General features: G+C 34.5%; 6 protein-coding genes and 1 pseudogene across 10 annotated transcripts in view; 5 read left to right on the forward strand and 2 right to left on the reverse strand.

Moving 5' to 3' along the window:
* The first annotated feature begins 9,794 nt into the window (after positions 1-9,794).
* LOC132036769 (ABC transporter C family member 3-like) lies at positions 9,795-16,093 on the forward strand. Its single transcript, XM_059427150.1, is given in 11 exon segments — positions 9,795-12,363; positions 12,477-12,563; positions 12,650-13,291; positions 13,434-13,598; positions 13,720-13,744; positions 13,747-14,016; positions 14,474-14,685; positions 14,760-15,065; positions 15,169-15,232; positions 15,307-15,546; positions 15,630-16,093. Coding segments are annotated over 11 exon segments (4,497 nt in total). The 5' UTR covers positions 9,795-10,002; the 3' UTR covers positions 15,755-16,093.
* Positions 16,094-17,253: 1,160 nt separating this feature from the next.
* LOC132038007 (putative DUF21 domain-containing protein At3g13070, chloroplastic) lies at positions 17,254-25,746 on the forward strand. Of its 2 annotated transcripts, none has more exons than XM_059428730.1 (14): positions 17,254-18,112; positions 19,536-19,636; positions 19,734-19,827; positions 20,557-20,634; positions 20,732-20,835; positions 21,125-21,206; positions 22,611-22,750; positions 22,845-22,923; positions 23,032-23,095; positions 23,210-23,301; positions 23,450-23,515; positions 23,689-23,805; positions 23,893-24,072; positions 24,850-24,977. In XM_059428730.1, exons 1-14 carry the CDS (start codon positions 17,417-17,419, stop codon positions 24,892-24,894), a joined length of 1,938 nt encoding a protein of 645 aa, XP_059284713.1. In that variant the 5' UTR covers positions 17,254-17,416; the 3' UTR covers positions 24,895-24,977. The 2 variants fall into 2 exon arrangements, with proteins under 2 accessions (XP_059284713.1, XP_059284712.1); XM_059428729.1 differs by lacking the exon at positions 24,850-24,977 and adding an exon at positions 25,081-25,746 and having other exon boundaries at positions 17,255-18,112.
* A 1,774-nt stretch (positions 25,747-27,520) lies between these two features.
* LOC132038259 (calcium-transporting ATPase 12, plasma membrane-type-like) lies at positions 27,521-31,500 on the reverse strand. Its single transcript, XM_059428948.1, has 3 exons — positions 30,249-31,500; positions 28,810-29,761; positions 27,521-28,289 (listed from the first exon to the last, which is right to left on the reverse strand). The coding sequence occupies exons 1-3, from the start codon at positions 31,498-31,500 to the stop codon at positions 27,521-27,523; spliced, it is 2,973 nt and encodes a 990-aa protein (XP_059284931.1).
* A 10,796-nt stretch (positions 31,501-42,296) lies between these two features.
* Positions 42,297-43,369, forward strand: LOC132038261 (uncharacterized). Its single transcript, XM_059428949.1, has 2 exons — positions 42,297-42,641; positions 42,776-43,369. The coding sequence occupies exons 1-2, from the start codon at positions 42,297-42,299 to the stop codon at positions 43,367-43,369; spliced, it is 939 nt and encodes a 312-aa protein (XP_059284932.1).
* A 3,243-nt stretch (positions 43,370-46,612) lies between these two features.
* LOC132038008 (putative DUF21 domain-containing protein At3g13070, chloroplastic) lies at positions 46,613-49,892 on the forward strand (annotated as a pseudogene).
* Positions 49,893-55,435: 5,543 nt separating this feature from the next.
* Positions 55,436-59,613, reverse strand: LOC132037159 (putative calcium-transporting ATPase 13, plasma membrane-type). The gene is made up of 3 exons (XM_059427629.1): positions 58,275-59,613; positions 56,835-57,786; positions 55,436-56,275 (listed from the first exon to the last, which is right to left on the reverse strand). Exons 1-3 carry the CDS (start codon positions 59,521-59,523, stop codon positions 55,570-55,572), a joined length of 2,907 nt encoding a protein of 968 aa, XP_059283612.1. The 5' UTR covers positions 59,524-59,613; the 3' UTR covers positions 55,436-55,569.
* A 10,672-nt stretch (positions 59,614-70,285) lies between these two features.
* The window catches only part of LOC132036038 (zinc finger CCCH domain-containing protein 18-like), a 6,476-nt gene continuing 4,897 nt past the window's right edge, over positions 70,286-71,864 (forward strand). For 2 of the 4 annotated variants that reach the window (XM_059426258.1, XM_059426261.1), the window contains exons 1-2: positions 70,371-70,506; positions 71,606-71,864. The exon at positions 71,606-71,864 is cut by the window's right edge and continues 589 nt beyond it. In XM_059426258.1, coding sequence (XP_059282241.1) covers positions 71,618-71,864 — 247 coding nt within the window. In that variant the 5' untranslated portion in view covers positions 70,371-70,506; positions 71,606-71,617. Of the gene's footprint in view, positions 70,507-71,605 lie in introns of all 4 variants that reach the window. The other 2 variants (XM_059426260.1, XM_059426259.1) reach the window with 2 other exon arrangements.

Consider the following 71,864-nt stretch of genomic DNA (forward strand, 5'->3'; position numbering starts at 1 on the left):
TGTCCTCATTAAGTGTTAAGTGATCAAATCACAATACCTATTTAATTAGAGATAATTTAGTCAAGTCAAATTACCTATTTTTGCCTAGAAGTTAGTATATTTTCTTAAGGGGTGTGCAAATGGCTAAGTGAAAACTCTTTTTTATCTGCCGGGAGTATTATTTCTTAAAGGATGTGCCTAGTACAAACTGGACAAGCAAAAGTGAACGGAGGGAGTAATTACAAACTAAAATTTCAATTTACAATGTTATCCCCACAGAATATATTGATGAGTGCACAAAATATTGTTATAATTTCATTGGACAGAACCATAGAAGCAACTCCAGGGAAGTGCCAAATTTTGGGAAAATCATTCCTGGTTTATTAAACTAGCTAGCTCGGTCTACGAGTTATTGTTACCAACCAGATCCCAATATCCTATTGACGTTAACATTGATGAGATCCATCCTATTTGGTTGTAATTGGCATGTGCCAAATTACTAGGTTGGAATTCTTCCTTGGAGCCAAAGAAAAATACTTGAAGCCAAAGGTAAATTCTTGGAGCTAAAAGCAAAATTTGTGGATTACAAATTTTGGATCTTTTTCTTTTTTCTTTTTTTTGTGCTTGGAGGCCAAGTTTGGTCCCCTATAAACGGAGAGTCATTCTTCCATTTGTAATCACACCAACAAAGAGAGAAGAGTGAGGCATTCACAGATAGAGAAATAGGCTGTGAGGAAAAATAGAGTAAGGTGGGAAATCTTAAAAGAGGGTTATTTCTTTTGAGTGTGTAGTGGTCTTTGGAGTATTATACTCAGACCTACAAAGTGTAAAATCCCTGCTATAGTGATATCAGCTGCTCCTTTTGGCCCGTGGTTTTTTCCTTTTGGGTTTCCACGTAAAAATCTTGGTGTCATTATCGCTCCTTTTTATTTTTGTTGATTACCGTATCTCCGTGCTGCATTATTGTTTCGCCATTAATACCGTAAATATTATTTCTGTGGGCAGGTTTATTCCCAACAAACATCTCATTTCCCCAATAAAAGAATCTTCAGACATACGTGACTTACTCTTTCCGGTCTTTCCGGTTCAAAATAATTGAGGTTTTAGATTTGGACATAGGGATTAAAAGATTCACTTACTTCTAAAAAACTATTCTCTATGTTGGTGTTTTGCACGAATATATCTTGCATCAAATAATGATCAAGTATTCCAAGGCAAGTAATTTATATAAATCAAATTTTACTACAATTTTAAATTACTAAATATTAGAGGTTCTTACCTAGTTCAAATAGGAAACTAATGTCAAAAGTAACATTTAGAAAGAACAAAAAAAGAAGAAAAAAACAAATTTTGGCCGCATGTCATTTGAGAACAAAATATGTTGTGAATATTGACATTATTTTATTCATCTAATGTTGAGTTATGGAGTAGAAAAAGGTACCGCTTAGCATTTCAAATTAGAATTGTATTCAACGTTTTTTTTTTTTTTTTTTTTTTTTTAAGGTCATTGGGTTTTATCCCACTGACTATATTTTTATTCATAAGTCAAAAACGTGTCCATTACATAAGTAAACAAAATGCAAATACAGAAAAGGAAATAATCTAGAAACATTGAATTTGGGAAAGTGTACTTCTCTCTCTCACGATCTTCATCTTCACTTATGGGCAAATGTTGGCCAAGATCAAAATGAAATTTGTTCTTCGTCTTCCGCTTTAATATTATTTATTGAAGATGGTAACTAAATGAATTTTTTAAACGGAAAACAGAAAGCTCTATTTATGTAGCTCTACCTTGCTTCAACTAATGATGACTCGAACATGAACGTAGTTTTTACTCTCTTGAATTAAAAATCAATGTGTATATCTTAAACAAAAGAACGTATACAATCTAATGGATGTGAATGTTAACATAATGTACTTAATATACTTACAAGAGTCTGATGCATATGAGAGAACGCCAACCGCAACAAATTAAGTCTACTGGCCATAAAAACTACATCTTCCTCTCTTTGGCTTGCAATTGTTTGCAGCTGGAAAACACAAAAGAAAACCAAAATCGTTCAATATTAAAAATAGCAGCACCAAGTTTAAAATTATTCTATAAAACTAAATAGAAAAACAGAACATGAAGACAATATCCAATATTTAAAATACTTCAAAAGTGGTTCCTAAAATCAAGTAGATACGTACGGTGGTATCAGCTTTTAATATTGGACATGGACTTTGAGTCCTTTACAAACTTGTACATGTCTGTGGCGGTAGTGAATTATCAAAATTCTAAGTTAACAAAATTTATTAAATATAAATGAAAATTAAAATTAGATTCCTTCACAATCTCTTGCAATAAAGCAATTCGTGTCCATTCATAATTCTAGTCTTTGCCAATTGCCATGGTTGAGTTCACTACTCCTGCAAACTCTTTATTTCTAATGTGTATTTTCAATTGTGTCCTTTTTTATTAGTTCTTGTTAAAATTAATATAAATAATTAGGCATATAAAAGTCGTTCAATATTTGAAGGATATTTTGGTCGTTCAACATTTAGCGAAAATTATTTATGTTTTTATTATATGTAGATAGATAGATATAGATAAGAAGGTGTATTGACTAAATTACCCTTAATTAAGAGGGGTTTTGAAACTATAACAAGCATTAGATTTGTTCATTGAATTAAGAATGTGTCAAGGATAAATTTAGAAAAAGACTAAAATACTTTTTTAATAGACTAAAATCTCAATTATTTTGGATCAACTTTTAGAGATTAAATTCTCAATTATTTTGGACTGGAGGGAGTTTAGTCTAAAATGTGCAGACTAAACGAGACTAAACGGAACTAGAAATTTGATGAGTGAATTAAAAAAATTAAAAAATGAGACTTCTGAAATTTGAACTTGTATTTCTCTTATGTTATGTTAATGGTATACAAAGTTTTATATAAATATAATATTTTTTTTAATTATATAGTATAACATTCTAAGAAAAAGGATTCAATTAATTGTATGATCTCTACCCTACTGGACTGTAATCTTAGTTTTGGTGCATTTTCTGAGTTGTGACAACAACCATACCTCGTTACTGGCTTCCTCGGATTATAATATTTATAGTCTCAAATCAAGCTCAGCTGGCCTTTATGTCATTTTCCTTTTTGGTCCTTAGTCAAGATTTTATCTTCAGAAGAAAAGGATAAAATAAGAGTTAATTCATTTCTTGGTCGACACTCACATCCCAATGCTGACTTTTCCGCTCCCATTAACAAGATGCTTGTTCACATGATCTGAAAATGTCATTTTTCATGGAGAAAATCAGGGGCACCATTATGTTGCATATGTAGAGTTAAATAAAGGGCAACTTAGGATTTCATAGATTGAACAATTTATACACTATTTGTATTTACAAATCATTATGTTTTTGTTGTACAAATGTATTCGCGTTTTTGAAATATAGAGAAATACACGGAAATACAAAATACGGGAGAGTTCACATTTTTGAAATATCTTTGAAATACAAAATGCGAGTAAAAATAGGTCGTATTTATGGAATAGATTTCTTCTTTCATTTTAAATGGTAAGTCAAATTAAATCAAATGTATGACGCATATTATCGAAGTTTTCACGTTTCTCTCTCCAAACTACTCCATTCCAAACTTTTAAAAATACTTCCAAATACGAGAAAAATATACACCGAAATACAATGAAATATGGTTGATTGTTTAAGAAATATAAAATTGTAGTATGTGTATGTACAATGGAATACAATGAAATATATCGAAAACTGTTTGAAAATTAGAAATACATTGAAATACAACGAAATATATTGAAATATATTTCCCAAGATTTTTCATTTCTTGTTTCTAACAAAGATCAATCATGAATCCAGCCAACATTATCCTTAGTAGAATTGGAAATTCATCCATTACCTTATTCACCAACCCATGATCAAGATAACATGATATCGTAATTAAAGAGAGGCAACAATATATCTTTGAGGCATTTCATCAAACACCTTCTTCGCATCATTATATCTCTAAGTGCCATACTTACTTGAAAAGATTGTAACTTGAGCATATGCATATCTTAACGAGAAGGAAAAAAAAAATATTAACACGATTTGCAGGAGTAGTTGAGTTCCAACATATTTGAGTCGCATTTACATGTTGGTAATAACTCCAAGAAAAGTAGGGAATTGAAATCAACTTCTACTAGATCATTGAATCAGATATATCTTTTGTGCAATCACAAAAAGCTTAAACTTTATGGTTGTGATGTTCATTATTCCAAATCCGATCAACTTGCTCGATAACCGTCCAGATCTGAGAAGAAGCCATGGATTCGGCATCAAATGGCAATAGAGAGAGAATTTTTTTCCGGCATGCAGAGCATACACTTTGGCGCGGTGGCGCCAAGAGAATGTCGGAGCCACACTGAGGGAAAGGGAAAGGGAGAGAGGAGAGAGAATTTTTTAGGGCGGAGAAGATGATAAATGTGTAGTGAGGGAGAATAAAGAGGCACATGTATTTCAAAAGTTCTTTGGATTAGTTATGAAATGTAATTTTGGAAAAATAAAGCTATAAAAATTAAATAAAAAAATAAGGTAGTTATTATTCATAAATAAGTCTTAAAGGTAGCTATGACAGGTAAAAATTCCTTAAATAAACAACTAGGATTTCATAGATTGAAGAATTTTACACTATTTGTATATTTCATTATGTTGTTATAACAAATTATCACACTTTAAAGTCTCGGGATTCGAGTCATGGAAATGGAAAAACTCATTCGCGAAATTATAAATTTCGTTAAGAGTGTTCAAGATTTAATATATGCAAAAAAAAAAAAAAAAATTGACCGATATTATAATTTTCTATCTACTCAGGGCTTTCTCCATCTCAATTTATGTGATGGTGTTTAACTAGGCACAAAATTTAAGAATAGACTGAAGACTTTTGAAACTTGAAGTCTAAAGCAAGCTGTAGATATTTGTGATGTATGTTACATCCCAGAGGGGCTATAATTGGAGATAATAATTGGAGATACCATTGTTTCTGGTACAGAAGTTCCTATAAAAATGGGAAATACCCTACCTTTAAGTGCGGTTTGAACTATTCATTTACGTAATTGGAAATAACCAATTACATAAATCGCAAAATGAAGAGCTTAAAGTTAAATTAGTTGAACTAAATATAGAAATGTGTCATTCTTTTTTGGAGAAACAAAAAGAAGTGTTTTAATTAAGACAGAAAGAACATAATTTTTCGATAAAAGATCTTTTTTTTTTATTTTTTAAAAAACTTCTGGATCCTTTTTTTTCTCTTTTCTTTTTTGCATTTTTAATAAAATTTTATGCGACATGAATCTAAATTAATTTGATCACATAGTATCGAAATTGTTAAAAAGAAAAAGAATGCATCATACACTATTGATTTCCTTCAATTTATAGCCACACTAGTCAAACACGCATGGAGTTTTGTTGGTGCATCGTCATTTTTGCACTAGGCCGATCATTTCACTTTCATTTGTCGGATATTCACCAAGATGCTCCTTTTTTATATGTAGACAAAGTTTTTGGTTATAATTGTTCACTTTGATTTTGAGTTTTGATGAAAAAACTACCTTACTTTTTAAAATTATTGAGGCAATAGGGGGCCACTTCACTGGTTTGGCCGTGGGCCGCAATGTCCAACCCCACACGCCCTCTCACTAATCTTTATGTTGTAATTTACTTGATCGTAAAGAAAAATTAATAGTAGTACAAATTAATCAACAATAATAATATATGAAAATCTCATAGGTTAGTAAATTTTGTCACACATACACATTTCAACAACCCTTTATTTAAGTAGGGTTGAAATTTTAGATTTTTTTGACCCAAATAAGTGAGGCTCAAAATTTTTTTATATCGGGTTAGGTGTATTAAAAAAAAAAATAATAAATTAATTAATTTTTAAAAAATATAAGTAAATTAAACAAAAAGATAAAAAAGTAATGAGAAAAAAGAATGCACTTACTCCTAAGTAGTAATTGGAAAATGGAATAATGCTTTTTAATCTTAGAATTTATATTATGTTTAGTTTCTTTTGAATGTGATCTGAATTGGTGATTAAAAATAATAATTTATATTTGTTCTTTTGAATTTTTTCTTCTATGATATGGATTTGCGCAAGAATAGGTGGTAGAAGATTCTATTTTGCAAAAGTTTCATGTTCAAATTGTACCCAAATTCTCTTAGAAAATGTTATTTCGGAAGACGGAAAAAACTTAAAGGGAATTTTACATAAATGACTACACTTTGGGGGTTTAAAGTTTGCCATAACTACAGTTTCAATATTTACATTGCGTAGCTATAGTTTCCTCGTTGTATTCAAAAAATGGCTCGTTGTATTCATAAAACGGCCTAATTCATGAATACGGCGAATAAAAAAATTTCAAAAATTCTTTTAACGTATTCAAGTCATATGTATTCAACTCAATTTGTATTCATGTCAAATGTATTCAACTCAGTTGTATTCATCTATAGCTACTTTTACATTGTATTCACTTTATTGTATTTAAAAATCAGTGGTATTCAAACAACATAAATACAAAAAAAATGTATTTAACTTGCACAACTGAGTTGAATTTTCCCAGAAAAATTAACGAATACACTCAAATACTGAATACAAAAAAAAAAAAAAAAAAGAGAAATGTCCCCACTGTTAAAAAATTATAGCCGACTATCATTGTAAGAACTAATTACGATTTTTCTATCGAATTCCCGGATCCCGATCTCCCCTTCCAATCTATTGCCTTGCACGTGATAGAGGATCTCTAACAAAATATAATAAATTGATTTTTACCCATAAATGATTATTATAAATCATGAATACAAACAAAAAAAATAAAAATAAAATGCATTTCAAAAAGTTCGAGGCAAAATCATTTTTTTTTTTTTGGATTTCTTAAATGAAAAACATTTTGGAGTCTAAAACCCTTCCGAATCATTTTTCGACATACGGGAAGAAATTTGCTCGACTCATGTTTAATTTGATAGCATGAGTCCACACTTAGCAAGCACTAAAAGCTTTATTATTGAGATTCAATCTTTGAAGAGACCTTGAGGCTTGCATATTGGATCTAGGCAACCTAAATAGAAATGCGAATGTGTAGTGGTATTATACTTAGCAAGCAGGCATTGACTAAAGAGTTTTCTTCTGTGTAAAGGACGGGAAAGTGACTCCATTGAAGTAGTACAAAGAAAAATGAAAGAACTAGGGTTGCTAAAGGAGAAAGAGTTGAGGGAGAAGAGAGAGAGAGAGGATTGAGGGAAAAGAATGATACAGTGGGAAGAAAAGTATATTAAAATGCATTAGTTACATTGTGTAATTGATATACAAAATTTAGCTATGAGATGTAATTAAAACAAAGTATAGCTACTAAATGTAAATAACTTCTAATGTTTGCCACACCATGTAGATTTCCCAAACTTAAAAGGCTAGCTTTGTCAGTCGTGACCCGCTTAGGGGCTGGGTTGGGCCATTTTGCGAGCCGCTTGATTAAAAGGGTCCGCCCGTCCTAGCCCATTTAACTCTTTAGCCCTTTAGGGCTGGGATGGGTTGAGAAGGGCCAGCCCATTTTGACACCTCTAAGTGGGAGTCTAGGAAGGGTACCTCTACCTTATACAAGTGGAGAGATTGTTTCCGATAGATCTTCGGTTCAAATAAAGCATAAACATAACAATTATGAAAATGCACATAGTAACAACAAGAAGATCATAAAGTACTGATAAATTAATCACGAACGAAAATTTCTCTTGATCAGGTCTTCTTGTGTTTGTCAATCTGTAACGTGATGAAGTAAGAAGTTTAAAATATTGTTGGTAGCTATAATTCTGGTTGGTTATTTATAACTCGTGTCCGATAGAATATATTTATAGAGAGCACTTCTCTCTGTATTAAGTTCGATACGGTGCAAATTTGAACTGATCGAAACATTGAATTTCTAATAGCGCATGATAATACGGACTTACATTATAATTGTGAGAAATTATAAGCATGATAATAAGGACTTACATTATAATTGTGAGAAATTATAAGTACTATAAGCTGTTTTAAAACACGTAGGATTTAAGAAAAAGCAGAATAAAGAGTAGTTGTTTACCAAAAAAGTAAGCAAAAGTAGTTTCAATGTTTCAAAGGAGCTGAGAAATGCCCATTGGGAAGATTCCTCCCTGATTCATGCATCTTGTGGAATTACACCTGTATAGTTTTTTGTTTTATTTTATTATTATTTTTGAGTCTCAAGCTATTTGATCTTAATACGTTTAAATTATTCAAATTTTGTACAAATTTTGAAAAAATTTAGTGATTTATGTGCGTGTTTTTTTTTTCCACCATGGTTTTTTTTTTTTTTTTTGTCATATGTTATATGCATAACCACTATTATTAATCACCACTACTAAATGCCTATCAGTTTTAACTGCACATTGACCACTACTCTTCGCTATTACTAACCATCAATCACCTCTACTATTTCTCGACATAACCAACCATCTCCACCACCATCGCTAATTCTCCACCCCCAATTAGTCAACCGCTAGCCTCTACAACCAGCCTTTACCATTTCCGCCAACCACCATCACCAATCCCCTTCGACACAAGCTATTATTCCTATACTTCACTGTACGAACATCATCTCTGGTCACCATCAAATAATCACGAGTTATCACTGCACCTAAATTCAAACATCTTAATCTGAAAAACAAACGGGACTTATAAGTTGTAACTCATTGTCCATAAATTAGATTATTTGGAAAATTAAATAATTTATAAAATTTTGAGTACTCCTTAAAACTGTTCATATATTTGGAAATTTAATAATATATCATACTAGTTAAGGCTATCTTATCCTTATAAACTTTTAAAATACTTAGGTTAGGACCATCTTTCCACTAAGCTCAAAGCGTCAAGGATAAAAAGAAATGTGAGCAGAAAAGTTGTGGCTGCAAGACTGCACTATGATATTGCTGGTCCTTGTTGAATTAATTCGCTTGTATGGACAAAAGAAAAACACATTAATTAATCTATAAGAATCTAAAATCCAAAACTCAAATGAAAAAGGAAAGGTGCATGAGGTTATCTAAAAAAAGAAATTTAGATACAAGGGTCCTGTTAGGTGACAGAGGATACTGCTGCAAATTGCATGAATATATAAGTTCAAAAAGAGTATCTCCAATATGCAGTCCGTGATTCCTGCGAAATCATCCGGCCCTCTTTTCCTTTTTTTGTTTTTTTTTTTTTTGTTTTGTTTTTTTTGTGGCCCTTCTGGGTGAAGGTCAAATTTTATTTTACTCTATATATATAACAACGAAGGGTCATATTATTTTAACCATGTACTCTCATAAAAGAGCTATATTTAAATTATTTGATACATTTATTCTTCCCATTCAACTTTAGGGTCATATTTGTCCTTAAACCGTTAGTTCCCTTATATCCGCCTTTGTTATCCTACGAGACGCCTACGTGGATATTTATTCCTACAAATTAAACTCAGTCAAAATAAAATTTAACCTCTTATTTAACGCGATCCATTCAGCAAAAAAACCCACTCAGCTTGCAACTTAACCCACCCACTTAAATGTTGTGACCATATACAACATGTAACACAAATCTGAATTAATCGAGTCAATATCCCTCAAAAATTTAGCAAATAAAACAAAAAAAGAGGACTTGTATTTTCTTACCTGTCTCATGCATCAACCTAGCCTTGGCCACCACGTAAATCCTCCGAATGCAAACACAACTTGGACTAATATCTCTTTCCTCCCTATTTCCAACACCATTTTTTCTTTTTCCCACTAAATATTCAATAATTAATCAATCAAATCAAACTTGAAAAAAATAATTTAATCAAAAATCCAAACGCAAACCAGTATATATACCAGTCCCACAATGAGAGCGCACTCATAAGCTACAACCCATAATTCATCTCACACGAAACCAGACGTGTCCCTAAAAAACATAACCCTGAACCTCAAAAACTCCAAAAAAATAATCATGGAATTTGCTAATACTATGAAGGGCATGTCTGTTTTTAAATCTTTGAGGTATGTGGGTGTTGATGAATCCCTCTTAAACCCAATTTTCTTACGAGTCATTAGTTGTTCTTTTCACCTAGGATTATTCCTTGTAATTCTTGGATTATGGGTTTGGAAAAAAACAAGAAAAGACAATGATGTTGGCAACAAACATAGTACTAGAAGGAATGTTAGGTTCATGTACTACAAACCAACCTTGTTTTGTTCTATTGGTCTTGCCATCTTTAGTTTTTTGTTATGTTTGTTAACCCATTTTTATTGGTATAGAACTGGTTGGTCAGATGAAAAGATTATAACCCTTTCAGATTTTGCATTAAAGGTTCTAGCTTGGTTGTCTATATCTGTTTTCTTGAACACAAAGTTGATTAATTCAGGTGAAAAGAAATACCCTTTTGTTTTAAGAGCTTGGTGGGGGATTTTCTTTTCCATTTCTTGTTATAGCCTAGTTATAGACCTTTTTTATGGTAAAAAGACTCAATTTTGGGTACCTGATGTTGTTTTCACCATTATGGGGTTATTCTTTTGCTTTGTGGGGTTTATTGTTAAAAAAGAAAGTGAGGAAAATATGCTTGAGGAACCTCTATTGAATGGTATAGACTCAAAAAAGTCTACTGGGGATCAAACTGTGACTCCTTATGCCAATGCTAACATTTTTAGTCTGTTTACTTTCTCTTGGATGGGTCCCCTTATTTCTGTTGGCTACAAGAAAACACTAGACCTTGAGGATGTTCCTCAGCTTGATGTTAACGATAGTGTTAGAGGGACTTTTCCAATTTTTAGAGAAAAACTAGAATCCGTAGGTGGGGCCCGTGGTGACTGTAACCGTGTGACTACCCTTATGCTGGTGAAGGCTTTGATTTTCACCGCGTGGAAGGAAATAGTGTTATCAGCATTCTTCGTGCTGATTTACTCTTTGGCTTCTTACGTTGGCCCGTACCTCATCGATACCTTAGTTCAGTATCTAAACGGAAAACGAGACTTTGATAACGAAGGTTATGTCTTGGTCGCTGCATTCTTTGTTGCAAAGTTGATAGAGTGTTTAGCACAAAGGCATTGGTTTTTTAAGGTGCAGCAGGGAGGTTATCGGGCACGGGCAGCACTGGTTGCTAAAATCTACAATAAAGGTTTAACCCTTTCTTGTCAGTCGAAGCAAAGCCACACTAGTGGAGAGATTATCAATTTTATGACAGTTGATGCAGAGAGGATTGGTGATTTCGGTTGGTATATGCATGATCCCTGGATGGTGATAATAGAAGTCGGTCTTGCCTTAGTGATACTCTATAAAAATCTCGGCTTTGCTGCAATTGCGGCGTTTGTTGCTACAATACTAGTGATGTTGCTAAACATCCCTTTAGGAAGTTTGCAGGAGAAGTTTCAGGAGAAACTCATGGAATCAAAAGATACAAGGATGAAGGCTACATCTGAAGTCTTAAGGAATATGAGAATACTTAAACTTCAAGCTTGGGAGATGAAGTTTTTGTCTAGGATTTTAGACCTCAGAAGAACCGAGGCGGGATGGTTGAAGAAGTATGTGTACACATCAGCTATGACTACTTTTGTCTTTTGGGTTTCTCCTACATTTATTTCCGTGACGACTTTCGGTGCTGCTATGCTTATGGGAATCCCGCTTGAATCCGGGAAGATATTGTCTGCACTCGCGACATTTAGAATTCTTCAAGAGCCAATCTTCAATCTCCCGGATACGATTTCAATGATTGCTCAAACCAAAGTTTCTCTTGATCGTATTGCGTCTTTCCTTTCTCTTGATGACTTGCAGCCTGATGTCATCGAGAAGCTTCCGAAAGGTAGTTCTGATATAGCAGTTGAGATTGTTGATGGGAACTTCGCGTGGGACCCATCCTCCTCCACTCCACTTCTGAAGGATGTAAATCTTAAAGTGCTTAATGGCATGAGAGTTGCCGTTTGTGGTACTGTTGGTTCAGGAAAATCAAGCTTACTCTCTAGCATTTTAGGGGAGATGCCGAAGTTATCGGGGAATATTAAACTCGGTGGAACGAAAGCTTACGTTGCGCAATCACCCTGGATACAGAGTGGAAAGATAGAGGAGAATATATTATTTGGTAAAGAGATGCAGAGGGAGAAGTATGATAAAGTTCTTGAAGCGTGCTCCTTAAAGAAAGACCTGGAAATTCTTTCGTTTGGTGATCAAACAGTCATAGGTGAGAGAGGCATAAATTTGAGCGGTGGACAGAAGCAGAGAATACAGATTGCGCGTGCTCTGTACCAGGATGCTGATGTTTACCTGTTCGATGATCCGTTCAGTGCTGTGGATGCTCATACCGGAACCCATCTCTTCAATGTAAGTTCTTTCATATGCTTTAATTTCGCACTTGATGCATTTTAGCCTTTGCTCTCTGAAGATATGTATGAACCATGGCTGAAACCCTTGATTGACCCATCGTTTAATTGCAGGAATGTATAATGGGGCTATTGAATTCAAAAACAGTTTTATATGTTACTCATCAAGTGGAGTTTTTACCTGCTGCGGATTTGATCTTGGTACTCTTTCCTTTTAGTTCCTCAAGTAATTAGTGTTTGTTTAATGTTCATAGACTTACCTCATTTGATGTGATATTTCTCTTTAGGTCATGAAAGATGGAAAGATCAGTCAAGCTGGGAAATACAACGATCTTCTCAAATTAGGTAGTGATTTCATGGAACTTGTGGGTGCTCACCAAGACGCTTTAACAGCAATTGACACAGTTAAGGGAGAAGCATTGAGGAAGAGTGAGGAAAGTAGTGGAATGATTGGTGATAATACAAATGTGCAGGATAATAAGGCGGCTTCAGATGGCCAAAATGGTAAAGTTGATGATATTGTTGGACCAAAGGGACAAATTGTTCAGGAGGAAGAAAGAGAGAAGGGCAGTGTCGGTATTTCAGTTTACTGGAAATATATTACAACTGCATATGGAGGTGCTCTTGTGCCAGTTGTACTGTTGGCACAAACTGGTTTTCAGATCCTTCAAATTGGAAGCAATTATTGGATGGCTTGGGCAACCCCCGTCTCGAAGAGTGACCCACCTCCTGTTGGTAGTTCTACTCTCATCATCATATATGTTGCTTTAGGAATTGTAAGTGCTTTGTGCATCTTCGCTAGATCCATGCTTCTTGTTACCGCTGGATATAAGACAGCCTCATTGCTTTTCCATAAAATGCATCTTTGCATTTTCCGTGCTCCAATGTCATTCTTCGATGCCACACCCAGTGGGCGGATTCTAAATAGAGTAAGTCAATGATTACATTTCTTTACTTGTCCCTTCTTGCTTATTAATGTCAATCTTTCTTTACATGACCAATGAATATTATCGAAAATTACCTAGCACGTAACTTCGAAATTTGCTGAAATGTGCTTTGGTATGACAACAGGCATCGACAGATCAAAGTGCTATTGATCTGAACATTCCGTTTCAAGTTGGATCATTTGCCTTCACAATAATACAGCTTATAGGCATTATTGCAGTAATGTCACAAGTCGCATGGCAGGTCTTCATTGTCTTTATTCCGGTCATTGCAATTTGCATCTGGTTGGAGGTTGCTATTTTCCCTTTTTTCGTTTTTCTTTATGCTCTTTCACAAAGTGAATTTATAACTTTAGCGACGTTTATAAACATGAATTATATTTAAGTGGTGGAAGGGTTTTGTTTAATTGCAGCAATATTACATACCTTCGGCACGAGAAGCGCACGTCTAAACGGAACATGCAAAGCTCCAGTAATACAGCACTTTGCCGAGACAATTTCAGGATCAAGCACAATTAGAAGTTTCGATCAGGAATCTAGATTCCAGGATGCAAGTATGAAATTGATAGACAATTACTCTCGGCCTAAGTTTCACACAGCTGCTGCGATGGAGTGGCTTTGCATGCGTTTGGATATGTTATCTCTCATCACTTTTGCTTTCTCCCTGATTTTCCTGATATCTCTTCCTGTTGGAACAATTGATCCGAGTAAGTACTCTATCTTCATCAGGTTTTCCTTCCTTGAAATTGGTTAAATAGTTCTAAGGGATTTTAGCACTTTTAGCCCCTCAGATATCGATAAATTCTAACTTTAGTCCTTGTGATTTCTGCATGTTTCACTTAATTGATGTGTGCACTTTTGATCCCTCACACTATGGATGTTCACAAATTAAGTGCTAAACCATTCTATTATTGATGTATTATGTTAAATTTGTTCGGTTACTCCATATTTGAGGGTTATATAGTTCTAAAAATATGCTAAATATCACATACTTCTTATATGAAGGGATCGAAAACACATATTTTAGTTAGTTGAAGGTTAAATGTGCTTACCAAAATATTACAAGGACCAAAACCGGAATTCATGGAGGGACCAAAGTGCAATTATCCCTCGTTCTAAAGAGTACATCTCACACGTATTTTCTCCTTGTTTCTGCTTTACAGGTGTTCTTTGGCTTAGCTGTTACATACGGACTTAATCTGAACGTACTTCAAGCTTGGGTTGTATGGAATCTTTGTATGATGGAAAATAAAATTATTTCTGTTGAAAGAATACTTCAGTATACTGCTCTTCCAAGTGAACCTCCTCTTATCATAGAGTCTAACAGACCAGATCCTAATTGGCCATCTTGTGGAGAGGTTGATTTTAGCAATCTTCAGGTAAATTGAGTTATTCTCTGGTCTTATTGTTAATTTGTTGTATGTGTTTGATAATATATCTGAAAACTTTATAGGTCCGATATGCTCCTCACATGCCTCTAGTGTTGCGAGGCCTTACATGCACTTTCTTTGGTGGGAAGAAGACTGGAATTGTTGGTCGGACAGGTAGTGGTAAATCGACTCTAATACAGACCCTCTTCCGCATAGTTGATCCTGTTGCTGGACAAATAAAAATAGATGGTACCAACATTTCCTCAATTGGTCTGCACGATCTACGGTCTAGATTGAGTATAATTCCACAGGATCCAACTATGTTTGAGGGGACTGTACGCAGCAACCTAGATCCACTTGAAGAGCATTCAGATGAACAAATTTGGGAGGTAACAACTTGGTCTTGCCTATTTCTAGAATTTTTATTTCACATATGAAAATGAAATGAAAACTTTTATTTATTGAGAAACTTTATTTAATTTTATGCTTCAGGCGCTTGACAAGTGTCAGCTAGGACATGAAGTTAGGAAGAAGGACGGCAAATTATATTCTACAGGTTAGAACCGCATGATGTTCCGATGATTTCCATTTTTAAAGCTGTGATATTTATATTCTTTTGGATTGCCGCAGTATCCGAGAATGGAGAAAACTGGAGCGTTGGCCAAAGGCAGCTGGTCTGTCTTGGCCGTGTGCTACTCAAAAAAAGCAAAGTCCTTGTCCTAGACGAGGCTACAGCATCTGTCGACACTGCAACTGATAATCTAATTCAGCAAACTCTAAGACTACATTTTACTGATTCCACGGTTATAACTATTGCGCATCGGATTACTTCCGTGCTTGATAGTGACATGGTCCTGCTATTAGAACATGGTAAGAATTAACATTTGCATTTTCTGAGCAAACGGAGGTGGAAATTCTTGGTATTTACTTTTTTTTTTTTGCTATACTTGCAGGGCTCATTGCTGAATATGACACTCCAGGCAGGTTGTTAGAGAACGAATCCTCGTTATTTGCCAAGCTCGTGGCTGAGTATAGTATGAGATCAAATTCAAGTTTTGAGAACCTTTTAGACACATGAGACTTCAACACTAGTCTTCATTAACCAAGTTAACTCAACGATGATGATGATGATGACAACTAAATGACATAGCTTGAACAAGAACATGCGAAATGCAGCTCATGCCTGTAGCTTGAAGGAAACTGCAACAATTTATGGCAGTGAAAGTTCATCTATAGGTGCAATATTGAATTATTGATAGTGAAGTGGCATTTGTTTTTGTTAAGACTTTTTGATGTGGAAGATGTCTACGTAACCTGTGTTTACAATAATTTGAATGTATGTTAGTCAAGTGATTAGTTAGTTAAGAGTGTACGCATTTTGCTCTTTCTGGATAAAAGAATTAACCATTTTTGTGTAGAGTTGAAAGTGAAATTACGAGTGTGGAACTTTTCTATACAAGCTAAATGAAACACCTTTACAATAAACTCCTTGGACTCAACTCTCAAGTGAGTTGATTTTCATTCATAATTTATCCCTAATTAGCTGTTAGGATGAGAGACGAGATAACTCCTCGACGCTAATCTAGATTTAATCGAATTCCAAACACTAGGTGGGAAAAAAAGGGAGACAACTACTCACTACTGGTTATATCAAATGAATACATGCATAATATTTTACCCACCTTTTGTATTTTGACTCTTTTTGGTGCTTTTCTCATGATTTTGTATCAAAGAAAAATTCATTGATCTTAAGACTAGTTGTTAATGTATCATTATCCATAGTGAACAAAAAAAATTCCTATATTTTTGTTATAGAAATAAAATATAACATAAAATGAGAAAAATATGTATGAGTTTAAAAATTTATATTGTTTTTTATCACGTGAAAAAAATAGCACGATGTAGTAGGCAATAGGCATGAGTCAAATTACAATTTCAATATGACTTTATATATTCCAATCTAGACTGTACATGTAAAAAATTTGTTACAATAGTGACCAAGAGGTCGCAACCTATCCTCCTTGAGACCTCACGTTGTGGGATTTCACTGGGTTGTTGTTGTTGTTGTTGTTGTTGTAATAGTGACCAAGTAAAAAATACATAAACTAAACAAAATTAAAGTTCAAAATTATATATAAAAAAAAAAGGTTTAAAAATCATACTCATTTCCTGAGATTCAAACTATTAATACTTTGACTAAAATTTTAAGATGTATTTTTTCACCAAATGATATGAGAAAAGTTGTAACTTATACTAATACTTTTTATATACTAGTTTTCAAATATATAAATTTTACTCTTAAATTACCGAGTTAATCTAATACAATTTAACTTCAAATTTTAGTCAAATTAACTCTCAGAAAGCAAAAAATATCCTATAAATTGAGACGGAGGGAATAATAAAATTTAATGTTGACCTTAAATGAATAAGGAAGCAAATTTAAAAAAAGAAAAAAGAAAAAGGAATATTCAAAGCCAACAGTGAGCTGCCTATGGTATACAGAGAATTACCAGTCCTATGATGGCTAAACCAGTCATTTCATAACCTGCAACTTGCTTAAAGTAGCGTACTAAGCTTGTTTATTCCTAATGTAGCCTAAAATAAACAAATAAAAATTCATTGGCAGATGAGCTCGTACACGAGAACAAAATGAAACCAATTTCGTCTTTTCAAACTCCACAAAAACCTCAATTCTCCAAAAACCCACAAATTATTTTGCTCTGTTAATTTTACAGTTAAAATGGATGCTGGTGTTTTTAATCCATCTTCATTTATCACCACTTATAATAAACGTTCATATGCAGGCATATATACTCGTCAATTAAGAATCCCCATTAAATTATCTCCCAAAAACCTTCATTACTCATGTGGGGTTGCTTCAAATTTCAATCTTTATTACAATCCCAAGTGTAATTTTAGTACTAGGATTTGTTGTCTATCTGTTCAAGAACCAAATGGGGAGTTTCAAAATACTCAAGATTCATTTGGGTCAAGTTTAAAAATACCATTTGTGCATTTTTTGCTTAAAAAAAGGTTGATTTTAGTTGCTGCAATATGTGAGGTTGCTTCAAAATTCAATCTTTTTTACAATTCCAGGTGTAATTTTTGTAGAAATGGTATAAATGGGTTGTTTCAAAATGTTCAAGATTCATCTTTAGAAGTACATTTTGTGCTAAAAAAAGGGTTGATTTTGGTTGCTGCAATATGTGGGGTTTTTGCAATTGGGTGTCAAAGAGTGCTTGCTGTTGAAGGGGTTTTAAATGTGGGAAATGGAGTTTTAGAACAGGGTTTGGCTCTTTTAAGGAGTTATTGGCCTACAGTTTTGCAGGTTCTTAAGATGTTTAAAGAACAAGGTTTAGTTCTTGCAGCACTTCTTAGTCTCTCTGCATTTTTCTCAATGGCTGAGACATCAATAACTACGCTTTGGCCGTGGAAGGTACCTCCTTTGCTTATGCATTTGTGTTATTCAATAGAATTAAGAAGAATTTATCTAAATAGCCGCACACCCAACCGCTTAAATATGTATAATAGATGTGTAATTCATGTATAATATGTGTATAATCTATGTATACCGGTTAGGAAAAGTAAACAGTGAATTCGGCCGGCTATTTGTGTAAAGATCCCCCTTTTAAGAGTGGCATTGGGTTTGTAGCTGCTGTTACATATATGTTCCTTGGTTTGGTTTAACGAACATAAAGCTTTTTGTATTAATCCTAGTATATTGAATACTCAAGCTTTTGGGAAGCTAAAAAGTGTTCTTTTTACTTTTGAAAAAGCACTTAATTGAGAAAGTTGAGGTGTTAGGCCAAGCTTTTAGGGAAAAAATAAGTTTTTTTAAGTAGTAGCAGAAGATGTTTTTCAAAAAACTAAAACAAGTAGCTTTGCTTTTGGAAGATTGACTATGCACAAAGTATTGCTCTAATATTGGCAAAGGTTAACTTCAAATGAATTAGACAAACAAAAACTGCTACTCTCTAAAAGTACTTTTCGACTTCGGACAAAAAGCACTTCCCAAAATAAGTAGATTTTGGAAGCTTGGTCAAATAGGCTAGAAATGATTATGCTTCTCTCAGTTGTACAAGGTTATATGATGTTGTTGCGAAATGAAGCAGGTTAGCTTAAAAAGAATAAAGAACTAGTGCTGATAAATAACAAAATAAGAGAGAATAGATTAAAACAGTCTAGATGTCCACGACTCCTTCGTGGTCATTATTAATGAAATTCTTGACTTGACCCCAAAAAAAAAAAAAAAAAAAAAAAAATAGAAGTAAGAAACACCAGTCTAAACGTATGAAAGAAAGCTTCGTGGTTGTCCATTAATATAAAGCATAGCACTCTAAAATAATGCTCCTTGAAATTAAAATAACACTTTGCCACTAGTTGGTAGAAATGTGAACTAGTGCGAAGCATTGTGTATGAGGAAGGTCAAATGTAATACAAAGCATTCTAGAGGGGTTCTGCTCGCAGTTGCTGTTTTCTGAGTTTTGAGATTTTTTTTGGGATAACCACGTTGCCCAGGCCAACTTGTGTGCACCTCGACTAGTTCCACGGGATACCTGCCACTAAATTTTGAGATTATAAGGGCATAAAAGAGTAAAAATAGACTTTGGTTAGCTTTTACATGGACTTAACTACTGCCAAACCTTTGAGTATTCACTTTTGTTTTAAGCAACTTCTAAGCTTTCATACAGAAAATTGACTAGGTGCATGAGAAAGCTTTTTCTTTCTAGTACTCTGCCTTCAGGATATTTTTCTTTCTTCTCAATCATTTAAAAAGGTAGACCTTTTTCTTTCACTGTTTGCATATCCATTTTACTTGCCTATTAATGCAATTAGTTGTTTCTGCTTATAAATGTTAGGTACGAGAGTTAGCTGAAAAAGAATCTGACAATGAAGGAGTCTTCAAAATGTTGAGGAGTGATGTTACTCGATTCCTTACAACTATACTCATTGGAACAACGTACTGCTCATTTAATGTTGTAATCATGACTTAATATTGTTTTCTCCACTTGTAATTGAAGATTATTCCTTATTTTAGATTTGGTTTGTGTGTGCAGCGTTGTCAATATTGCAGCTACAGCATTAGTTACTGAGGCTGCAACTGCCGTATTTGGTGAAGCTGGTGTGAGTGCAGCAACGGGAGTTATGACGGTATGTCATGTTGCATCTACTTTATTCTTAGGGTTAGTTGGACTTTTAGTTCCTTAGTTATTGATCTATTCTGATTTTAGTCCTTGTAAAATCTGACAGAAATGTGCACTTTTGATCCCATTGCTTATTAATTCACAAAATTTCAGAATTATTAACTGTTCGACCGTTTAATTATCCATGTGTTATATTAAATTTGTAGTGTTAATTATTTGAGGATAATATACATCTAAATCTAGTCCAAATATGACATACTTCGTATATAAAGGGACCAAAAGCACATATTTTAATTAATTGAAGGTTAGATGTGCCAAGTCATATATTTCAAGGACCAAAATCAGAATTTACCAATAGTTGAGGGACCAAAAGTGTTATTCTCCCTTATTCTTAATGTTGGGTTTTTCCATACACATATGTTTTCCTTATCTGTTTAGGCAATAAGCATGTGCTTGATGGGTTCAAGACAGATGCAAAGTCTAATTCTGAAATGAGTCTATTGTTACCTTTTTCAAAAAAAAAAAAAAAAAAAAAAAACTCAAAGGAGTCTGATTTCATCCATTGACTTGTTTAAAAGTTCTAATTTGCTCCTGTGATAAAAGCTCTAAAATTCCTAACTGGAAATTGAATGAACTCAGACCACTTTTGCGGCCTTTTTTGACTTGTATCAAATGCCAATGCAATATTCTACTTGTTTTGCGAACCTAACTACCTTTTTTCTTTCTATTCTGCAAGGTCGCGATCCTTCTACTAACAGAAATTACTCCAAAAAGCATTGCGGTTCACAATGCCACAGAAGTTGCTAGGTTTGTGGTAAGTTGAACCCTTGGTTGGAACCAAAACTGATTAATGGATTAGCTGATCATGCTCGAAACATCTTTAGATGGAATCTGATTTGAAATGCCTCTAGGTTAGGCCAGTTGCATGGCTTTCCTTGATACTTTATCCAGTTGGAAGAGTTGTGACATATCTATCAATGGGAATGCTAAAACTCCTCCGCTTGAAAGGCAGTAGGTATGGTGATCATAAGTCAAAATCTTTTTTACTATTTTTTCAGTTGGAATATGTATGTCGTAATTTTATATTTTTGTGAGCTGTATTTACAAAACATGCTCTTCTTTGCTATTTCTAGTGTTTTATGTAATACTGAATATGGCAAGTTCACATGCACATCTTATTTGGTAAACCGCTCTAGCCCATCCAAGCAATCCAGCATTGATTCTACATCATTTTACGTCATTCCCATTTTTGCCCAAAACTTTAAATTGTGTCATTAGTTTTTATATTCATTTTGGTGTTCTAGTGAACCATTGGTCACTGAGGATGAATTGAAGTTGATGCTTCGTGGGGCGGAGTTAAGTGGTGCAATTGAGGAGGAAGAGCAGGTGAGTTCATGTCTATTTAAATGAGCACTATTTTAGCGCACTCTGTATTTTGTTCTTATCTTGCATGCTAATATTGGAGATTCATGGTTACATAGTTGGAACTTGGAAGTCAATGGAGCAACTTACAAGTGTATCATTTTATTTTACTGCCTTTAGAGACAACGAACTATAGGACTGAACAGTGATGAATAGTTGTTACGCTTGATGTTTTTTGGAAAAAACTATTAAACAAACACAACATCAAACCTTGAAAAAGAAATTGGCGAATTTTTTTTTTTTTCACCTTGTTTTCCTTCTAAGCGTCACCTTAGTCATGCCCTCAAATGTTACATTTGCTCTATACTTGGTGTGAAAGCCTGTGCTTTGTGCCTTGGCTCATCTTTTCTGGAGGAGGAGGGCTTTGTTAGATTTTTCCTTGATGAGTATCTTCAACCTTTTACAACTTTGTTGCCCTTGGCCAAAAAATGAATTTGCGGTTTGAAACACAGCTACCACTTTTGTATCGTGAATTCGGTATCCCTAACTTATGGCTTTTGATTTTTTTTTTTTTTTTTTTTTTGGAGCTTAAAAGCACTTGGCTTTTAAGCAGTTTTGGTCCTTACTAAACACTAAAATAAGCCAAAAAATGCTTAAAAGTTGATTTGACCAGCTTTTAACACCGAACACCCTCTTAAGTCCATACAAGGTGTGTTTCATAGAGGACTAAGTACAAAGGATGATTGATCACACTTGTCCGAATATCCTTGAATTTGTTGATTTCCATGCTAAGTAGGTGGCTTTTGTAACTCACTAATTGGTTAGTAACATTTAGTATTTTGTAGTACAATCAGTTTATTGTCTTTCCTTTAGAAAAATTAATTCTCATTCTTTTTAGAAGCAACTGCGGGAAATCTTCAGAATTTACCAGACACAAGTATCGGGCTTTGTTTGGTTTAAAAAGAAGTTATGAAGGGATCAGTAATGCAGGGATTATTTATGTGGGGATTGTAATGCATGGATTAGTAATGCAGGGATTATTTTTTGTTGAATGTTTATTTTGATATATTACATATTAATACAGTGTATAATTTAAATATGTGTTTACTTTTTAAACAAAATAAATATAGTCTTACTACTTGTCATTTTAGCCTTTTATTCCATTTAATACCCGTATTCGTATTCCACATTCTATCTCACAAAAAATAATACATTGATTCCCGCATAACTTATGCAGGTATTATTTATGAGGAAAACAATTGAAGGAGCAACCAAATGTTGTATTAACTAATGTTGATTTTTAAGTGGAAACTAAATCTCCTGAAATGTCAACCAAACATTGTGTAGACTTAAGCTGTTTTTTATGTGAAAATTATATCTCCCAAAACTTAAACCAAACGACCCCTTAATTTCTCTCTCCTCTTGCAGGATATGATTGAAAATGTGTTGGAGATAAAAGATACTCATGTCAGAGAGGTAATGACACCTCTTGTTGATGTTGTTGCAATCGATGCCAGTGCAACATTAGTTGATTTCAATAGTTTGTGGGTGACACATCAGTACTCCAGGTCTATTAGACTTATCATTACTTCTTTTTTCTTTTTGCATAGAAAAGAAGTTTCCTTCAAAAGGTGCTAAAAGAGTTTATCCATGAATTTTCAGGGTGCCTGTTTTTGAGCAACGCATAGATAATATCGTTGGCATTGCATATGCTATGGATCTCCTAGATTATGTACAAAAGGTCTAGTATCTACAACTTCAGCCAACCTCTTTCAAAATTGTAGTGGTATTATTTCTAATTGTACATATAAATCTCATAGTATGCAGAACATTCTTTTTGATTTTGAAGGGAGAAATGCTGGAAAGTTCTATTGTGGGAGATATGGCACATAAACCTGCGTACTTTGTTCCCGGTAATTTAAAAATACTTTCGTGCTTATAAATTAAATTGCATACATTGTGCTCTTGTTTCCTTTGTACACAATATATTACCCAAGGAGGCAAACAATAATCTTGTCAAAATGCAGATTCTATGTCCGTGTGGAACCTTCTTAGAGAGTTCCGGATCAGAAAAGTACACATGGCTGTTGTTCTTAATGAATATGGAGGAACCATTGGAGTAAGTATTCTCTCTTATCTTTTCTGTTTCTTGGTTGTAGCGTTTTGTTAATTCTATCAAAATTTCTTATCCACTGTGTATCTATTATTTAATTGTCCAAAATAATGTCTTCTTCATATTTTCTTTCTTTATCTCTCCTATGAAACAGATTGTAACCCTTGAAGATGTGGTCGAGGAAATTGTTGGTGAAATCTTTGACGAAAATGATTCAAAAGTAAGACTTCTGAGTCCCTCTTTCCAAATATTAAATATTTTTGAAGAGTAAATGAATTGTAACCCTGATACTGTACTAGCAATGATATTTAGGTGTTGTTATGATAGGTGACCTATGTATTCTCGAAATGGGGAAGAATATCTGTTTATATATCTATTCTTGTTGTGTGACAGGAGGAAATCCAGAAAAAAACTGGCTATATTGTCATGCGGGCGGAGGGAATATATGATGTTGATGCAAACACCTCGATTGACCAGCTCTCTGAAGATCTCAATATTAAAATGCCAGAGGTGTACTATTCTTCGAAGAGTTAAATTTTCTGCAAATCATTCTAGAATTGTCCGACTAGTTGACACCTTTCCTTTAATCCGTATCAGGACCATCAGTATGAGACAGTCTCTGGTTTTGTGTGTGAAGCATTTGGATATATTCCAAGGACGGGTGAGACGATTAAGGTTATACTGGAAAGGGGAAATGAAGACGAGGACAACAATTACAATGGCACAGAATCTGATCGAGCAGACCAAAATGAGAAGAACCAAATTTTTAAGCTTGAGGTATGCTCAGAAATTTTTGTGTATTCCACCACTACATACGAGCTCTTATATGTGGTAGTTATTTAATTGAAGCTAGTAAATGTGCTACAAATGAGTACTCCAGCCATACAACTTGGATTAGATTTCAGGGTTCGATCAATAACATGTTTACAGAACTCCCTTTTTTAGAAAAGGAAATAAAAATTCCTGCCGACAGAGGGTAATGTGCCTTACTTTAGATTTTTTTTTTTTTTTGGGTGAATCCTCAGGTTTCTGGTTTAGTTGAAAATAACCAAGGTGTTACTGCTTTTATAGTTCATTTTTTTTTCTAGGGAAACTGCTTTGTTACCTGACATCACTAGCTGCTTTTTATCGTAATGTGTGTGCATAGATGTCATATCTTCTCATCTGATATGCAGTAACTGATTGAGCTTTAGCTTGGTGAAATGAATAGGAAAAGCTTATACTGAGTTGCTTTCAAATATTTCTTTCAGGAAAAAAAATAGTAACTGCTTCTTGTGTAGACTTTTTTTCTTGCTTTTTTCTTTCTCCTGATAACCAAGAAATCCCGGAGGTGCAGTGGCGCGCGGTTCAAAACTCTGTGGCTAATTGCCCCCCACCCCCCAAACCTTCTCCACTTAAATACATGGTGTTTGTCTGCGGCAACGTTTGGAACATATGCCATGCGCATCACGCGATGCGCTCTAACCACTAGTTCAAAGCCCTTAGGTTGACCGAATTTCAAAATAAATTTTTAGTTTTGCTTTTCCTTAAAGTCTAATTTTTTTTCTTATTCAGGTTTCTGACCCCCTCCCTCCCACTACTTTTACTTGTGGTTGGTGAATATTATTGCTGTGCACTTAAACCCTGTGGCTTGATTTGAATTACCATGAATGGACTGACACTGAAAGCTTCAACTATCTTCTTAAATTGAAGCTGCTATCGTTTTCCATGAACTTAGCCGACTGAAGAATTTGACAATTAAGTAGATATTTAGTTGGCAGCTGATCTCGTCAAAATTTGGTGCAGATATTAGCAGGGAATGCCAGAAAGGTCAGTGCTGTTCGATTTGAACGGATCAGTGATGATGTAGAAATGGAAACTAATGAGGTTACACGCCTCGTTCCCAAAATAATGACTAGGAAGCGGAAAAGTAATGGAGGTTCAGATCGAAACAATCACAACGACATCTCTTTTATGGAGAGGAGAGATGAGGATGACCATTCCAACAATTTTGTTATGGCTGAACGCGAGGATGATTCCAACAATTTTGTTATGGCTGAAAGCGAGGACAACCATGATATTGCAAATAAACAATAAATGCATGAGTTTATTGCATTCTTTACTTAAATTCGAATGTAAATCCCGAGTCAAAGTCTTCGGATAGTGTTCTTAAATGTCAAATGTAGTAGTAGTTGCGCTGCACTAACCATCAGGTAAACGAGGTCTTTTGGGGGTCCTGAGGAAGGAGGGGAAGGCGTAAATAATGTATTTTGCGTATGGTTCTGAGTCTTATACCTGTTAGTATTATGTTTTTGTCGATCATAGGAATCCATTAATTTTGTTAAATTTTCGAAAGTTAGCATACTCCTGCGAGACTCTAGCTGCTCGAATCACTTTGACAAAGCAGTTTTCAATCCGAACTATGCTGTGTAAATTTCTAAGTTATAAAGTTATCCTATTGACCTTTTATAATGTTTTTAATTTAACGAAAGATAACTGAGTAGTGCCCTATCCTTTAAAAGGATGAGAAAAGTTGAGGGGTACGCCTATCATAAACGTAAAAACTTATTTGGAATTTGCATTTGTCTTGAAGGTAAGAATAATACTGTTGTTGTTTTGTTATTTTTATTATTATTGAAATACTATATTAACAATCCATCGAATTAGCACCACTTCTAAAGAGAAGGGGTCACCTAAAATAAAATTTACTATGACTGAGGGTCACAAGGCTAATGATTAGTTATTCGAATATACCGGGCAAGACTACTATTAAAAATAAAATGCTCTCTGTCTGGAAATTCTTGAGAAGCAATCTTGATCATCTCATTTCACTCCTTAGTGGTTAATACCTTTGTTTTAAACTCTTTAGGGGTCATTTGATTTAAAATTCGGATATCTCGGAATTATAATCCTAGGACTATAAACTGGATAACTTATTCCACCTTCCATAAGAGATGAATTATATCAATAATACCAATTTTAGTTAATATCTCCCACGAAATGTAGGATAAATTTTAATTCCAAAATTTGAATCAGGATAACTCACCTAATTCCCTGAACTAAAGGGTCCCTTATGGTGGCAGACAAGCTACTAAAGTTGTAACTTTGTCCTTTCGCAAATGCCACGAGCACCCCTTGACAGTTGACTCCTTGAGTTGTTGCCTAGAAAAGACAAAGGAATGAAAAGATTAACAATTGGATTTAGTGTTAACAATTGGACTTAGTATAAACTTCTATATTAAGGCTGTAGCATAGTTCATGATTCATCTCAACTAATTTTCTTTTGCAAAATCAACTACGTCCTGTAATTTTAAATAAAATTGAAGAAAAAGATACTGCAATAAAATAAGTGAAGAATGATTAAGTTTTCCAATTTAAATTTGTTTAACACGATCAATCACTTCACCAACCCTTGTCATCAAATATAATACTGTGACTGGTACTTACCACTTACAGTTAGCACGCAAAGCATAGGACCATATGTACATAATTATTGCTATATTTGGTTTGCCACGAAAAGTTCAATAAAAAATCTGTTTGGCATCCAGTCTTTCCTTACTCCCCTTTTACTTGCTCCAATTAGAATACTCGAAAGAATGGCACAATAAAAAGAAAAGGAAACAGAAGTACTACCAACTCTTAGTATTATATTGTAGTAATGAATTTAAGTTATTTACATTATTAGTAGTGTATGAAATTTTACACTATTAAATTATTTTTACCTTTATAGTGGGGAATCTATTTTATTTTAAAAATTATGAATTTCATAATTATTTGTAAGTATTCTTTGAATGACCTGATAGTATAGAAAATATTTTACACTTATAATTTATACGTATAACTTAAACTCTATTATAATAACAGTTAATGTTGTTAGGTGATTATATACCATTTTTCCACCTCTAGCTAATCCTTTTTTTTTTTTCAAACTAAAAGGTCGATACTATATATATCCCAACATTTCCAAAGTCAATGGAGAAACTTACATGGAAATGAGCACGGGACACATATATATTTCCTAATTTATTGTTCGATATGCCATTTCCTATGATTGCAACCTTTAGGCTGTTCAAAGATTCACCTTTTGATTACTTGATGAGCCAAAATTGGGATGATTGCGACCTTTTGGTAGTTCAAAGATACTTTTAAGTTTTAACCAAATATCATCAATTTAATATCGAACTATCTTTTCATTCTAGCATAAGTACAGGAAAAAAAATATCAAGAATATTGGCTAGTAAAGTACTTACAAATTTCTATACATAATTTTTACTAGTAAACACATAAATACATTCTTAAATAAAATTAAGAAACTTTGCATGGTACTAGAAATCATTTTTGCAGCGCAGTGTATAGGCAAAGATAGAGCTGCAGTTCCTATACAAAAGGACCACTGTTTAATTCCTAATTTTTTCCAATGATCAATTTTTGACATAATCTGGACTAATATAACTTGTAAAGCAAACATGATCCCTATAATTACACAACTAGCCATAAACAACCATTTTCTCCTTCTGATGATATTCTCTTTTGAAATTCTTGTCTTTGTGATCTCAATGGCACTGATGATCAATAAAAAAACTTGGCATAGTACATAAATATTGAAGATCATGGTACTCAACGATGCCTCATCGATGCGAAAAATTGATTTTCCCTTCATGGCAAGCATCAGTAAAAGTGTAGCTTGTAACATAGATTGAACAGCTATATTTCTTAACATGTTCTCGATTACAATAGGTTCACCCGTGCCATAATTAGTCGCCGGCTTCGAATAATTCAACACGATTTGATCAACTTCCGACTCATGAGGCTTTATGGCTGATGTTATGATTGCCAAAAACAAGGCACCAAAAATTTCTATAATTAGATTTATCCACAACAACTGAATTGTTGTCAATTGTTGATCTTGATCACTTGTGGGGTTGTAAATTAAGAGAACAAAGTTTGAAGTGAAGGCAGAAATGTTGAGTACCAATTGCAACTGTATGAACTTCTCAAGATTTGTGCATATGTACCTACAATAACAAAAACTACCTCTCAGTCGAAAACAAGTTGGAGTCGGATGTTATTTTCTCCAATTAAATTCATCTCATGCCGACGTAATAGAAAATAAAAATGAAAAGTATAGTAATTCCTAATTCCTCCGTTCAATTTATGTAAGAATGTTCGACTTAGCAAGAAGTTTAAGAAAATAAAAATGACTTGTGAAACTTGTAGTCTAAAATAAGTTATAGATATATGTGTGACTATAAATCATCTTATTAAGAGTAGGTAGTACGAAAAATTTAACATTAAATTATTGCTAAATATATAAAGGTGTTACTCTTTTTTAACCAGACTAAAAAGAAAATATCATTACGTAAATTGAGGCAGAGAAAATAGGATTTACTGTACTTTCTACGGGAATAAAAATTCCGTACTAGCTAGAGAAAAGATTCCAAAAAGTAATATACGTCTTAAAGTTATTGGTGAATATATATACTAACATGATGAAAATTTAATCTCAACTAATTGGTATAGCGTATATATACATACCTGCCCAAGATTAGTATGGTTGGGATCTTACCAAGATTTGAGTCAACGACAGTAATATCAGCATCATCTTTAGCCAAGTCTGCGCAGTTTTCACCAACGAAAATCCCAACATCAGCTTCTTTTAGAGATGGCAAATCTCTAATAGACGTACCCGTTGCTGCCACGTGTCCACCCCACTTTCTCAAGCAATGTACCAAAAGGAGTTTATCGGCTGGAGAACTATTGGCCATTACTTTAATTTTGTGACACATACTAATTTGGGCTTCTTTTGGGCATCTTCTAAATTCAGTAGCTTCAATTATGGATCCTTGTAAATCTTCTTCAACTCTTAAAATACCAGAATTAAGAGCCATTAATCTTGCAGTATTCAAATCATCATCCACGATTAACTTGATCTCAATTCCGGATTTTCGACACACTTCAATGGTTCGCCTCAACTCAGTTGAATATGAATTCTTTATTACCACGATCCCTAAAAAACTCAAGCCATCTTTCGCGATAATAGTACCATATTCTTCAATATCAACGGGATAATTTTCTCTTTCTTCTTCTCGTCTTATAACTCGTTTATAAGCAAAACCAAATCCATGAATTCCATCGGTAGCGATTTTTCCATTGAACAACTCTCTTTTTCCCTCATCTAGGGTTTGCATGGTACCATTAATATCAAAATAATGCGAACACATAGATAAAACTAGCTTTGGTTCTCCTTTCCAATGCACATGCAAAAATTCTCCATCTTCTTTGTTTCTCTTTAATAGCACCCCACATAGTCCTTTGCAAGGATTACGATTTTCATGGTTTACGATGGTACAACTTCCATGCAAATCTTCAATATTGCCAACAAGTACTTTCTCAGCCCAAATAAGAAGTGCATCCTCATCTACACCACCACCAATTATGTTCATGCAAATTCCTTCGCGCAACGTATTCAGGACTTCCTCAGCAATATCTGCGATTAGCGGCGGAGCCAGAAATCTTAATTAACAAGCAAATTCAAAAATTCTAAATATTATACCTAGCTAGAACTTAACCTTAACATGGATTCAACAGTTTATATACACACACTCCACAATTTATATACACATATAAGTAATACTCTCTCTCTTTCAATTTATGTGAACCTATTACTATTTGGAGAGTTTACGAGGCGGTTCTTTGACCACGTTTTTCTTATGTTTTTCGTAAATTATTTGAATTATAAATTATCATGACTTATAACACTTATTATGAACTCCTAGTTTCTAAATATATAAATTTTATTTTTACAAACTTGAAAAATCTATGTCAAAATTTACGGTTAAAGTTATAAAGTTTGACCCTCGTACTTGAAAAAAGTTCACATAAATTGAAACAGAGGGAGTATGTATATTTTTACCTACTTTATAGAGTAATTAAATTTTCTAATGAAGGGGGATTCGATTGAACCCTTATTTTACCTTTAGATCCGCCACTGACTGCAGACATGTTCTTGATTTTCTCGAAACCAATCCATAGATCCGCCAACGTCGTAAAGTTCAAAACAAATTCAGGTGTTTTGCTGAGGCACAGGGTGGTAAACAAGGCTCCATTAGCACAAGATGGAAGCTTATGAACTATGATTTGATGGCTCTTTTTGAAATCCTTCGATGAATATAGAAGAATAATGAATATCCCTAAAGATAATACATCTTTTAATGAAAACACCAAAATACAAAGCATAGCCACCAAGCCATTAACCTTACTGGTGCCATTGCCACCTCTCTTCCTCCTCATGTATTTCGTGGCCTCGTTCATTATTTCCTCCACTGTGTTCTTCACACCCTTAGGATCACGATCTTTATCACAACACCATGACTTGTTCCACAACAAACATCGAAAAACTTGCACTACAAGAAAGATCAAAGATAAACTCAAACATAGTTTATCCAAAAATGAGCTCATTTCATCAATTGAACGATGAAGTTTTGACTCATGACCATCATTTTGGAAACACGTCACTCGTTTCATCAATCTGATTCTCTCGGTGTTTTCTCCAATTGCAGTCACCAGACACATGCAGTTGCCTTCCACTAACTTTGTACGATTAAACAAAACATGGTGTATCCGTTCGTGTGGTAAATTACTTATACCATCATCGAACTTGAATGAGTTTCCCTGAATCAAAATTCCATCGGCAGGAACCTCATCACCTGATTCCAAGAACACAATATCGCCAACAACTAATTCAGAAGTCGGAATTTGTTGAAGTTGTTGGTGTCTAAGAACACGAATTACCTTGTTTTTATGTGCCATTCTCTTCTTCGATATCCATCTAGCCTTGAAAAATCTGAAAGTAACACTAAAATTAACGACAAAAAAAATTGGCAGGAAGATTATTGCAACATCGAATATTCCTTCTTGTAGACCGTTACTCTTGATACCGATCACTAGAGAAAGCACGGCACAACAAAGAAGAAGGATAATAGTAGTGTCTTTGAATGCTTCAAGTGTTAATTTGTGAAAACTTTTTTGGGTGATAGAAGAAGAAGAAGAGAAGTTATTATTTGAACCAAATGATTTACGACGACGATAGAGATCGTTTGAATCACCCAATATGCCTGAAGTTGGATTTGTTTCAAGTGCATGAAATAGTTGTTGAATGCTAAAATTTTGAGGATCTGCTAATTGCTTTACACTAATTGAGAAGTTAGCTATGGTCTCATCAGTCATGTGTACAACAATCTTGTCTAATTTGTGTTGTTGAAAGAGTTTGGGTGATGTGTAAATGCGAATAGGTGGGTGGGTTTAAGGCTTCTTCTAATTGGCTTATTGGAGGAAAGTGGAAGAGAAACAAAGAGAAGTTGTATAAGAGTAATATATAGTAGTTAGAAAGTTTTACTAACTAAATGAAATGGAAGTAAGTATAACGAGAATAAAATCGGATCCTAGTTGATGGGTGTTGAGGACCCATATTTACTATCATGAAGTCTTTTCTTGTAGTTGACGCAGTCATAAGTTTTGTATCATTTCTGTTTCTTGAATTGTTGAACGTGAAATATCACAAATAAATAAATAATAGGAGTTTAACACACCTTAATTAATTAGTTATTTAAGTACGTAGTTAGGTAAGAGAGTTTAAATTCTATGTAGTGACAACGTATCAATTTACATTGTCATATTGCTTATTTGGTATAGATAAATCTTATGATAAGTATTAGTTGGTGATCTGGTAAATAAAAAAGTAACATGATGTGATAGATTAAAAGTTGCTCAAACATAATCTAATTTAGTACTTTAAAAGTGTGATCTCCTGAATAGTTTAAATTTTAGATGAGATGGTCGCATATTTCAGTATGTAATCAGAACATGCAAAGTTCTAAGTTCATGTGTTTGACCCATTAAAAAGAAACACACGCATACATCAGAAATAGTTTATTTATGCCCTTCGTTATACTATTGGGCAAATTGTGCCCTTACCGTTATACTATGGGCCAAATATACCCCTGAACTTTCGAAAATAGTTTATTCATACCCTTCGTTATACTATTGGGCCCCTTACCGTTATACTATGGGCTAAATATACCCTTAAGTTACATGGTCTGCCACGTGTCACAATCACAATGGCCCAACCCATTTCCCCCTTTAATTAAACCCAGATTAAATTAATCACCAGATCCGACCCGTCACTTTATTTCACCCAACCCGTTTTGTTTATTTCATTACAGGTTTCGTTTCCGTAAAACATGGTAGTATACAAAATGAAAACCCAAAATGAAGGATCATAAAATTGTGGATAACACGATGACTTTTTGGTTTTAACTGTCACATAAATGGTGATTCTTGAAACTGCAATTAAGTGATGGCTAGTATGTGTTGGTATTTTCAATAAGGAAGCTACTTGGTTGGTGGTCCATTGATGAATTAAGTCGAGGAACAAAGCTCGACTATTCCATGATGGATTTCCGGGATAAAATGGTTTTATCCGTTTCTTTCTCTTCTCCTCTCGCCCGAGTTCTTTGCATTATTTTCATTTCTATGAAGAAAGGATAAATTTGTTTTTGTTACTGTAACGATCCTATTAACGTGGTGAAATTTTTTATTTGGGTTTTCATTTTGTATACTACCTTATTTTACAGAAACGAAACCTGTAATGAAATAAACAAATGGGTACGGGTACTTTATTTGTGTTTGAAATAAACAAAACGGGTTGGGTGAAATAAAGCGACGAGTCGGATCTGTTGATTAATTTAATCTGGGTGTAATTATATGGGGAAGTGGATTGAGCCATTGTGATTGTGACACGTGGCAGGCCGTGTAACTTAAGGGTATATTTAGCCCATAGTATAACGGTAAGGGCACAATTGACCCAATAGTATAACGAAGGGTATAAATAAACTATTTTCGAAAGTTCAGGGGTATATTTGGCCCATAGTATAACAGTAAGGGCACAATTGGCCCAATAGTATAACGAAGGGTATAAATAAACTATTTCCGAAAGTTCAGGGATAATTTTGGCCCTTTTCCTTTAAAAAAAATGGTCGCATACTTCAATAAAATTCAATTTTGTACATATGAGTAAAATCTAAGAGACAATTGTACTATAACTTAATTAGCTCAAGAGGTGAGCAAATTAATGACTAGAAGTTTACAAGAAAATGATCTTTGAGGAAAGGGAGAATTTCTGTGAGCTTTCTCCAAAGACACGTAGTAGTTAGCAAGACTAGAATTAAAATGTGATTTTGAGGAATCAGCATCTCCATAAGAATTGCTCTTATAAACGACCAAGACTTTCTCCAATTCAACTCATGAGCAAAAAAAAGAATTAAAAAGAAGATCTCCATTTCAACTGAAAACGTATGTCTTTATCGAATCCTACTCACTTATTATTAATTTTTTGGAAACGTATCAAATCCTACCACTGCAATGCACGCAAAAGGAATACAAAAGTACTTCCAGTTTTAAATCTAAATGTCTTAAAAAAATAGAAGTATAGAGGCGACTTCTTTTTCATGTTTTTTTTTTTTTTTTTTTTATATAAAGCTTACCCTGTAGTGTAGGGTAGTGTTGTATTGATATGAAAGGAGGAGGGCTAGACCATACCTCAATATAACATTACAACTGATGATTTATTCACCCAAAAAGTGAAGGTATGCCCAGGGCAGGGGCGGATGTACCAAGAGCCCAGGGTGTTCACCCGAACACCCTGGACAAAAAATTACAGTGTATATTTAGGGTAAATTTTATGTGTTTATGTACATATATTAACTTTTGAACACCCTGAACATATATTACAGTGTATATTTAGGTTCAATTATTTTTCCGAATACCCTGAGTGAAAATCCTGAATCCTCCACTGGCCCAGGGGACATATTCCTTCTATATAGCAAAAGAGACTATATATTCAACTAACTCTAAAATTAGATTTATGAAACCTAGTCCTAAGACTTGGCATTTGCCATTTGTCTAATTGAAAAGGTCCCTTGGAGGCATTAGGGAGCTGGTCAACAGAGAAAAAAATCTTGTTGTGGTTCATGTTAGCAGCAAGTTTGGCCAAAGAGTCTGCAACTTGATTTCCTTCTCTAAAGTTGTGGAGGAAAGTGACATTGTTGTCCCCTAGCACTTTGATGGTTCTATCAATGATCATCTTCAGCTTGAGGTTGTCGGTGACCTTTGCTTTGAGCATGTTAGTAATCTCTTGAGAGTCAAGTTCAATTGAGAAATTAGTGTATCCTTGTTAGCCTACACCATTTCCCACCAAACTCAGCAGCCAAGGCTTACAAGACTAGCATTGTTATTCTTGTTGCAATCGTACAAAACTATGGAGAAGGCCATTATAAGATTCCCATTCGAGTCCCTTACTATACCTCCAATTCAGCTTTTACCATTAGCGGGATTATAACTACGATCGCATTTACTTTGATGGTTCCTGACAAGGTTTTTGCCATAGAACTTGAGTAATTACAAAGTAGGTCTAAGGAGTTCAATCATCCGGCATAGTCGAGGCCACCGTCTCCGTCCATGTCCGTGCAAGGTGCCAAAACGATTGATAGATGTTTAAGACTCCAAAGACATTGTTGTTCCATCCTTGTGAAATTGAACTTTTTCTGTGTCCCGTATCTACAAGCACTGCTCTGCTTCCATATTTCCCAGCAGATAATGGTCGGTGTGATTTGTAGGATCATCTTGTGCACTTTGTTCTCTGATTTTTCCTCCCACCATTTCCTGAAAATAGAAGAGACAGGTGCATCAGAGTGCTGAATACCTAGTGGTCTGCCAAGGTTATTCCATAGCTTGTGAGCAGTTTCACTAGTCACAAACGCATGGTGACTTGTTTCATTCTTGGCTATCCTGCAACAAGAACAATCAAATCTTAGATTAGAGGCAAATCTTCCAACAGTATCACTAAAAGGTAGCTTGTTCCTTAGCAGTCTCCAAGAGTTGAAGGAGACTTTAAAGGCCAGGCTCTTGTGCCAAACATTTTGGATAAAGTTTACTCTTGAATCTTAACAGATTCCATGCATCGATTAGAAAATTGACCATTGTCGGTCAGATTCCAAACTGGATAATCAGATTTGTTGTTATCACCAATATATATATTGCTAACATATTGAGTAATGTGAGGTGGAAGTGTGTTGTTAAGCTTGTTGATGTTCCACTCACCATTTAGAATAAAAGAGTTCACATTAAGTTTAGCAGATTTACCTGGTCCTCGGGCACTTTTTGAGCGCACCCATACCGACCAAATTGTCCCACCGTGCTAGAGTCCCCTTTTTGGATTTTCCAGATCATATGTGGTTCTGCCTTGTCCTTGATTCTCATCAAACTCTTCCAACCATGTGAATCTTTTGAGATTGCCACTTTTCCAACCGGATGTGATCTTCTACAATATTTGGATTTAAGGAAAGTGCCCCATAGTGTGGATTAGGTTCTCAGCCTCCACCATCTTTTGGTGTGAAAGTATCAGTGATATCCTGCATTCTCCTCATTCCAATACCACTTTCACCATTTGGGTAGTATAGATTCTCCCATGAACACCAATGGTATTTATTTTTTCCTTCTTTGGCACCCCAAAGGAAGTTACAAAAATGCTTTTCCATAAGCTTGATAATGCCTTTAGGGGGTTTTATAGCAGAAAGAGTGTAAGTTGGGACTGCTTGCAGAACACTCTTTATGAGGACAATTCTCCCACCAAAAGAAAGCATCTTGCTTTGCCAACCATTGAGTTTTTTTTTTTATAATTTTGGACAGCGTATTATCAAAATAAGAACTTTTTTTTCCTTCCAACATAAATAGGACAGCCCAGATAGCTAAAAGGAAAATCTTTATTCATGAAACCTTTTGTTCTTCTCATCCTATTGATTCTGTTAGCACAGGTATTGGGTGCAGTAATGAAAAAGCTCTTATCAGTATTAATCTTTTGCCCAGAAGCTCTTTCATACCTGTTGATTTGTTTCAGAATAAGTTTGATAGATCTGTTGTTGCCAGCAGTGAAGATAACAATATCATCAGCATATGCAAGATGATTAATGATTGGACCATTGGGGTTCATGCTGAAATGAACAAATCTATCATTGTGCTGTAAGCTATTGAGCAATCTTGAGAACACCTCGGCAGCAATGATGAATAATGAAGGAGATAAAGGGTCTCCTTGCTTCAAGCCTTGAGAGGAGGTGAAAAAACCTTTTCGCTCACCATTTATGATAGTAGAATACCATACATCGGATATAAGCCTTCTGATAATAGTAGTCCAGCTGTCAGAGAAACCAAATTTGCTCATAACTGCAAGTAGGTAATCCCATGACATTCTGTCATATGCTATAGCCATATCTAACTTGATGATCATATTACCTCCCTGATTAGTCTGAGACACTACTTGGGCTAATTCTTGAGCTAGAAGAACATTTTCAGTGATAAGTCTGCCTTTGACAAAACCAGACTGGTTTTCTGAAATGAGCTTATCTAGTAGAGGTGTCACGACCCAGCCCCGTGGGCCGTGACTGGTGCTCTACTTAGGCACCCAAACAAACTTACGAACCGATTGTCGTATTAGGACACACATCCAGATTCAACAGACATTATTCGTATCGATAGCAGATAGCAGACGTCATACAAATACAGAAATGAATGCCGGTCCCCCAGCGGTCGCCCCGTAATCGATCGTATCAAAATCGAAACCGGCTAACGCACATCGCCCGTACTCACACATACATACAAACATATGGGCCATATCGGCCATAATAGCATACGGCCGCTTAAGGACGCAAAAACAATCACATACGAACGAACCGGACCCATGACCCACAGATATGACTACGTGTCCCTACGTACATACGAACGTACAAACATACGAACATACGGACGATCGTGGCCCCGCTCACCCGAACAAATACAATGTACAAAGTATACATAACAAGATATATACCAAATACGGGCTCCGATCAAAGGGAGCACTCCAAAGTAGCAGTTAATAGGTAGCCTAAATCGGAGGATCACCCAACCGAGCGTTCGTACCGCGCGGCAAGCGAAACGCGCACTCGAAGAAAGGGGGTCGCATTTTAAAAAAGTACCGAGTATGTAAGGGTGAAGTACAAGAATCTAAATCATAATCGGAGTCAGAGGATACAAACAAATACGTAAGTAACATCAAACCTCGCGCGTAATGCGAATGTACGTAACGCAAATAGAAATCATGCATAAGGCTCAGAACGTGGTCACCCCCCGACGCCGGTGCCACAACACATCATACTCGTAAGTTTTCAAATCTCCGTACATCTCCGAACACATCATAATATCACACACATCAAATCATCGAATAACCGATGCCATATCACATCATAACGCCATAACGGTAACCGCCCTATGGCTAGGTCTCGAAAACCGTAACACATCATACCGCCGAATTTGTCACAACGCGCACGATCTCAAAACCTACCGGAACCGGCGAACGAAGTCATAACTATTGGCACGAGCAGTAGTGCGTAAAATCATATATCGATTAAAAGTAAATTCCAGGACTCGACACATACTTTTATATACAAATACATTAGTATCAGAAGGTTCAAAATGAGTATCGAGTCAATCAGAATTAATATACAAAAGTCGCAGGCTTTTAAGTTATCAGTTTTTCTCAAAAAACACATCGTAGATCATTCTCGAAAAATTTAGTATTATTCGAAATGACAAACGTTCAAATATCATTATGGGGCATTTCAAATGGACTTTAGAGTCATAGGCAAACGTTTTCTTTCCATGTCATACGAACTGAGTCAAACAAATCAAATAAGGGAAGCCTCGGGACTTGCGGGCCCACCTCGGGTCAGGTCGAGGCGGCGAACATAAATTACAAACATTAGGCTCCCAAAGGTTATTCATAAGAGTTTCGGAGTGATTCAAATACATTTGCGAGAGTGTTACCAAGGTGTAAGCATTCTTTTAGCCAAATATAAGGATTATAGTTCAATCATACTGAATGAATAGTACGCAAAATCAAACTCGGATTTCCAAGAGCGTAATTATCCCCGAGGTTCCGTTTTCGGCCTAATAGGTCTAGGACATGCCATATGAAGAATAGGTAAGCTTTACATACCTTACGGACGTCTTATGCTCGCTTTATCTCCAATCCCGTTTCGCCTAGAATCTGCAAATGGTCACATTTACCAGTTACTATTTATGAGACTTTAACTTTCAATCTTGGTTTAATACTTGTCTACCAAAATTTTGGCAGCACCTCCCCTATACGTATAGCACCCCCGAGACGTAGCTCGGCTCAATATACCAACAACAACCCAACAACACCATCAACAACAACAACAACACCAATAATCGCTACAAAACACATATTAACAAAAATAGTCCTTCTTTCTACCTAAAGCATTAACTATCATTCCAACTTCACGCTTTCCATCCAATATCAACGTTTCCATATTCACTCACGAATTCAAGGCCGTTCAAATACAATTCAGACACATTTCTCATCATTTCTCAAAATGCACAAGGTTTCCATCAAACCATAATTCATCCAAAACCTCTTAATCTTCAATATGCATATTCATAACATTTTTCCATCTTCCAATTTCATAAATCATAATCACAATTCACATCTAAGATCTTACTTTCATCATTATATAAAAATTATATAAAAATCACATAAATTTCTCATAACAACATACAACCAACTTTCATGCTAACTTAATTCATTAAACCTTCCTTTACATCACAAAGGCCACAACAACATAATCAACATACTAAATGAATTTAATTCATCTTCCCCCACCAATACAACATCACACGGCCACACATACATACACACATATACACGGCTCACACCACACACACCCCAATTCCATGATGTTCATTCAACTCCACTTATCACAACATTTATAATTCTTCCATAACATAAAAGAAAACATGAAATTCTTACCTTTTCTCAATTCTTCCACTTGCCACCAAAGTCACTTCCTTGCCAAAATAATTATACCACCTTGTAGAGGATCTTGAACTTAGTAAGAATCCAAGGAGAAGCAAATTTTTGAATCAAGAATTAAGGCTCCAAGAATTTTTTTTTCTTTTTCTTTCCCTTTTTCTCTCTCTTATGGCCGAAACTTGGGGTGGTCTTTTTCTTCAAGTTTTCTTGATTTCTCCTTTGTTTTCTTGAAACTTCTTGAAACTAATCCAACTTATATAAATTTGGCACATGGAGAATTATTAATTCTTGGTGGGTTTGGGCCATAATTGGCCGGCCACCCTCACCATTTTTGGGCCTCTTCTCCTATTTTTTTTTAGCCCAATTGTTGGCCAAATTTTTGTAATTCATGAAACCAATTTCCAAAATTCCGATTTTGTCCTTAACCTTCCTCAATAATTCTGCACCAATGCTTCCATAGCCGACATATTCATACTAGTAAGATCCAAATGTGGCCTTATTTCTTACAAGCAAAGATCATTCCAAACTTTCCAAATATGCAAAAATGCCAGATGTAACAAGAGGATTCAACCTAATAGACAAAATCTTAGAAATAATCTTGGCAGTGAAGTTACTTAGGCTAATTGGTCTAAGATCACCAAAGTTAGTAGAAGAATCAACCTTGGGAATCAAGATTAGACAGGTATGGGAATAGAACTTAGTTAAGTTCCTTCCTTTGAATAAATCATGGACCATGTTTTTGATGTCCTTTTGAATGATCGTCCAACATTTATGAAAGAAATTCCCATTATAGCCATCTGGACTAGCAGCACTAGAAGGGCACAAAATAGTTAATAGCTTGACGGCACAAAATATGCTCTCTTCTCTCTCCTCTTAAACTAGATCTTTATATTACCGTTAAGGAACGTCTCTTCTACGCGCGCGGTCGACGTGGACCCACTTAGGACGACGCCAATTTGCGCGTCTGGAAGGGCAAAAGCCTACTGCTACACTGACAACTCCCCTCACTGAATCAATTGAAGGTAAAAATTCCTATACTGCTAGTATTCAACACTGTTCAAGCTCTGCCCCTACTCGTATGGCATAACAAAAAGAAATCCCTAAGGCTATCCACTCAAATCACAATGGTGCTCCGGCAGTGTTGTTTCAAGCTACCGACTACTATGGCGTCATGGCTACTGGGTGCAAACTCACAATTGTTGGTAGGTTTCTCAAACCTAGACCTCAAATAGATCTTTTACGCTCTAAATTCAAGGAATTGATTACGGTTAAGGGGTCAATTACCATTGGGGTTTTTGATAACTATAATGTTTTCTTAGACTTCACCAATGAGACTGACTTTAACACAGTCTGGTATAGAAGGGTCATCGAAATCATGGGACAACAGATGTGGCTTTAAAAATGGTCCCCTGATTTCAAACCAGAGGAAGACATTCCTATTGCTCCTGTTTGGGTTCTGTTACCCAAACTTTCGTACCATTTGCACTATTGGCATTACATTAAACGGTATAGTTCAATCCATGTACTCACTTTCGAACCGACAAGTTGCCACGAAAGGAAGGACTAGGCCTAGTATGGCCAAAATTAGGGTGGAGATTGATCTCCTTAAACCTCAACCTGATGCCATTTATGTTGGTCTGATCCATGAAAATTCCCCTCAAACAGGATTTATGCAAAAGATTGAATATGAGGGGATACCAAAATACTGCAAGCATTGCAAAAAGCTTGGTCACAGAATGATAGAGTACAGAACTTTGGAAAGAAAGAAAGTGGCTGAGGGGGAAGCAAAGAAAGATAAAGGTACTGAGAAAGATGAAAACAGCTACAAGAAGGAGGAGCAAACTAAGGATTCTGAACATATTAATGAAAATACCGAGATTCAAGGTATCACTATGGGAGAGAGATTTGGCAAACAGAAACCAAAGAAAAAGCTCCCTAAAAAGAAGCCCTTAGTTGCTTTTAAACCTTTTTTCTTTCAGCCAAAAGGAAAAAAGCTTTACAAAACCAATGATATGGTGAATGCTACTGATAAGCCTCCTGATAAAGGGAGAAAAGTTCAGAGTGATCCACCCATGGCCCTTAACTCTGAAGAAAAAGATCATGTTCAGCACAATAAGGTTAATGATCAAGACAAGGAAAAGGATATCCAAGCCCCCTCTCAAGTTATAGAGATAGATCAACATATCTCTCAAATAGATGGTGGTGAGAACAGCATGTCAAAAAACAATGAAAATACCTCTACTTGGGAAGAAGTTCAAGAATCCGAAGAATATTCACAAGAACCGCAGATCACAACATGCCTCACAGTGCTTCCCCGCCTAACAACCCTGACAAACAGGAAGGAATCTGTGAAAGCCTCCCTCCTGAAACTAGTGTTCTGCCTGATATTAACTTGGTGGTGAACCTGGTTCCTCACAAGCAGCAGGAGGAAATCACCAAGAAGAAACATGAAGATATCCAACAGGAGCAAGAGGTTACTTCTCTTAAGACTATGGAAATCCAGCATCAGAAGAAAATTCTGAACACAAACAACACTCAGCAAAATCCTCAAAAACATATTCCAACTCTTGTCACCAAGAGATTGGATCCTGAGGAAAAGAAGAAAAACAAGAGCCATAAGGAGCAAAAACAAAATATAGAAATCTCCTCTCCTGATGGAAAGATTGTCACAGCTTGGTCACCAATACAGAATCCAAAGGATTCTAATGATGGTAAAGAGGATGATGAAGGTTTCTCCACGGTCAAAAAAGGTAAAAACAGAAACAAGAAGGTTGGAAACTCTGAACAAAAATATCCTTCCAATGCTGGAAGGAAAACAAAAAATCACTAGCTTGTTTTTATGGTCAGGGCCATTTTTTGGAATATCAGAGGTGTCAAATCCAAAAAGGCCATCCGCAGGCTAAAAAAACTCATTCACATTTATAAAATTGAGATTGTTGTTATCCTGGAGCCTTTTGTAAGCATTAACAAAATTGATGCCTATATGAAGTACCTTGGATTTCAATACAGTATCAACAACTCAAACGGCAAGATCTGGTTCTTTTGGAATAGCAACTACCAGACCTCCATCATAGCCAACACTGATCAACAAATCACCATCAAAATGTCTCATAGTGTTTCTGGAAAACACTTTTTTATTACTTCTATTTATGCTAAGTGTACTGCTGCTGAAAGGAAAGATCTTTGGTTCAGTTTGGAGAATGTTTACCTACAGGTTGATGGACCTTGGTGTTTATGTGGTGATTTTAATGTCATCCTTAACCCTACGGAAAAACTTGGTGGCAAACCTCATAGAATGTATAAGAGCTTGGATTTTAGTAGTTGTATGGACAACTGTGAACTCACCGATATTGGTTTTATGGGACCAAACTTCACCTGGTGCAACAATAGAAGACTTGTGAAAAGAATCTGGAAAAGGCTTGATAGAGTGTTTATCAATGATTCTTGGGTCAACTATTCCACAACAACATTGTTAGACATCCGCTAGATGGATCTGATCACAGACCCCTTCTAATCAACTGTCACAATGCCTATAAAAATGGTATTAAGTACTTCAAGTTCTTGGATTTTTGGACTGAGCAGCCTAATTTCTATCAGATGGTGGAGAAGACCTATAATGTTCGAATTTTTGGTAACCCAATGTGGATACTCCAGCAAAAACTCAAAATCCTTAGCAAGAAACTCAGTCAATGGTCCAAAGATGTTATTGGTAACGTGTATGATGAAGTCAATATGTGGGAAACCAAGATGCATGATCTGGAAAACTTGGACAGTTCTATTAACACTGAACAAACTAGAGAGACCTCAACAAAGGTAATGCCGAATACATTAGATGTCGGATATGCAAGACAAGCTTCTAAAGTAAAAGCTCACATCAAATGGACCGAAGAAGAGGATAGAAATAGTAAATACTTTCACTGTTTGATCAGGGACAGAAGAAGGAGACTGCAACTACACAGAATCAAAAACAGTAATGGCAATTGGGTACAAGGTGATGAGGGTATCTCCAAGGCTGCTATACATCATTTTGAACACATGTTCAATCTCAACCACAACTTCATTGATAATGACATTCTTAATGTGATCCCTAACTGTATCAATAATGATGATAATGAAGCTCTCATTGCTATCCCTGATATGGAAGAGATCCGAAATGCTGTTTTCATGTTTAATTGACATGCCAAATGGACATATAAAGGGGGAGGGTAGCTGCTTCATTCTTCTCCACTTTCTTTTGGACCAAAATAGATGAGAATAATGATACTCCTTTTTGAATTTATGTACCGATACAAAGTTTAAAAAACTATGAAACTTGTGATATTAAAGATATGATAAGTTTCTCATAAATGATGAAGTATATAGAAAGTGTAAAGTTAAATAATACTTCCTCCGACTCAATTTATGTGATATAATTTGACTAGGCACGAAGTCTAAGAAAGAAAGGAAGATTTTTGAAATTTGTGGTCTAGAAAAAGTCATGAATATTTGTGTGGTTCTAAATCTTTTCATTAAGGGTAAAAGGGAAATTTTTAAGTTAAATTATTTCTAAATGTAGAAATATATCATTTTTTTTTTTGACAAACTAAAAAGGAAAGTGTATCACATAAATTGAGACATGGGAGTATTAATATAGAATTGTGTGTCTTTTTTTTAAAAAACGGATTAATAAAAAAAAAAAAAATCACATACAGTGATGAGGGCATCAAAGTTCCAAAATAACATTACTCCCTCCGTCCCATTTATGTGATATAGTTTGAGTGGACACGAAATTTAAGAGATAAAGGAAGACTTTTGAAGCTTGCGGTCTAAAATAAGCCAAAGATATTTGTGTGGCTATAAATCATCTCGTTAAACGTAAGAGGTAAAGTTTAAAGTTAATTGTTGCCAAATAAGAAAATGTATTATTCTTTTTGGGACAGACTAAAAAGGAAAGTCTTTTCACATAAATTGGGACAGGGAGTAAATCTTATTAGGTATTGTTGAAGAGTCTCACGTCAGATGAAAAAAGGATGAGTGGTCTCTTTATATGGCTTGGGCGGTCCTCACCTCTTGAGCTAGCTTTTCGAGTTGAGTTAGGTCAATATACTAGCGCACCAAATTCTTGTTTCCCGATATTAAACTACCCACGCTCCAGATGTTCAGCTAGCCTGGGTGTTAGGGAATGGTGGTGTTAAAGAGTCTGAGTGGAAAGAGCTCCGTCCAAAACTGACCCGTGAAGCGCGGGTCTCGGTGACTTATGATAGTCCGTGATAGTGCGGATGAAAAAAGGATGAGTGATCTCTTTATATGGCTTGACAATCCTTAGCTTTTGAGCTAGCCTTCGGCGGCGGTTGAGTCTAACCAAGATCATTTCTTTAACATGTATATATATGGAGGGAAATGAAGAACGAAAATGCAAATTAATGATTTAGTATAGTAACAGGAAAAAGAGAAGTGGAAAAACATTGATAGCGATAGAAGCATACGTTCCCCTTATTCTAGATTTATTTTGACTAAATTAGAATGTGGTGGTCCTTGGCCTTGGGAAATCTAGACTTCAGATATTCAATAAGATTTTCTAAAGATGTAGGGCCAAAAAGGATGGAATTAATGTCCCTTCAAATTTCTGTTTAACTAATTCCAATTTTCATTTCCATTGATAATTTCCAGGAAACTACATATAATAACAAACAGTTTTAAAGTTGGAATTCTGGGATTAAGTCATAAAGAGAAAAAATACAGGGTCCACGTACACTACCACCAGACATGCGTGAGTTTCTTGTCTTATTGGTGTTGATTTTCTTTTCTTGTTTTTGTTTATTGAGTTCGAGACACTGGTCAATAAAGTGTGACTACAAAGAAATTATATAGTAACGTACTTGTTGATTCAGTGTAAGTTTACTTGAAGTAACGTAATGATCAATACTAATGAGACCTCAGATCATTATATATATATATATATATATATATATATATATATATATATATAGCACAAAATGCATCATATTATTTAGTACTATTTATATACATATTTTATTCTTGCAAGTTACCAAGTAAGCGTGGAAATTTCTTGCCATGGATGTGCTTATGTGTGTTGACCTCAAAATTTTTTTTTAAAATTACAGAATGAGGATGGATAGTTAATTCTAAAACATGCATGCTAAGGTCATGAGCAAAGCAAGTTGTGTGAAGAGTGAAGACAAACCATACTATATAATTGTGAAGATTGTCAATAGGTCATTTGTCATAGCTAGTCATTAATTAGTCACCAAGAAGCTTATATGTATATACATACATATATACATACATACATACATACATATATATATATATATATATATATAAAATGTGTGTGTGTGTGTGGGTGGGGGGGGGGGGTCGCTTTGAGTGATGGTTATTTCAACTAACCTAGTCCACGAACTCTTTACACAAGGGATGATAGTATAATTTATCCAAACACTTGACACTTACACTAAATCAAAAGATTTAACTTATTTTTCAATTATCGATCATAGTTCTATGTCAAATAAAAATCAGTGGTTCGTATTTGGGTGTTTAAATGAGGATAAAAGTTAAACAACGAACTTAAATCAATCTATTTGTAATAAAATGAGTTTTAGGTCGAAATGAAATGGTTAAAGCCCAATCCTGATCTTGGCCCACTAAGTAATGGGCCAGAGCCTGAAAGTATGACCAATTTCCTAAACGGGCAATTCGCGGGAATGTCCTTATTTTGGGGTGGTCTTTAATTTTTGTCCCTCAAATTGGTGGTCTTTAATTTTTGGCCTTCGCCTAATACCATGAGGTTTGGGATTCGAACCCCAGTTCAGTCAGAAAAAAAAATCGCAAGATGGAGTTTTATAGAAAACTTAGGCCTATTCGGAGCAAAGCTAGGCCTGCAGGTAGAATCTACCTGCTTTAGGCAAAGTTTCAAACTCTACCTTAGCTTAAAAATTCTGCCTTAAAATTTTGCCTTAAGGTAGAGTTTTGCCTGCGAAATTTTGCCTTAAGGTAGAGTTTTGCCTGCGAAATTTTGCCTTAAGGAAGAGTATTGAAGGTAACATTCTGCCTTAAGGCAGAATTTCGCAGGCAAAATTAGTTATGTAGGGATTGTAATGCAGGGATTATTTCTTGTTGAATGTTTATTTTGATATATTACATATTAATACAATGTATAATTTAAAATGTGTTTACTTTTTAAACAAAATAAATATTGTCTTACTACTTGCCATTTTAGCTTTTTATTCCATTTAATACCCGTATTCGTTTTCCACATTCTATCTGACAAAAATAATACATTGATCCCCGCATAACTTATCTTTGGTATAAGGAAAACAATTAAAGGAGCAACCACATGTTGTATTAACTAATGTTGATTGTTAAGTGGAAACTAAATCTCCTGAATCTCAACCAATCATTGTGTAGACTTATGCTGGTTTTTGTGTGAAAATTATATCTCCCAAAACTTAAACCAAACGACCCCTTAATTTCTCTCTCCTCTTGCAGGATATGATTGAAAATGTGTTGGAGATAAAAGATACTCATGTCAGAGAGGTAATGACACCTCTTGTTGATGTTGTTGCAATCGATGCCAGTGCAACATTAGTTGACTTCAATAGTTTGTGGGTGACACATCAGTACTCCAGGTCTATTAGACTTATCATTACTTCTTTTTGCATAGAAAAGAAGTTTCCTTCAAAAGGTGCTAAAAGAGTTTATCTATGAATTTTCAGGGTGCCTGTTTTTGAGCAACGTATAGATAATATCGTTGGCATTGCATATGCTATGGATCTCCTAGATTATGTACAAAAGGTCTAGTATCTACAACTTCAGCCAGCCTCTTCCAAACTTGTAGTGGTATTATTTCTAATTGTACACATAAATCTCATAGTATGCAGAAAATTCTCTTTGAAGGGAGAAATGCTGGAAAGTTCAATTGTGGGAGATATGGCACATAAACCTGCATACTTTGTTCCCGGTAATTTAAAAATATTTCATGCTTTATGCTTACAAACTAAATTGCATACATTGTGCTCTTGTTTTCTTTGCAAACAAGATATTACCCAAGGAGGCACACAATACCCTAATCTTAATAATAATGCAGATTCTATGTCAGTGTGGAACCTTCTTAGAGAGTTCGGGATCAGAAAGGTACACATGGCTGTTGTTCTTAATGAATATGGAGGAACAATTGGAGTAAGTATTCTCTCTTATCTTTTCTGTTTCTTGGTTGTAGTGCTTTGTTAATTCTATCAAAATTTCTTATCCGCTATTTATCTATTATATAATTGTCCAAAATAATGTCTTCTTCACGGTATCTTTATCTCTCCTATGAAACAGATTGTAACCCTTGAAGATGTGGTCGAGGAGATTGTTGGTGAAATCTTTGACGAAAATGATTCAAAAGTAAGACTTATGAGTCTCTCTTTCCATATAGTAAATATTTTTAAGAGTAAATGAATTGTAACCCCGATACTGTACTAGCAATGATATTTAAGTGTTATGATAGGTGACCTATGTATTCTAGAGTATCATTAGTGTGTGGAAGTATATTTGTTTATATATCTTTTCTTGTTGTGTGACAGGAGGAAATCCAGAAAAAAAACTGGCTATATCGTCATGCGGGCTGAAGGAATATACGATGTTGATGCAAACACCTCCATTGACCAGCTCTCTGAAGTCTCAATATTAAAATGCCAGAGGTGTACTATTCTTCTAAGAGTTAAATTTTCTGCCTAAAAACTACATTTAACTGCTAGCTATAACCATACCAGTAATTTAGCAACTCATAGTCCCTAATGCTGACAGGTCCAGAAATGGATGTGAATCACATCTCCTTTGGCAGTCCGGATTTGGTCAGGAGTAGTTATGTGGACCCTTTTGTTCATTTCACGGTTTAAGAACAGAAGGGGCTTTGGGGCTCTTGAATTTTCTTTTTCTCCTTTTTGAGCAGAAACATAAAATAACTTAATTCGAGCTGTCAAGCCTCTCGTTCTGCAAATAATTATTATGTCTGCTTGTGTTAGCATGATTTTGGTAGTGGAAAACTGCCTGCAACTAATGCTAATCATTCTAGAATGTCCCACTCAGTGACATCTTTCCTTTAATCCGTATCAGGACCATCAGTATGAGACAGTCTCTGGTTTTGTCTGTGAAGCATTTGGATATATTCCAAGGTGAGACGATTAAGGTTATACTGGAAAGGGGAAATGAAGACGAGGACAACAATTACAACGGCATGGAATCTGATCGAGCAGACCAAAATGAGAAGAACCAAATTTTTAAGCTTGAGGTATGCTCAGAAATTTTTGTGTATTCCACCACTACACACGAGCTCTTATATGTGGTAATTATTTAATTGGAGCTGGTAAATGTGCTACAAATGAGTACTCCAGCCTTACAACTTGGATTAGATTTCAGAGTTAGATCAATAACATGTTAAAGAACTCCCTTTCCTTTAGAAAAGGAAATAGAAGTTTCTGCCGAAAGAGGGTAATGTGCCTTTTCCGGAACTTTAGGTTTTTTTTTTTTTTTTTGTGAACCCTCAGGTTTCTGGTCCAGTTTTGAAAATAACCAAGGTGTTGCTGCTTTTATAGTTAATTGAGTTTTTTTTTTTTTTTTTCTGGGGAAACTGCTTTGTTACCTGGCATCACTAGCTGCTTTTTTATCTTAATTTGTGGGCAGAGGCAATATATGTCCTCGCCTGTCATACCGTAACTGGTTGAGCTTTAGTTTGGTGATATGAATAGGAAAAGCTTATGCTGACTGCTGAGTTGCTTTCAAATATTTCTTTCAGGAAAAATAAAGTTGCTTCTTGTGTAGATTTTTTTTCTCCTGACAACCAAGAAATCCCTGACCTCTACCCGTCTCCCCTTAAATACATGGTGTTTTGTCTGTGGCAATGTTCGTAATATATGCCATATGCCTAACCCAAAAATCACGCGATGCGCTCTAACCACTAGATCAAAGCCCTCAGGTTGACCGAATTTCAAAATAAAAAATTAGTTGCTTTTCCTTGTCAACTTTTTTCTTATTCGGGTACCTGACCCCCTCCCTCCTTCTACTTTTTCTTGTGGTTGGTGAATATTATTGCTGTGCACTTTAACTCTCGTATGGCTTGATTTGAATTACCATGAATGGACTGACATTGAAAGCTTCAATTACCTTCTTAAATTCAAGCTGCTGTCGCTTTCCATGAACTTAGCCAATTGTAGAGTTTTTAGAATAAGCAGATATTTAGTTGGCAGGTGATCTTGTCAATATTTGGTGCAGATATTAGCAGGGAATGCTAGAAAGGTCAGTGCTGTTCGGTTTGAACGGATAAGCGATGATGTAGAAATAGAGACCAATGAGGTAACACGCCTCGTTCCCAAAATTATGACTAGGAAGCGGAAAAGTAGTGGAGGTTCAGATCGAAACAATCACAACGACATCTCTTTTATGGAGAGCAGAGATCATGGGGATGACCATTCCAACAATTTTGTTATGGCTGAACGCGAGGACAACCATGATATTGCAAATAAGCAATAATTCCTTGAGTTGTTGCATTCTTTACTTAAATTTGAATGTAAATGCGTTTTTGAATGGTGTTCAAGTTCCATACCGGAAAAGGGTTGTTTTGCCCAACTACTTTTGTCAAGTGTCAGTTGCTATTATGCAATGTCAATGTCACATAGTTCGACCGTATTACGTTAGGGGCAAAACATATTCTTATGCATCAAGGGTCGGGTCAAAGAGGTGTCTTGGGCAGGATGTAAAGAATGTATTTTGCTTATAGTTTTTGAATCCCATACCTAGTCTAGTATGTTTTTTTTTTTAATCCATTGTAATCCATTTTATGTTCTTTTTACAAGAGATTTTTATTTTCACACGTAAGAGATTTGAAGGTTCATTTTCGTCTATTCAAATTCTCTAGATTCTCTAGGTGCCTACTTAATTTTCTCCAGATCATTAGTTAAAGCATAAATTGGTGTAAAAATCCATTACAAGTGCACCGAATGATACTTTTGAACCCATATTGTTAAATAAACGTGGATTTAATACTAAGAATATTTAACAGATCAATTGATTTTGTAGCCTTTTACAAAAGATTTTTTGGTTTTATGTTTTCTTTTCCACAAGAAATCTTTATTTTTACATATAAAAAATCTAATACAACACACTTATTTTTCCCTGTTCAAATTGTAAAGGTCCAATATGTGTCTATATGAATTTAAATGCTAAGATTATTTTTGGTTTTAGTATCTAATGTTGGTAACACTTAGGACTAGGGGTGGGCGTTCGGTTGTTCGGGTCTGTTTTTTCAAACTTCGATTCGGTATTTCGGTTTCGATTTTTTTCAAAGTGGATACTGAACACCGCACCTAATTAGTTCGGTTCGGTTTCGGTTTTCTAATTCGGTTTTTTTGGCATTGGTTAAGCAATAGTCACCCGTTAATAATATTCAAACTTTTCCAGCTAATCGAAGAATATTGTGACCTTACCTATCCATCGACTAAGTTTAACATAAATACATAGCAAAGAAGCCAGCAGCGCCCGATATGAAGAAGCGGCCAACCAAAGAATCGCAAAGAAGAACTCAAGAACCAGCAAAGCGGCCAGAATTAAGAAGAAGAAGAAGCCGGCAAGAATCAAGTAAAGCAAGAAGAATGCCTGATAGCAAGACGACAAGATGGTTATTGCGCGATGCAAGAAGAAAGAAACATAATAGCAAGTAGTAAAAAACCGGTCAAACAAAATCGTAGCTTAACGGAGGAAACCATAAGAACAACACGCTAAGAAAAGCGGCGTACACGATAAAAACGAGCAACACAAATATTTTAGTGAGGGCTTATGTTTGATGACTAATATTGATATAATAGTGTTGTAAAAAAATATTATATTAAATATTCGGTTAAACCGAAAAATCGGTGATCCGAACCGAACACCAAATTTGTTATTTAAAAAAATTCGAACCGAACCGAAACACCAAAAATCGAAAAACCGAATCCATTCGGTTCGGTTCGATTTTTCGGTTTTCCCCACCCCTACTTAGGACAAAGAAAAAAATATTCTAGCGGGAGTTGCGCGCCGGTCGAACCCGCCAATTCCTTGCTATTATTGCGCATGTCTACTTCTCATGCGACAAATTGACAATTCTATACCAAACTCAACATAACAATTTGCTTAACACTTCATTCTGTTGGATGCGGCTTAGAAAATTCAGTGAAAAAGAATGGTGGTGGTGGCGGCTGAACCCCACACGAAGGTTTATACTATAAACTTTTAAGATATTACTCCCTCCGGATCAAAAAAAGAGTCCACTTAGCCATTTGCACACCCCTTAAGAAACTACTCACTCAGAGAAAAAAATATGTAAATTAACTAAATTACCCCTAATTAAGATTTCCATGAGTATTAACTTGAAACATTGGAACTTGATCACTCAATACTTAACATTAACTAATATGCACATATTGCAATTATTAAAAGAACACTCCATTGTTTTCTTCTTTAACTCGTTTATGGAGAAGTTAAAAGTGCCCCAACTAACACCACTTACCAAATTTAACTCGTTTAATTTTCTTTTACATAAGTACAAAGCATAAAAAATGAAATTTATAAGACCCTTGATCATCACATGCCTTGAATAAATTTTAAATGCCTAGACCAAACCATAAGTGAGCCAAACTTGAAATCTGTGAAAAAAACGTGAAATGTAAAAAATTTGAATAGTAGTCAAACTTGGAATAACCAAATGTTCAACCTATTTAATGATATCATAGAAAATTGGAGTAATAAAAGACTTTTAGGAATGTGTAAACAAGGGCAATTTTGAAAGAATAAGGTGAATAATTTCTTGATTTGCTAAGTGGACACTTTTTTTGATTAAAAAAAAAAAGTGTTAAGTGAACTCTTTTATTGATCCGGAGAGAGTATTATATTCATGAATACATTAAAATAATAATAATTTAAAAAAAAAAAAAACCCTGAAAAGAAGTAAGCAGAAGAAGGAAAATGGGGTATTGTGGGGTTCAATGTGTTTTGCTTGTACGGCCTCTGCCTCGTTCATTCTTACGTACCACATGATGTAAAATTATTATTGGCTATATCATTTTAACAAAAATAATCATTATGGACAATTAAATGCAACTCCTCTGGGATCAAAGAGAATGTCCACTTAGAGCCTGTTTGGATGGGCTTAAAAAAAGCGACTTATAAGTTGTACCCCAATTTTTTTTTTTTTTTTTTAGCTTATAAGCTGATTAAGCTGCTTTTTTTAAGCTAAGCTAAACGGTCCAATTATTTTTTTGGACTTATTTTAAGCACAAAATGGATTATAAGTTGTCCAGCTAAACACTCAAAAAAGCAGCAACTTATCAACTAAGCCAAACGGGCTCTTAACCATTTGCACATCCCTTAAGAAAATACTAACTTTTAGGCAAAAAAGTAATTTGACTAAATTACTCCTAGTTAAATAGGTATTGGGATTTGGTTATTTAACATTTAATAAGGACAAATTTGAAAAAATCAGGTTAATTTTTTCTTGTATTGGTAAGTGAATATTCTCTTTGGACCAAAAAATAAAGGCAAAACGGACACCTTTTTCATGCGGAGGAGTAATATAACTAAGAATTGAGAGTTTGTTTTAAAATATTTATAGTGAGAGACAAACTACTAAAGCCTTAATTGTGTCCTTTCGCAAATGCCACGACCGCCCTTGAGTGGTTGCCTACAAAAGACAAAGGAATGAAAGATTAACAATTAGATTTAGTATAAGAATTTTATATCAAGTAAGGTTGTGTGTATATATATACACGTCCGTTCATGAATCATCCTCCATGTCCTCTAGTAATTTTTTTTTTCTTTTCAAAATCAACTACTTCCTATAATTAAATAAAAGTGAAGAAAAAGCAAAGGAAACCAAATACTAAAAAACAAGTAAAGACTAATAGTTTTCCAATTTAAATTTGTTTAATACGATCATTGTTCTTAATCCGTCACTTCATCAATCCTTGCTATCAGGTAATAGTACTACTGGTACTTAATTAGCAGTTACCACGCAAAGCGTTGGACCATATATCTACATATATTTATTGCTTCTTTTGGTTGGCAAAAAAATTAAATAAAACATCTGTTAAGCGTCCAATCTTTCGTTAATCCTTATCATCAAGTATATAATATAGTATTACTGGCCCCTTTTACTTGCTCCAATTAGACTACACGAAAGACTGATAAGAGAAACAAAAGGAAACAGAAAGTCAGAAAGTACTACCCGCTCCATTTCATTTTAAGTATCTAATAATTCTAAAGAGGTATGTTAAGTACCAAAATACACGCTTTGAATCTTATAGTTTTAAAAACACTAGGTAGAATGTGGGAATTAAAGATTTACCAAATCTATAAAGGAACTTTTTGTTAAACTGACAAAAAAAAAAAAATAAGACACTTAGATTGAAAGAGTGATATCTGTTGTTATATAATAATAACCATGGTTGTTGATTATAATTTTTCCACCTCTAATTTTTTTGTCTCTTTATAAAACAAAAGGTCGATACTAGGTATAAACATTTCCGAAGTCAATATAGAACTTACCTGGCATTGAGCATAGGACACGTATATATATATTTCCTAATTAATTGCTGGATATACCATGATATTATTGCGACCTTTAGGCAGTTAAGATTCACCTTTGCATTGCTTGATGAGATAAAATTGGTATGATTGCGAACCTTAGGTAGTTCAAAGATACGTTTAGCCAAATATCATCAATTTAAGAGTCAATCCATTAACTCCCTAACATTTAAGGGTTGAAAAATGATACCCCCTTCAAATATTAAATAAGAACGATAACCCCTTATGCAATATTTTCCGATAAAAAATTTCTTTTTTTGAGCAAAGATCTCTTTTCTTTTTTCTTTCTAGAATTAAAATATAAGTAATTCTTATTATTGTCTCATTCACTTATTTTGTTGAAAATAATGTACTTCTTTTATGATATAACAGCTACCTGGAATAATCTGTTAATAAATTTCAAACTATGTGGCATTCGTTTTACCTTCATGCGCATTAAACTTTTGGATTTTAATTGCACATCAACAGTCTACCTAATTTCACCCTCTAATTACCTTTGGGTCATCTATGATTATTTTGTATAATAGTAATTAATTTCATCCGCTAAAATATGTTTCACAACAATTTCCACATAATTCGATTATTTAAGCATATCTTTTTATTTTCAAGATCGCTTAGATAAGCCAAGCTGCTTTTTTATCTTTTCTGAAAAATCAATCTGAGTTTTATTCTACATGAAAAAAATTTCTAATTATATTTATATAAGAAATTCTTTGAAGGTTATGGACGAAATGCTTGGTTACACGAAATCAATAGGCATCTTATTTGAGTACTTATGTTTATGCAAATGTATGGGCAGCTTAAGTCTAATAAATAGGAGTTATATATTTTTGTATATTTCTAGAAAAAATATCGTTATTCAAAAAATGAAAAGTCACACTGACAAATATTGTATAAAAGGGTTACCATTCTCATTCAACATGTGGAGGAGGTATTATTTTTTCCAACATATAAATTTTAAGGGAGTAAAGTAAAATTGGTTCTTAGCTTAAACTCCTCAAAAAGGAGGAAAACACAAGCTTAAGCTAATCAAGAAAAGTACCTGAAAAGTTCTTTTCTGCCTTGATTTTTTTTTTTTTTTTTTTTTTTTTTTTTTTTGGTGTTCACTAGAACAATGGAAGAGGTTAATGAGAGAATTCATAGATTACCCAAAGGTAATGTTAAAGGGAGAAATTAGGTAGACCGTTAATGTGCAATTAAACCTCAAAACGTTAATACGCATGCAGGTAAAACGAATGTCACATAGCTTGAAATTTATTAACAGATTATTCTAAGTAGTTGTTATATCCTAAAAGAAGTACATTATTTTCAACGGAATAGGTGAATGTGACATTAAAGAGCGACCGCGCACTAAGCTCTCGTATATGCGGTCGGGGAAGGGCCGGACCACTATTTATCTAGCCTATCGAAATTGGCACTTACCTTGCATTTCTACAAGAGGGTTTCCACGGCTCGAACCCGTGACCTCTCCTTTATTCGCGTACGCAAGAATAACTTTACCAGTTACGCCAAGATGAATGTGACATTAATAAGAGTTATATGTTTTCATGTGTTTAATTCTAGAAAGAAAAAGAAAAATATCTTTATTCAAAAAAAAAAAAATACTAGAAAATATTGTATAAGGGGATTATCGTTCCCATTCAGTATTTAGAGGGGGTATCGTTTCCCAACCTTTAAATGTTAGGGGGGTTAAAAAAGAAATCAAGAATATTGGCTAGTAAGTACTTACAAATTTCTGTACATAACTTTTACAGGTAAACACATAAATACATTCTTAAACAGAATTAAGATTGCATGGCACTAGAAATCATTTTTGCACTATAGTGTATAGGCAAAGATAGAGCTGCAGTTCCTATACAAATGGACCACTGTTTAATTCCTAATTTTTCCCTATGATCAATCTTTGACATAATCTGAATTAATATAACTTGCAAAACAAAAATAATCCCTAAAATTAGACAACTAGCCATGAACAACCATTTTTTCCTTCTGATGATATTCCCTTTGGAAATTCTTGTCCTTGTGATCTCAATAGCACTGATGATCAATAAAAAAACTTGGCATAGCACATAAATATTGAAGATCATGGTACTCAACGATGCCTCATCGACGCGAAAAATGGATTTTCCTTTCATGGAAAGCATCAATAAAAGTGTAGCTTGTAACATAGATTGAACAGCTATGTTCCCTAACATGTTCTTGATTACAATAGGTGCACCCGTGCCATAATTTGTCGTCGGCTTCGAATAATTCAACATGATTTGATCAACTTCTGACTCATGAGGCTTTATGGCTGATGTTATGAGTGCCAAAAACAAGGCACCAAGAATTTCCATTATTAGATTTACCCACAACAACTGAATATGTGTCAATTGTTGATCTTGATCATTTGTGGGGTTGTAAAATAAGAGAACAAAGTTTGAAGTGAAGGCAGAAATATTAAGTACCAATTGCAACTGTATGAACTTCTCAAGATTTGTGCATACGTACCTACAATAACAAAAACTACCTCTCAGTCAAAACCAAGTTGGGCTCGGATGTTATATTTTCTCCAATTAAATTTATCTCAGGCCAAGTAATAGTAGAAAATAGAAATGAAAAGTGTAGTATTTCCTAGTTCCTCCGTCCAATTTATGTGAGGATGTTTGATTGAGCATGGTGTTTAAGAAAGTAAAAATGACTTGTGAAACTTGTAATCTAAAACAAGTTATAGTTATATTTATGACTATAAATCATCTCATTAAGAGTAATACGAAAAATTTAATATAAAAAGATGTTATTCTTTTCAAGTAGACTAAACAGAAAATGTCATCATGTTATTCTTTTTAAGCAGACTAAACAGAAAATGTCATCACGTAAATTGCGGCAGAGAGAGCAGGAGTTGTCTATACTTTCTATGGTTATAAAAAATCTCTACTAGCTAGAGAAAAGATTCCAAAAAAGCTTACGACCTAAAGCTATTATATACTATATAAACGTTTATACTAACATGATGCAAATGTGATGAATATATAATCTCAGCTATTTGGTGTAGCGTATATATACATACCTGCCCAAGATTATTATGGTTGGGATCTTATCGAAGTTTGAGTCAACGACAATAATATCAGCATCTTCTTTAGCCAAGTCCGCACAATTTTCACCAATGAAAATCCCAACATCAGCTTCTTTCAGAGATGGCAAATCTCTAATAGACGTACTAGTTGATGCCACGTGTCCGTCCCTTTTTCTCAAGCAATGTACCAAAAGGTGTTTATCAGCTGGACAACTATTGGCCATTACTTTAATATTGTGACACATACTAATTTGGGCTTCTTTTGGGCTGCATCTAAATTCAGCAGCTTCAACTATGGCTCCTTGTAAATCTTCTTCAACTCTTAAAATTCCAGAATTAAGAGCCATTAGTCTTGCAGTATTCAAGTCATCATCCACCATTAACTTGATCTCAACTCCAAATTCTCTACACACTTTAATCGTTCGCCTCAACTCAGTTGAATATGGATTCTTTATTACCACGATCCCTAAAAAACTCAAGCCATCTTTCGCGATAATAGTATCATTTTCTTCAGTATCAACGGGGTAATTTTCTCTTTCTTCTTCCTGTCTTATAACTCGTTTATAAGCAAAACCATAACCATGAACTCCATTGGTCGCGATTTTTCCATTGAACAACTCTCTTTTTTCCTCATCTAGGGTTTGCATGGTACCATTAATATCAAAATAATGCGAACACATAGATAAAACTTGCTTTGGTTCTCCTTTCCAATGCACATGCAAAGATTCTCCATCTTCTTTGTTTCTCTGTAATAGCACCCCACATAGTCCTTTGCAAGGATTACGATTTTCACGGCTTACGATGGTACAACTTCCATGCAATTCTTCAATATTGCCAACAAGTACTTTCTCAGCCCAAATAAGAAGTGCATCCTCATCTACAACACCACCAATTATGTTCATGCAAATTCCTTCGCACAACGTATTCAGGACTTCCTCAGCAATATCTGCGATCACTGGCGGAGCCAGAAATCTTAATTAACAAGCAAATTCAAAAATTCAAAATATTATACCTTGCTAGAACTTAACCTTAACAGGGATTCAAGAGTTTATATACATACACTCCACAATTTATATACACATATAAGTAATACTCCCTCTATTTCAATTTATGTGAACCTATTACTATTTGGAGAGTTTACGAGGCGGTTCTTGGACCACGTTTTTCTTATGTTTTTCCTAATTTATTTGAATTATAAATTATCATGACTTATCGTACTTATTATGTACTCCTAGTTTCTAAATATATAAATTTTATTTTTACAAACTTGAAAAATCTATGTCAAAATTTACTGTCAAAGTTATAAAGTTTGACCCTCGTACTTGGAAAAAGTTTACATAAATTGAAACGGAGGGAGTATGTATATTTTTACCCTACTTCATAGAGTAATTAACTTTTCTAATGATGGGGGATTCGATTGAACCCTTACTTTACCTTTAGCTCCGCCACTGACTGCAGACATGTTCTTGATTTTCTCGAAACCAATCCATAGATCCGCCAACGTCGTAAAGTTCAAAACAAATTCAGGTGTTTTGCTGAGGCACAGGGTGGTAACAAGGGCTCCATTAGCACAAGATGGAAGCTTATGAACTATGATTTGATGGCTCTTTTTGAAATCCTTCGATGCATATAGAAGAATAATGAATATCCCTAAAGATAATCCATCTTTTAATGAAAACACCAAAATACAAAGCATAGCCACCAAGCCATTAACCTTATTGGTGCCATTTCCACCTCTCTTCCTCCTCATGTATTTCGTGGCCTCGTTCATTATTTCCTCCACTGTGGTTTTCACACCCTTAGGATCGCGATCTTTATCACAACACCATGAGTTGTTCCACAACAAAAATCGAAAAACTTGCACTACAAGAAAGATCAAAGATAAACTCAACCATAGTTTATCCAAAAATGAGCTCATTTCATCAATTGAACGATGAAGTTTTGACTCATGACCATCATTTTGGAAACGCGTCACTCGTTTCATCAATATGATTCTCTCAGTGTTTTCTCCAACTGCAGTCACCAGACACATGCAGTTGCCTTCCACTAACTTTGTACGATTAAACAAAACATGGTGTATCCGTTCGTGTGGTAAATTACTTATACCATCATTGAACTTGAATGAGTTTCCCTGAATCAAAATTCCATCAGCAGGAACCTCATCACCTGATTCCAAGAACACAATATCGCCAACAACTAATTCAGAAGTCGGAATTTGTTGAAGTTGTTGGTGTCTAAGAACACGAATTACCTTGTTTTTACGTGCCATTCTCTTCTTCGATATCCATCTAGCCTTGAAAAATCTGAAAGTAACACTAAAATTAACGACAAAAAAAATTGGCAGGAAGATTATAGCAACATCGAATATTCCTTCTTGTAGACCGTTACTCTTGATACCGATCACTAGAGAAAGCGTGGCACAACAAAGAAGAAGGATAATAGTAGTGTCTTTGAATGCTTCAAGTGTCAATTTGTGAAAACTTTTTTTGGTGATAGAAGAAGAAGAGAAGTTATTATTTGAACCAAATGATTTACGACGACGATAGAGATCGTTTGAATCACCCAATATGCCTGAATTTGGATTTGTTTCGAGTGCATGAAATAGTTGTTGAATGCTAAAATTTTGAGGATCTGCTAATTGCTCTACACTAATTGAGAAGTCAGATATGGTCTCAGTAGTCATGTGTACAACAATCTTGTCTAATTTGTGTTGTTGAAAGAGTTTGGTTGATGTGTAAATGAGAATAGGTGGGTGGATTTAAGGCTTCTTCTAATTGGCTTATTGGAGGAAAGTGGAAGAGAAACAAAGAGAAGTTGTATAAGAGTAATATATAAATAGAAAGTTTTACTAACTAAATAAAATGGAAGTAAGTATAACGAGAATAAAATCAGATCCCAGTTGATGGGTGTTGAGGCCCCATAATCTTACTATCATGAAGTCTTTCTTGTAGTTGATGCAATCATAAGTTTTTTTTATCATTTCTTGTTTCATGAATTGTTGAAAGTGAAATATCACAAACAAATAAATAATGGGAGTTTGACACACCTTAATTAATTAGTTATTTAAATACGTAACTAGGTTCGAGAGTTTAAATTCTATGTAGTGACAACGTAACAATTTACATTGCGGTATTGCTTATTTGGTATAGATAAATCTTATGATAAGTATTAGTTGGTGATCTGGTAAATACAAAAGTAACATGATGTGATAGGTTAAAAGTTGCTCAAACATAATCTAATTTAGCACTTTAAAAGTGTGGTCTCCTGAACAGTTTAAATTTCAGATGAGATAATCACATATTTCAATATGTAATCAAAACAGGCAAAGTTCTAAGTTCATGTATTTGACCCATTAAAAAGAAACAGACTCATACATGAGAGAGCACGTTGAGACATAATATAATTAAGTAATTAAAGTACGTTCTCTCTAACAGCTTACACGTTTAAAAAATTGGTCACATACTTTAATAAAATTCAATTTTGTAGATATGAGTAAAATCTAAGAGACTATTGTACTACTCTAATCGTTTGGTACACGGTATTAGCTAGGATATCCCAGCACTAACTGTGGGATTAATTTTGTACCGTGTTTGGTAGAAGATATAAATTTATCTTTGGGATAAATTTATACCTTGTACCAAACAAAGTATAAAGTGCATCCCAAACTTAAAGATGGGATATCCCATCTTATCGCATTAATCCTAGAATTATTTTATCCATCTCTTAGATGAGATAAATTAGTCCCAAGAGATAGAATAAATTAGTCCCAGGATTATAATCCTAAAATAATTTTGTTTACGTACCAAACGGCTCAAGAGGTCAGTTAACTAAAGACGAGAAGTTTACAAGAAAATGATTTTTGAGGAAAGGAAGAATTTCTGTGAGCTTTCTCCAAAGACACGTAGTAGTAGTTTCACCTTCTAGAATTAAAAAGTGATTTTGAGGAATCAGCATCTCCGATCCATAAGAATTGCTCTTATAAAACGACCAAAGAATTGCTCTTATAAAACGACCTAGACTTTCTCCAATTCAACTCATGACAAAGAAAAAGAATTAAAAAGAAGATCTCCATTTCAACTGAAAACGTTTGTCTTTATCAAATCCTACTCACTTATTATTATTTTTTTGGAAACGTATCAAATCCTACCACTGCAATGCACGCAAAAGGAATACAAACAAATGTCTTGAAAAAAAAAATAGAAGTATAGAGGCGACTTCTTGTTCATGTTTAATTGACAGGCCAAATGGACATATAAAGGGGGAGGGTAGCTGCTTCATTCTTCTCCACTTTCTTTAGGACCAAAATAGATGAGAATAATGATACTCCTTTTTCAATTTCTGTACCGATACAAAGTTTAAAAAATTATGAAACTTGTGTTAGGATATACTATTAACCATGCGGTTTGATTATAGTATTATTTTTTATTTCTTTTGGAACAATTGTTTATTTATTTATTAATTCAATAAAGTCTTAATTTAAATAGATCATTTGTTCATATGTGTGCCCTTTACTTATATAGTAGACGATTTAGTGTATGGAGTTTTAGCTCATGCGCGGAAGATTAAATTGTCGGTTCTTATAAGTTATAAAGTTAATGTTCACAATCAAAGATGAAACTGGGCAAAGTATCTTGATGATTGTAGCATAAGATTAAAATATAATCTATCTTGATTATGGGAATGGTTATGTTCCAACTTCTTATGCTAGTACATTTTTGTGTATTGGACGGACCAAGTAGAGATAAGTGTTTTTGTGCTGAATATATAAAACTACCTCTTTAGCTCATTAAATGTTCTTATACTCTTAATCTTGATATGATTGTTATGATCAATGTGCTTCGTTCATTATTTTGATTTATTAAAAGGTACGACTCAACTGCGAGTTAATGTATTCCTGGTAAATTGGATAATGGCAAAGTGTATTTGTGAAATAACAATTAGTTGATAGAATCCGTGTCTCGACTTTTTGAGATTGATGATACTCCCTTATGGATGCTTATAAGTTTTCACAAAAAACCTGCAGTGTGAATTTTTATCCGTCACATGAAATAAGTTAAGCGGAAGTATAAAGGATTAAATTAGTCGATGAATTAAATTGTCAGTAATTTAATTTATTTGATTGGTGACTTGGTGTCTGTAATCTTAACATGGGGAGTTAAATAAGTTTTTTAATGAATGATTTCGAAACTAAACAGAGGAGTGCAATTACAGTTTTCTAGTGGAATAAATTGTAATTTATTGTGATAGGATTAATTCATTCATATTCCGAATTAATACCACAATAGGAAGCCTCGTTATTAAATACGTGGTCCCTGTTGTGCTTTTGAATATTCTAGAACAAGGAAAATAAAAGGAAAAATAATATCCTTGGGTTAGGAAAGGCTACACGTTTTTAATTTTGGGTTTGCCCTAAAAACGTGTGTATATAAAGAAAGTCATTCAACCCTAAGTTATTATTGTTCTTTAGCCGAATACTTGCCACTCAAGTATTACGTTCATAGAAGTTCAGGATACACAGTAGAAGATCGTAGACACTTTGGAAAACACGGACGCTTATCAAGACTCAGGCAACAGCCTTCAAAAGATTAGTGTTACAATCGTATTTAATTATGTTTGTCTAGTTTATGTAAGAATATGATCTTGGATGTTTGCTTCAACGTGTATATATGCCTGTTTACTATCAACTTGTGATATTAAAGATATGATAAGATTCTTGTAAATGATGAAGTATATAGAAAGTGTAAAGTTAAATAATACTTTCTTCGTCTTAATTTATGTGATATAATTTGACTAGACACGAAGTTTAAGAAAGAAAGTAAGGCTTTTGAAATTTATGGTCTAGAATAAATCATGAATACTTGTGGTTCTAAATCATTTCATTAAGGGTAAACGGGAAAGTTTTAAGTTAAATTATTTCTAACTATAGAAATGTATCACTTTTTTTGACAAACTAAAAAGGAAAATGTATCACATAAATTGGGATATGGGGAATATTAATATAGAATTGTGTGTCGTATTTTTAAAACGGATTAATAAAAAAAAAAAAAGTCACATATAGTGATGAGGGCTTCAAAGTTCCAAAATAATATTACTCCCTTCGTTCCATTTATGTGATATAGTTTGAGTGGACACGAAGTTTAAGAGATAAAGGAAGAGCTTTGAATCTTGTGGTCTAAAACAAGCCAAAGATATTAGTGTGGCTATAAATCATCTCGTTAAACATTAAACGTAAATTATTGCCAAATAAGAAAATGTATCATTCTTTTTTGGGACAGACTTAAAAGGAAAGTCTTATCACATAAATTGGGACAGAGGGAGTAAATCTTATTAGGTATTGTTAAAGAGTCTCACGTCAGATGAAAAAAGGATGAGTGCTCTCTTTATATGGCTTGGGCAGTCCTCACCTCTTGAGCTAGCTTTTGGGGCTGAGTTAGGTGAATATACTAGCGCACCAAGTTCTTTTTTCCCGATATTAGACCATCATATTAAATTACCCATGCTCCAGATGTTTAGCCCTGGGTGTGAGGGAATGGTGATGTTGAAGAGTCTGCGTGGAAAGAGCTCCGTCCAAAACTGACCCGTGAAGCGCGGGTCCCGATCACTTATGATAGTCCGTGGTAGTCCGGATGAAAAAAGGGTGAGTGATCTCTTTATATGGCTTAACAATCCTTAGTTTTTGAGCTAGCCTTTGGCGGCGGTTGAGTCTAACCAAGATCATTTCTTTAACATGTATATATACGGAGGGAAATGAAGAACGAAAATGTAAATTACTCCCTCAGTCTCATAATAAGTGTTATCTTAGCTAAAAAAAATTGTCTCATAATAAGTGTCACCTTAGGAAACCAAGACATAAATTGACTAGCTTTTTCCAATTCTAGCCTTAGACAATAAAGTAACAGCTAAATGATCATTGGAAAATCCACATAATAATTTGGTATTGTTTTCCCAATGTCAAAAGGTTTACTTCTTGCATACTCTAATCAAAAGGTAAAAATACTTAATTTTTATTATATAGGGGTAATTTGGTAAATTTCACATTGTATTATTGACTTCTTAATATGCGTGTTTTTTATTAAGATGATACTTATTATGGGACGGAGGGAGTAATGATTTAGTATAGTAACAGGAAAAAGAGAAGTGGAAAAACATTGATAGCGATAGAAGCAGACGTTGCCGGTGATAACGACATACATACTCTAATTTTTTCCAATTTGTTCAATACTATATATATGTTCTCCTTATTCTAGATTTATTTTGACTAAATTAGAATGTGGTGGTCCCTGACCTTGGGAAATCTAGACTTCAGATATTCAATAAGATTTTCCAAAGATGTAGGGCCAAAAAGGATGGAATTAATGTCCCTTCAAATTTCTGTTTAACTAATTCCAATTTTCAAATCCATTGATAATTTCCACGAAACTACATATAATAACAAACAGTTTTAAAGTTGGAATTCTGGGATTAAGTCACAAAAATAAAAAAATACAGGGTCCACATACACCACCACTAGAGATGCGTGATTGTTTTGCCTTATTCGTGTTGATTTTCTTTTCTTGTTTTTGCTTATTGAGTTCGAGACTCCGGTCAATAAAGTGTAACTATAAAGAAATTATATAGTAACGTACTTCTTGATTCAGTGTAAGTTAAAACTCTGAAGTACTTGTTGATTAATCAGTTTAATTAGTTGAAGTAACGGAATGATCATAACTAATGAGACCTCAGATCATGATGATATACATATTGATTTATAGCACAAAATGCATGTATGTTAATTACTATATATGTACATGATGATATACATATTGATGGATAGCACAAAATGCATGTATATTATTTAATACTATTTATATACATCTTTTATTCTTGCAAGTTCACAAGTAAGAAGCGTGGAAATTTCTTGCCATGTATGTGCTTGTGTGTGTTGACCTCAAAATTTTTTGAAAAAAATTACAGAATGAGGATGGATAGTTAATTCTAAAGCATGCATGTTAAGGTCATGCGCAAAGCAAGCTGTGTGAAGAGTGAAGACAAACCATACTATATAATTGTGAAGATTGTTAACAGGTCATTTGTCATAGCAAGTCATTAATTAGTCACCAAGAAGCTAATATATATATTACTATTATATATAAGAGGGAATGTGAGGACTTTTGTAGTCCTCACAATTATTTCCCAATTTTTTAAAAACTTTTTAATTAATTACTTTTATGTCCTAATTTTATTTATTTAAGTCAATTTTTTTGTTTTTTGTTTTTAAAGTCTACTTTTCAAAAGCTATCGAACGCAGGGACTTTTGTAGTCCTCACAATAATTTTCAAATTTTTTAAAACTTTTTAATTAATTACTTTTAGGTCCTAATCTTATTTATTTAAGTCAATTTTTTTGCTTTTGTTTTTAAAGTCTACTTTTCAAAAGCTATCGAACCTCCTACCTCATTTTTCACGTTCTTTGATTTTCTGATTGGTGCTCGATATCCGCATTTGAGCTCAATTAATCGGATAATTCGAGACCGCATCGCGCCTATTTGGGGGGAGCGCTTCCTCCAAAGATTTTTTTCCATATCCATGTTCGAACCCCTAATCCTCGATTAAGAGAGAGCACTCCATCTGTCGCACAAGTTAAATTATGTATTTGTCTTAAAAGTTCATTAACTATGTATAGATTATTTATTTAGAACTAAATAACTTTAAAATTAGGATACATAAGTTATAATTTCATCAAAATGGAAGTTATAATATTAAAGGAATAGAATGAAAATTTTGCTTTTATATAACTACCCACTTGTGGGACTACAATGGGTATATGGTTGTTGTTGTTGTTGTTGTACACTTGTCTAACACAAATTATATTTTTTAGTTAAAATATCTGCTTTTATATATGAGTTTGTAAGCACGGGCCTCACATAACTAGTATATATATATATATAATATGTGTGTGTGTGTGGGAGTGATGGTTATTTCATCTAACCTAGTCCACGAACTCTTTACACAGGGACTGATAGAATAATATTTATCCAAACACTTGATACTTACACTAAATCAAAAGCTTTAACTTATTTTTCAATTATCGATCATAGTTCTAAGTCAAATAAAAATCAGAGGTTCGTATTTGGGTATTTAAATGAGGATAAAAGTTAAACAACGAACTTAAATCAATCTATTTGTAATAAAATGAGTTTTGGAACGAAAAGAAATGGTTAAAGCCCAATCCTGATCTTGGCCCACTAAGTAATGGGCCAGAGCCTGAAAGTGCATTTTTTTGCGCAGATTGTTCTTCTTTTGGGGTGGTCTTTAATTTTTGCCTCCCAAATTACTGGTCTTTAATTTTTGTCCTTCGCTTAAAAAAAGGCCGAAAATACCCCGAGGTTCTGGGTTCGAACCCTACTTAGTCAAAAAAAAAAAATCGCACAGCAAAGCTCTGGGAAAAGTCTGCCTTATGCGGCATAGGTTGCCTTAAGGCATAACTAAAAGTCTGTCTTATAAGGAAACCTCTGCTGGATCCGGCAGAACTTTAGTTATGCCTCAAGGCAACCTATGTCATATAAGGCAGACTTGTCCAAAATCCTTGCCTTGCGATTTTTTTTTTTTATTTTTATGCCTGAGCCGGGGTTCAAATCCGGAAGCTCAGGGTATTCTAGGCGAAGGGAAAAAATTAAAGACCACCCCGAATAAGGGGCATTCCTGCGAATTGCCCCTGAAAGTATGACCAATTTCCTAAACTAGATTAAGCAACTTCCTTTTAACATTTTTTGTGCGGAATGCCCTTCAAAGGCACAGATCTTTAATTTTTGCCCTTCGCTAAAAACCCCTTAGTTTCGGGTTCGAACCCCCGCTTAGTCAAAAATAAAAATAAAATCTCATGGTAGAGTTTGGATTCGCAAGGCAAAGTTTTGTTTCAAACTCTACCTGATCAGGTAGAGTTTTGCTACCTTCAGACAGAGTTTGAGGCAAAACTCTGCCTTAAAGCAAAGTTTGAAACTCTGTCTGATCAGGCAGAGTTTAAGGCAAACTATGCCCTAAGGTAGAGTTTTGCCTTATACTTGAAGGCAAAACTCTACCTTAATGTAGAGGTTTGCATTAAGGCCATTTTTTTTTTATTCAGTTAGAATTTTACAAAACTCTGCCTTAAGGCCTAACTTTGCCTCGAATAGGCCTAACTTTACTGTGAAACTCTGACTTCCGATTTTTTTTTTGACTCGGTTGGGATTCGAACCCCAAAACCTCATGATATTAGGCGAAGGGTAAAATTAAAGACCACTAATTTGAGGGGAAAAAATTAAAGACCAGTGCCTTTGAAGGGAAATCGTGCAAATGACCCTCCTTGTAACAAAAAATAGGTATTAGCACAAATGTTCTTATTTAGGGGTGGTCTTTAAATATTGCCCCTCAAATTCGACACTTTAAGGGGCTGAAAGTACCTCTAGAATTCTGGGTTCGAACCTCAGTAGAGTATAAAAAAATAAAAAAAACGCAAGGCAGAATTTCTTAGCAAATTAGGCCTATTCGGGCAAAAGTTAGGCCTTAAAGCCTAACTTCTGTAGAATCCCAGCAGAGTAAAAAAAAAAAATATCTACCTTGCGAAATTTCGCAAGGCAAACTTTTACCTTAAGGCATTAAGGCAGAATTTTCGCGAAGCCTTACCTTGCATTTTTTTTTAAACTGAGCGCGGTTCAAACCCAAAATCTCAGAGTATTTTCAGTCACTTTTTTAAGCGAAGGACAAAAAATAAGAGAGCGCCTTTGAGGGACAATCCGCGCAAAAAATTGACTAAAAATAAGCGGCATCCGCACAAGTGCACAAGTGTCCTATTTTGATGCCACTATTTAAATTTTGTTAACTCGAGAATATTGTTATTTCTCAAAATGGAACTATAAATTTATTTATTTTTTAATAACTATAACCAAGAGAAGTGCTATTAAGTTGCTCAGTAAGGACTATGCATTCATGCCAAAACATTTTTACCTTTTTCATTTGTTGGTAATAGCATCAATTTTCCTGTTACTGCAGATATTGTAATTGCTGAAACACATAAGTCAATTAACACAACATATGGAAGGAAGAGTAAGTTTAAAGATTCGGATATGGAAGAAGTATAAGCATAAAAAGGTAGAAAAAAATTAGGAGGGAAAGTTTCGAAGTTGACAAAAATGGTAAAAATGACACTTTCAAATCAAGTGCGGAAGAAAATGAAAGTCAAGCATCTAAGATTGTGGTCTAGTAGTCAATAATGCTCATGAATCATTCAAATCATAAAGTAGGCAAAAAACCTAGGTAATTTCTTTTCATCCGTCCTAGCCTTGATGAACATAATTATCCAATATATGTCTTTAGTAGGAAGTAATAAATACAACAACAATAACAAACCTAATGTAATTCCACAAGTGGGGGTCTGGGGATAGTAGTGTGTACGCAGATCTTACCCATACCTTGCGAAGGTAGAAAGACTGTTTCCGATAGACCCTCGGTTCAAAAAACCTCATAAAAATAATTGAAATTGCACAAGAGTTCCAACACTAGGATTATGATAGAAATGAAAGTCGAGGATCGTTTTGCCAATTGGGCCAAAAACCACATGAATGGACTCAGAGACCCTACTAGTCCCCAGTTGGCCAGTTGTGTCCCCAAATGGGCTGGAAGTGTGAACACGACTTTATTCATAATTGGGCTCAAGGCCAACAATAGCAATTTGGGCATATGCCTGTGGGGCTGTTCTATTTGTACACTTCTACTTCTGGAAAAAGTTGTCCATTGGCAGTTGTCACAACAATGAGGAAAGTCAAACCGAGATGGTTTGGCCTTGTGAAGAGAAGCAGCATAAATGCCCGAGTAAGAAGATGTGAGACGTTGGTAATGGTAGTTGTAAGGAGAGGTAGAGGTTGGTAATGGTGAGTGTAAGGAAAGGTAGAGGTAGGCCGAAGAAGTATTCGGGGGGGAGGGTCTTCGGACGGGACATGGCGTATATCTCGAAGCTACTGCAGCATACGACCTTACATAGGAGGGTTTTAGAGGTCGCAGATTAGGGTAGAAGGTTAGTTGGTAGTTGTACGTTATCTCGCTTTCCTGTTGGATAGGGCTGGTGATTGTACATTTACCTGCTTTCTTATTAGTAGTATTTGTGCTATTTTCGTAGTTTCTTATTTTTCATTTTTTGTTAGCACCTGTGTTTCTTGTGTTTCGGTTATCGCATTATTTCGTTGTTGTTACTGTTTCTTTTTCTGAATGCTATGTACCGCTTTTCGTATCGCATTTATTCGTTGTTGTTACTGCTTTCATTTATGTATTCTCTTTTTCAAATGCTTTACTCGAGCCGGGTCTATTCGTACACTCTACCCTTTCTAAACGTCATTATGACATTACTTTGTATATGTTATTGTTGTTATTTGTAGTTGGCACAAAAGATTATCTTTCCAAATCCGTTATTTAAGGATACTCGGTGCACTAAGCTCCTAATACCCACTACTTTATTCTGTATTTTTGTAAGACAAGAAGATTTCAACAACCTATATTTATGGCCTCCTTAAAGCCTTCCGTTCCTAATTTTCCTGCCATTGGATCCACAAGAATCTTTAGTTAGAACGGAATTCCAACTAAGTTTACAGGACAATAATCTTTATCCTTATTCTGCACATTCTATCTTCTAGAATGCAAATATCTGAACACTTTAGACAATTGATGATACTTTATTGGACAATCATTATAACCTTCATTTAGGTAATTTTATGTCATCAAATTATCGTTATTAATGTGTCTTATTTTTAAAATTATAATATTAGGGGCCTCTACATAACACAAGCGCACAAAAAAAAAAAAAAAAAAAAGAGAGAGAGAGACAGAACTGTTGAAATAAAAGATTATTGGGTTGTTTGGTACTTGGGATAAGGTGAATATCTCAGTATTAAGTTTAAAATTAAATTTATATTATATTTCGTTGACGACATAAATTTTTCTCAGAATTGATTTATACCATCAACCAAACACGGAATAAATTTAATCACAAACTTAATCCTGAATATCCCACCTTATCCTATTAAATTTGAAATTATTTTATCCCATCTCCCGAATCAAAAAAATAAGTCAAAAATTATAATTACAGAATTATAATCCGGAAATAATTTAATCCAAGAATCAAACCATCCCATATTGTGTAATTTGAACCAAATAAAAATCAAATTGATCCAAAGAAGAGACCAAACCATGGGGTGGGACAAAAGACAATGCATCTGCTTTTTTTACTCTTTCTAAACATTGGAATCTCCGAAAGTTGTCTAATGGATAATTATCTTTCCCCAAAAATAAAAATAAAAAAGAAGTTCATTATGGTAGTGGGGGTAATTTTGTAACGTTACATGATTTTTAGCTGTACTCAACCTTCGTAAATCTAGGAAAATAATTTGGGTTGGTAACTGCTAGCTGGATTTCAAAACCATAAAAAATAAAAATAAAAATAAAAATAAAAATAAAAACAAGATTTTTCTTTTTTGAATCAGTCAGCACTTTATCCTAGTGTATTTGAAGTGATGAAAGCAAGCAGTTGCAACTTGCCAGAGTGTTAAAAAAAGGTGTTGTTTCTGTAAAACATTCTTCAAAGGGTGATGAAAGCATATATGTCTGATTTACTCTGACTGTTCAGTTTCTAAACAAAGAAAGTTCTTTCTTTCCCTATAAGGGTATGTTGAATCTCCTCTTTTTTTCTTGTTTATTTATTCAGCTTTTTGCCATTCTTGTTTCTCCATTTAATTTTACACTTGTCAAGACTGTAATTTTTGTCAGTGTGTTATTATGTGTGTAGTATTATTCTCCTTTTGGACTCTTCAAAAATCTGAAGAAAAAAAATAAACAGATTTTGCTTGTCTCCCTTGTTCAAAATTACTCTAGATTCAGGGCCTTGAGTGATGTTTGATATTTGACAAATTCTTTGGCCAAATTTTAAGAAAATAATTTCTTAAAGATTATAGTGTGTTCTTATTCCAAAAAAAAAAATTATAGTGTGTTTTCTTCCCTTGGTAGTGTACCTATTTTTTCTTTCTGTCATTTCCATTTTTCTTCATCTCCATAAATGAAAATGGTTGATTATATACAAATGGGAAATAAGCAGCCTTTGTTGTTTCTGTTTCAACTACTCTGTTAAAGAAGTCATCTTTTAACATGAACTGAGGATGTTCTAGTTTTAATTATTCCCCCGTTCTGAAAAAGAGAAAAAAAATTCAACTTTGAAAATGTAGTTGAACCTTAAGGTTTTTAGAGTGGTTAAATAGACAATATTTTGTTGAAATTTTAGTAGTTTTTCACATATATATCTATTGTCAAAATACTCTGGTTCATCTTAGTGGTGGAGCCACTTAGTCCAAATTGGCACCACTTCGCTGGATTTAGATAGGTAAAAAAAAAATTATTGTATATATACTATATGTTGAATCTCCATGAATTATTTGTGTGGTTACTTCTTTATATTTTGAGTCCCCTTAGTGAAAATCCTGCCACTAGTTCGGTTGAACCCATAGGCAGTACACTTCAACCACCTTGGTCATGAAAAAAGACACTTCATCTACCTTTGTTTACGGGTACTCCATAGCAGTGTTAGCTCATATGTAATGTTCTCTGTTGGTTGAGATATTATGTAAATATAACAGCTATATATGGTATTAGACACTCATTGTTGGCTTGCTTGTGTTGCTTCCTACGATCATTTGGTGTGTACCGTTATTTGGCTTATACATGGTATCCCTTATAACAGCCTCTTTTTGCTTTTTGTTACACATGATACAGTAGGTCGCTGCAATGGACCCTTTTGAGGCAGCGAGACTTGTGCATGAACGAATCATGAGAGTTGAACCTGAACATGTTACAAGGAAGATTATTGGCTATATTTACTTGCAAGACTATCCCGATCAAGAAATGATTCGATTAGCATTAGGCCCTGATACCTTAATTCACAACGTGATCCAAAAAGCAAAAGATGCACTTAAACTAAACTCAACTCCAGCATTTCGCAATCCTTCTATTAGTCCAGTCAATATAGCAGATC

The sequence above is a fragment of the Lycium ferocissimum genome, chromosome 11, assembly GCF_029784015.1.
Source record: "Lycium ferocissimum isolate CSIRO_LF1 chromosome 11, AGI_CSIRO_Lferr_CH_V1, whole genome shotgun sequence".
Classification (NCBI taxonomy): domain Eukaryota; kingdom Viridiplantae; phylum Streptophyta; class Magnoliopsida; order Solanales; family Solanaceae; genus Lycium; species Lycium ferocissimum.

Bases quoted from the DNA above. Each gene is read 5' to 3' on its own strand.
- LOC132038259 (XM_059428948.1), bottom strand. From the start codon at position 31,500: ATGACTGATGAGACCATAGCTAACTTCTCAATTAGTGTAAAGCAATTA. The intron at 29,762-30,248 runs GTAAAATAAGGG...CGCTAATCGCAG, and splicing joins AGTCAGTGGCGGATCTAAAG to ATATTGCTGAGGAAGTCCTG. The intron at 28,290-28,809 runs GTATGTATATAT...TTGTTATTGTAG, and splicing joins ACCATACTAATCTTGGGCAG to GTACATATGCACAAATCTTG.
- LOC132038261 (XM_059428949.1), top strand. From the start codon at position 42,297: ATGTCTCATAGTGTTTCTGGAAAACACTTTTTTATTACTTCTATTTAT. The intron at 42,642-42,775 runs GTCAACTATTCC...TGGACTGAGCAG, and splicing joins TGTTTATCAATGATTCTTGG to CCTAATTTCTATCAGATGGT.
- LOC132037159 (XM_059427629.1), bottom strand. From the start codon at position 59,523: ATGACTACTGAGACCATATCTGACTTCTCAATTAGTGTAGAGCAATTA. The intron at 57,787-58,274 runs GTAAAGTAAGGG...CAGTGATCGCAG, and splicing joins AGTCAGTGGCGGAGCTAAAG to ATATTGCTGAGGAAGTCCTG. The intron at 56,276-56,834 runs GTATGTATATAT...TTGTTATTGTAG, and splicing joins ACCATAATAATCTTGGGCAG to GTACGTATGCACAAATCTTG.
- LOC132038007 (XM_059428729.1), top strand. From the start codon at position 17,417: ATGGATGCTGGTGTTTTTAATCCATCTTCATTTATCACCACTTATAAT. The intron at 19,828-20,556 runs GTATGTCATGTT...CTATTCTGCAAG, and splicing joins CAGCAACGGGAGTTATGACG to GTCGCGATCCTTCTACTAAC. The intron at 22,924-23,031 runs GTCTAGTATCTA...TTGATTTTGAAG, and splicing joins TCCTAGATTATGTACAAAAG to GGAGAAATGCTGGAAAGTTC.